The sequence below is a fragment of the Prosopis cineraria genome, unplaced genomic scaffold (assembly GCF_029017545.1).
Source record: "Prosopis cineraria cultivar Desert tree isolate PC_DT_omini unplaced genomic scaffold, ASM2901754v1 PC4, whole genome shotgun sequence".
Taxonomy (NCBI): Eukaryota; Viridiplantae; Streptophyta; class Magnoliopsida; order Fabales; family Fabaceae; genus Prosopis; species Prosopis cineraria.
The window spans coordinates 12,034,019-12,106,107 of record NW_026555335.1 but is presented as its reverse complement, the minus strand read 5'-3'; the positions used below and the strand labels follow the sequence as shown (position 1 = coordinate 12,106,107).

Below are 72,089 nucleotides of genomic sequence, written 5' to 3'. Positions count from 1 at the left end.
GAGGAGAAAGACAGATGAATATTTCGTATTAAAAATAATTATAAATAAGAAAATCATGAAAAAAATTCAATATACTCTAAAATTTAACAATATACCAATGTTGAATATTATCAGGAGAATGACTGAGTGGGATTAGGTTAACTTGGTTTAAAATTATAGCGGAACTTTTTTTTTTTTTGGGTAATACTCGAGTCGAAACACCCAAAAACAATGAAACTATTACTTTATAGTGGAACTTTGTTGATACTCTAAAATCCTCAATTCATCTTTATCCCTTTGTTCTTTATTTTTTTGTTTTTCGGTTAAGAAGAAGGTGCAAACGTAAGATGTTGGAAGTGACTGCGGTGACGAACATAATAGGATAGCCAATGGGATAGAGATAAAGAGGTCATAACTTGGACTGATGAATATAATTAAAGAGATAAATCCACCAAGTAGAAGAAAAGATAAAACTACATATAATTTATAGTGTTGGTGGAGTTAGGAGCCATGATATGGTTGATTTTGTTTGTCTTGGTTCATTTGTTTTTAATATGGTCATTTCAATTGAAGGTATAAATTTTATATCACTGTAAAGTTCAGTTATTTGGTACAGTCATGGGAGATCAAGAGTTATATAGATGGTTTTGTCTGTCTTGTGCTAGAGTTATTTTTGGTGTGCACTACGCTTAGAAGTTGTACTTTAGAAGAATGAGTCACATCTCAACCCAAAACAGAGAGAGAGAGAGAGAGAGAGAGAGAGAGAGAGAGAGAGAGAGAGAGTGATAGAGTGATATAAAATATAATATCTGAAACGTATTTTTTTTTAAAATTCGTGCTCATGTTTTCCCCCTTTTTTGCTGCCAAAAAATATCAATTTAATTTTTTCATTTGAAGTAATTTGAAGAATTTATTATGTCCATCCTCTGAATAAAAATAAGTAAATGACATTTAAGTCCTAAAAAAATCAATTGAATGGCAGTTAAATTTCAGAAATATTGGTCAAAAGATAAGTTGCAAATGTTAATTCATATTGTTGAAATTATAAAATCTCATTTGCAACTGAAAGCGACATATAGAACTATAAAAAAGGGTACTTGTAACTTATCTTTCACTTTTTTTAAGTGGAAACTCACTGCTGTTAAAACTTATCTTGATATACAGTTCAAAATTATTTTTTTGAAACAAAAAATAACTAATAATGTTCAAGATAAACAATATTTAACAGAAACATATAGTTGACATGCACTTGCGTGTACTTACATGCTTGTTTTGTAAAAGAAAAATATGCATGCAAAAAATATAAGCATCTTATTTTATTTATAAGCTTATTACTTATGTAAAGATTAAAAGCTAATTTAAAACTACATAAATAATAAAAATATAATATAAAAATATTTTTTATATGTAAGTAGTTATAGGTCAAGTGGTCAGACATGTTTTATTATTTAATAAAATTTAAAAAAAGGGACATGGAAAGACTCGTTAAAAAAAAGAAACCATTGCATTTTAAATAAAGAGTTCTTTTGTTGGTAAAAATAAATAAAAATAAAGAGTTCTTTTCTTGGAGCCACAATAGGCACTAAACATTTTCCCATTTTAAATTATAAAATAATTTTAATCTAAAATATAAGATACCTTGAAAGAAATAAAATTTTATTAATGATGCTTTTTTAACATTATTCTTTCGATTATATTTTCTCTTTTTAATTTTTTTTATAAATGAAGTATTAAATAAGGTTATTTTTTAAAGTTTATAATTTTTATTTTGAAAAAAATAAAGTTGTAAATGTACTATTCAATAATATTTATTGATATGTGTAATTTTACTTAAAAATATTTTATAATTTAAAATGAAAGAAATATTACTCCCTCCGTTTAAAAATGTAAAGAATTTTTTGACAAGTTAGATGTTTAAAAATGTGAGGTATTTTTAGTTTTTTTAGGTGTAATTATTATCTTTTTTTTAAAAGTACCTCTATTAATAATAACTTTATATTTATTATTATAGGGTGTTTGATAAAAATAAATATGAAAAGATAGGGTTAGTTGAAAAGTAAATAACTACTTTATTGAAGTGATATTTGATTAAAAATATATTATATTTTTAAACGAAGAGAGTATACTATGTTTATTTTCTTGAATACTGATGAGCCATGTGATTTAAATTACATGTCAAATTATAAAAAAAATCTAAAAATAAGTTATACTATTCACATTGGAATGAAAATATATTATTATATATTAATAACATATTGATTGCTTCGTGAAACTTGCAATTAATATCTTTGTACTAAAATATTTTAAAATTTAAACTATTTTTTTAAAAATTTAAAGTTTATTTCGAAAGTCATAGCACTTAAATTTTTATTTTTATGTTGGCCAAAAACAAAATTGTGATTTTTATATTTATTTGCAATTAAGTTTCTTAGAATAATTTTTAAACATTAAATTCTTGATTTCAGTAAATGAAAGGTAATTTTTCTTTAAATTTTGTTCAACCATGAGGACTGGGGAGTGAGTGATCCTCTAAAACGTGGTTCATGAACATTTTCTAATATCTCCACAGTTTCCGAGGTTGATTAGTTAGGATATTATTAAACGTGGTTCATGAACATTCTCGGAGACCGCAAAAAAAGTTCTTGCCCAATGGCCAATTAAACTTTTAAATTAACTTGCCTATGATTCAATGGCCAGCTTTTCTATCATTTATAATTTTATTCTTATCATTTATTTCTCTCATCTCACATATTAATAAAAATTTATTATTTAATTAAAATTACATAAAAATTATAATAATTTTTTAATTTTACTCTTAATAATATCACAGATATTATTATTGTGGTTGTGAATAAAGCATATAATTAATATTCTTTCATTGGTTAAGACAAAAAATAAAATTATTTAATTATTTAAAAATATTATGACACATTTTATATTTAAAAATAAAATATATTTTTTAAAAATATTTTATATATGTAGGGAGTATAACCCATCATGAGTTACCGATAAGTCATCCCACATGGCAAAAGAAGTCAATAATTTTATTAAAAAATTGCTATGTGGTTCCCAGCTAAGCTCGACGTGGACTTTACACACACACACAAATATATTTTTTTTTAAAGAAAAAAACAAAGTAAGATAAGGTTTGCAGTGGATGAAGAGCGCGGAGAGCTAGAATCAGATGAAGAACAAGCGAACAGAGAGGACTGGAAAGGCAACGACGAATCTGACCAGTAACAACAATTCTTAAAGGAATTCAGAGAAGTGCAATGCCACCTTTGAAGTTAAAAGAGATTATTGTTTAGACTTAACAAAAAATGCGATTAGTGAAGAGGCAATTTGTATTTGGAAGAGCACTTATGAGTTGCAGAGGGCAGCTATTCCTGCTCTATTTGCAAGTAAAGGAATCACGTTGGAAGGTTATGTTACTCAGATATTGTGGGTAGAAGGTAAGAAATTGTCGAACTTGAAGGAAGTCGAATTTAGTCCCTTTTTTATTTTTTTTTAAAATTTTATATAAACCCCACATGGAGCTGTATAAGCATTTTTTTTTGTTTAACAATATCATTAACATTTTTCGCCACATAGGATGACTTGATGCTAGCCCATGATCAGTTTATGAATGATAAGGACAAAATTATAAATGATGGTAAGATTAAGGACTGAGTTTAAAGGGACCTCAAAATTTATAAGTTATATCGAATTATACTTGAAATATTGAATTTTAAGCAAGTTAAAATTTTAAAGATCAAAAGATTAAGGGTATGTTTGTTTTCTATTTTTTAAAATTATTTTTTTAAAAAAGGAAAATATAAAAATTTGTTTTCATTTATTTATTTTCAAAATTGTTTTCATTTTTAAAAATAGAAATAGTTTTAAGTTATTTTTATTTTATTTTTTAAAATACACTACATTTAATTACTAAAAATTATAGTTACCTTGATTAATTTTTATTATTAATCACTATCATAAATTTATGCAAGGTTTTATTTTGAACCCTTAATTTTAACAAGTGTATTTTTAATCCTTTAACTTTAATACTTGTTAGTTTTATTGAAAAAAATTTTACGTTAAATTTTTAAATATTGACAAAATATTTTTAAAAGTTGACTTATTAAGTTTAATTTTTTAAAAAATAATAATTATTGACACAAAAAATCATTTAATGGTGTTAGAGTTAAAGGATTAATATGGTAAAAAAGAGAGTTAAAGGACTAAAAATACACTTTATAAAATTAAGAAATTAAAATAAAATTTTATGTAAAATTAGAGGACTAAAAGTATACTTTAGCTAAAAATAATTAAAACATTCATACATTATGAAACACATATCTTACTTGACGAAATAGAAAATTTTAACATTTATAGGATTAATACTTTTTATCTGAAATGTTTTAAAACTAAATTTCTGGAAGTTTAATGCTTTAGATGCTTGTTGTGAATTTTCTCCTTGTTTTTTTTTAATGTTATCTTCTCCTTGGTTTTTAGTTCCACTATAAAGTTATGACATTTTATTATAAATATTTATTTTAATATATATTTGAACTTTCATAAGAAAAATGCTTGTTATGAAAAAATTTTAATTTGTAAATTATTATATAAATTTTTGTATAATCTCTTACATATCATATTGTTATTAAAAATTGCTCATAAAAAAATATATAATAGGGTGGGTGGGTGGGTTTGTTTGCTTTATTAAAATAAATAAATCATAATTCAAATCGAATTATAATTCTTCCAGCTGTGACGAGCTACTTTATGAAATTTGAAATGTAGGCTCACGAGAGGTGGAAAAGTTTGTCGTCAATGCAAATAACGTGTTTACATACTTTGATATCATTATATAAAAATTAAATAATAAAAAATTGTTACCTTTATGTGATACAAGGTTACAAATATTTACACATCCACAGATACACAATGTCCTCCAGAAAGCCCAACAAAACAAAGATTACGAGTTTGAAACTTAGGTGTCATAATTTGACACGCTGAAATTATTGACCACGTCGCAGAGCTGAGAATATTATTTTGGGTTTGAATTAAAAGCACAAAATGATAAGAACACGTGCGATAATGCTTTCTCAATGAAGAAGAATCATACACGTCCTCGATCTCTCTTTACAACCATATCTTCATTCCACTGTGTAGGTGAATGCGTTTCTATTTCTTTCTCTTCTTTTCACACAGCACACCATCTAACTCAACGTTCTTTCATACATTGTGTTGGATCACATCTTATACAGACAAAAATTATTGATTCAAAGTTAAGTAAATAAACGATAATTACACATATAGCTAGTATGTTTTGTATTATCACATCAGGTATCAGAAATGAATAACATTGTTCACACCTTATAATTTATATATTAAAATTTCATATAAGAACACAGATGTGTCAACGTGAAGAGGGAGCACTTTCGGTACTCATCCCTTGAGAAGTAATCTGAACTATCTAGATTAAATTTGAGTGGTCAAGATTTGATATAATTTTATTTTTATAGATTTAATAAATAATTATGTTAATAGTTGAGAAATTTTAAAATAAAGATAATCTTATAAATATCACTTTGTCAAAAAATAGTTTTTTATTTTTAAAAAATTATAGGTTAAAAACTTTAAATACAAACCATTAAAATTAATCTTAAACGGTGAATCACACACTGTGACGAGCATTAAAATCCAACCCTCAAAATGAGTGGTCATATATTTAATATTCTGTGTTTCATTTTAGGTTTATGTAAAAATATGATATAGTTTATCAAATTTGCCCTTCATTTAATTACATTAGAATATGTGTAAGTGTTTAACTTTGTATTTATTCTAATCCTATTTGCAAAAAAATAAAAAATTTAAACACAATTAACTCTGTTTGTTGGCTAAAAAAAATTAACCCTATCTAAAAATTTAACAAATTTTTAACTTTACCCTTATTAAATGCTCCTAGACATGTTTTAAAGATACAATACTCTAATATTTAATATTTAATGGCATTCCCAATATTTAATAAATGCAAAAGAGTAAAAATAGAAAAAATAATTTTAAAGTGCTTTTATAAATAAGATTAAAATAAATATTCTTTCTATACTTTATAAATAAGATTAGGGAAGTATTAAATAAACTAGTTATTGAATTATTGAATTAAATATAGGTAAAACAGGAAAATTATTATTGGATATATTGCTTTGAAATCTTAAAAAGATCTTATAATATGCAACAACAAATTTACCCCTAGAAAGACCAATACAGTGAAACGGAGGGACTGTGATCTGGTGAATAAAAGATATATAAACCTTAATTTTTTTTTTCCTTTGAAACAAAGAAAAATAAACAAGATCCAATCAGTTTGATTCAGCCACTTTTGGAAGTTACTCTGTTTTTTATTGTTAGAGAAACTGTCACTTTTGCAAAATCACCTGTTTCAATAAATATTTATTACACATTTCTTAAATCATTTCTTATAATTTATATTAACAATAACTAATTAATACATATTTATATTGATTAACACAACGCATTTTAATTTATTTTTTTATTTTTAGATATAATTATTATATTTAACTAACTTTCTTAATTTGTGTAATATAATTTTTTTTATATATAAAAATAGAGGAAGTATATTGAGGCCGGACTAAATTCTGTATTAAGCTAGATCAAACTTTCAAAACTAAATATCATGGGTAATGATAGATAGTTCAAATTTTACTAGACCAGATGCAATTAACATATTAGGAACACTAACATGAGCAGAACTCAAGATATTATATTGCATGGATTTGAAGTGCAAGTAATTTCGTGACGAGAATACTCTAACAACCCTTGAAAGTCAAGTATTGAGGCCAAAGAAAAAAAAAAACAGAGGGGGAGAGAGAGAGAGAGACTCCAGAAACAGAAAAGGAAAGAAACGAGGACCACTAATTAAAAAAGAAAAAAGAAAAGGTCAAATAGAGGGGAAATGAGATCCATCCAATAAGTGAGACAAAAGTGAGAATGAATAAGGGAAGTGACAGAGAGTGGGGAGGGGAAGCAACAAAACGAGGACGCACGGTGTGATGGATCAGTGTTGCTTGCGGATCAATCCAAAGATTTTTATTCTAATGGTTCCCCATTCACCCATAACCCCTGCCCCACCCCTCAATTAGATTGGATGTTGATGTGAATTCTTGGCCTTTTCTTCCCTTTTCCCGTACTCGCACCGTCCTGTTGGTAAGGATCTGGCTCTTAACTAATTCGACTCTATGTTTAAATTTTACCACTAATGCAAAGATGTTATCAATAGTTAGTTTGTAACTTGTAAGTATTTTCACAAGTGTTTCTTTAATTTGAATCATTTGATTAGGTTCTAGTTTTACTTGATTTCTGAAACTTGGCTCGCTTCATCGAAGGGACTTGTTAGCTGTAAGTTTTCATTATTGCCGTACTTTTCCTACAACACCTCCCTTGTTAATCCCTAATCACTCATCCAATCATGTGCGCCTGGTCAATTCACTTGGTGAGAATCTTATTCATAAGTATTTTAAGTATTTTTTTAATTATGAAACTTATCTGCATTCTATTCAGCCTTCTGGATACAGCTCACTTAATTAGAACGAAGAAAGGCATGTTGATATTGAAGTGTTGATTATTGGGTATTGGATTTCAATTCAAGTGGTAATAATAATGTTCCATGGACTTCACTCTCTCGTACTTGTTCTGTGCTTTGCTTTTTCCAACTAGAGTCCATTGCCTGCATGATTATGTTTTTCTAATGAGTTTGATTTTGCCTTAAAGTACTAAAAAGATATTAGGTTGTTAATGAAATACCTAATCTTATAAAAAACAATTGGGCCCGTTGAATTGTCGACTCAATAAAATGAAAATCATATCTCAGGGGTTGGTCCACGATATCATCTTTTTTACTTAGCTTTTTTGATATGATGAATAAAACCTAATAATTTAAACCTCTCAATCAATTCAAACTCAGTATAACTCCTTCCATTATTAACGTAGAGAGAGAGAGAGAGAGGGGCGTTGAGAAGCTCTTAGCAACATGATCCGAGGCTGATTTGCCTGTAATATTCAAGGGCCATAAAGGTGTGGTTCTATATAATTGTGTAATCAAAACTTTTTCTCTGTATATGTATAGTCTTACTCTTCATGAATTCTAATCATGAAGTTAATTTTCATTATTAACATAATCCTTCGAATCTCATTGATTGGGCCATTAATTCACGATCTCTCTCTATCTAATTTTAAAATATAATCCTCTCATTTCATTTAAGATAATAAATATTAAAATTTAAAAAATATACTTTTATTCAACTGTATAATGTTGTTGGATTGCAATTTGCAACAACAGCGATAGACAATCTATCTATTTTTCAAGATTGTATTAAAATAAGTTGTAACAACGCTTGCTAGAAAAGCACGATATGTTTTTTTGGGGGCCTGGGATTAATTTTTTGGTCGATGAGAAAATTCAATTTCTAAGAAAACAAGAATATGCTGAAAAAGAAAAGGGGGATTTAAAAAAAAAAAAAGGAGAAAAACAAAGTGTGGCGTTTATTTGGACACGGAGACACTTATGTTTGGTTTCTGTCTAGTGCACGCTATGCCTATCTATAAGTAGAACCTGTACTTTCTATTCGATTTTTTTTTTTTTAAAGAACTTGTACTTTCTACATGAACCGAAGGCATTGATTGAGATCTTTGGCCAAACAGCACATGCCTAGCATGTAACAATTGTTTTTTTTTTTTTGGAATGCACAAGGTTTTGATTTATTCTTTATTTTGTACACAACATGGCAGTAATGCTAGATTACTCAAACACAATTTTTAAATTTCAAGGGAAAGAGGTAGATGAGATAAGATTTAAAGCAAAAATAAAAGATGATTGAGAATGATCAATTTTATTTTATTTTTTATTAATAAAAAAGAAAAATTAGAGTTGAAAATGTGAGTTACTCCACATCATATACGTTAAAAAAATATGAATTAAGATAGGTTTAATTTAATTTTATATGAGTTGAATTTTTTTTTTAACGCAACTAAACATTCATGATTTGGTGGGTTGAGTCTAATTAGGTTCAACCCACCAATTCATTTTTTTTTCATTTTTTTAATGATTTTTTTAAAATCACATCTAACTTAGAAGTTTTGATATGATGTCCTATGAAATTGAAAAAATCACATAACAAATGTATGAGATTGATTAATCTCATCATCATTCATTTTAAAATTTGCTCGTCTTGAAGGGTTTTGTGCTAAGAATCCTTCCATTTTTTATTTTTAAATTTTCTTTCATTTCTTTATAAAAAAATATTAGTTTAACAGGCTCATAGAAGTTAATCTATTGGATTCACGTATTTATATGGTCCAAGCTAAAAAAAAAAAATCTATTTTCATTACATAGGTTAATATTTTTTTCAACTTAAATCTTATAGCAAGTTTTTCAGGTCAACTCAAATAGCCAGATATATATTCCTAGCTTTCACAGAAACAAGAGATGAAGTGGTATAGGTGTCGATACTAGAAACATGAAGAGAACCAGAAGATGAAGTGATTGAAATTTCACACTCCATTTATATTATAATATAAGTCATTTTTTAAAAATATTTATTAATGTAAAAATATAAGGTATTAAATAAATTTTATATTTTTTTAATTTATGCCCTTGGTTTTTTATCCCTTCTTTTTAAATGCTTCATATTTAAAAATTATGCATGGATTACTAAAAACACTTGAAAGGACATAAATGAAAATGTGCAGATATTTTTAAGAAATTAAAATTTCAATTAAAATTTTTTAGAGACCATGAATTAGTTTAAGGTTGCACAAAAGACAAGACGGCATTAGACTTTACCTTAACCTGAAATTCGGTCTCTTTCATGAAAAGGATTGGGTTAGGCAACCCATAGTCCAGTCTTATCCAATGATAACTCAAAGATTAACAGGACCGAACTTAGTCCATAGGACTGGGAGACTGGTTCTGTCAATCCAGTACTCACTTAGCTTTTTTTCTCTTTTTATTCTATGAGAAACAATAATCCATTCTAAGGTAATAAACTCAATTAAAATAGTAAAAATACTTATAATAATAATAAATCCATAATAATTTTCAACAATAAAAAAATATTTCTATTATAGTCTAAATGATTTAAATTTTTAATTTTAACAAAAACAGTACTCCACAAAATTTAACAACATTATATTACAACAACAATTTAGAAACAAGCTTAACAAATCTTCATACAATCATCTCCTTAACATCAATTACACTTCAAACATTTGTCAAAAATAAATTAATTATAATTATAATAAAAAATTAATAGGACTAGATTAGACCAAGTGGTCTGAATGCTTGGTCTTTTGTCCAGTCCAACCCAAAGAAAAAGTCTGGTTTTTTTAGTCTTTTTGATCCTGAAGGACAGTGACTATACAGATTAAACAAGACTGAGACCATCTCAGGTTGGATTGGACCTGACAGGACTGAAAGATTTTTACACTGTCCTAAATTAATTAATGATGACATGTATTATAGTTCGAGTAAGTATAACTAAAATACATGAAGATTTTGAAATTACAAAAAATTATAATATAATAAAACATCAATCTAATCCAAATTTATAAACTTTTACTTTACTCAAATCCGAATATCATTAGCCCAAACACAAAAGAAATGTTAGCCGCCCATGGATTAAACCGCAAAAGTTAATCTTAACATTAGGGGAATTTAAACACGTGTTTTTTATCATACGAATTAAAATAGACTCCTTTATTGGTTTTTTTTTTTTGTGAGTTATAAATGATTAGTTAAAATGTATTCTTTACACCTCTTAATAAATCCAAATTAATATTTATCAGTGCTTTATACCAACTAAACATGTTCATGAGATAGCAAAGAGACCAAAGGCAAATTTGTTTTCTTAGGCCAGTGCACTGCAGTTATTGTTTACTTGTTTGGTGTCCAATACAATTATTATTACTATTTAACTAATTCTTGAAAATTTAAAAAAATGGATAACAATGGAACATGACTGGAATGATCTCATGTGATCTGTTATATCTAATTTTAGTACGATCCATGAAAAATTAATCTGCTCTCGCCTTCTCATTGAGAGCAAATAAGCACAAAATTTAGTATTTTCTATCTTATAAATTATCACGAATATTTTTTTTTGGATATACTATGGCAAACAAAAAAAATATATATTTTTGGACATTATGTTATAGAGTGGCGAAGATGGAGAATAATAACAAGTCACGAAGATGGCCAAAACAAAGGCAATAACTTTGCCTTCAAGTTATCTAACAGAATTTTAACTTTATCCTAATTAGTTTGGTCGATCAGTCAAAATAAGAATCAAAGCAAAAATTTTGGTTCAAAATTCACAGAACTAAGGGGGGTCCTCGTATGTGCATGAATGTTCGTTTTAATGACCGTCGATTTATTGATTGGTTGGAAAACAGAAGAAAAGAAGAATCAGATACGAATCAAAATAAAAGAGTGGTGAACATTGTGTCATATGTCGAAAGCTGCCAATCTTCGGCAGATAAAAGTTGCAGAAAATGAGCGATTCACATATGCTTAGATAAAATTAGATTCCTTCGTCCAAATAAAAGGCTATATTATATTTAACTATGTGTAGATGAGGAGGGTGGTTTAAAAATTAGTGACCTAACTATGATTAATTCAATCATGATCTACAGCCAAATGAGATTTCAAGTTCCAATTCCTATGAATACATAGATATTTTTGAAAGAATTATCTCTAATTGGATTTGATATTGCTTGAACGAAACTCAATTAGATGACAATATAAAAATAATATAAATTAATTAAAATATATAAAAAAACTCATATATAAATCTAAAAACAGCAATATGCAAACTAAAATGACATTAATTTGATAACCCGCACACAATCAAACAAAACAAATTTACTAAAGCAAGAATATGACACATTGCCATTTTTTTTTTGAACTCAACAGTGTCATTTCAGGCTTATCAATTGGGGGTTGGGGGTGGAATCCAACACGGTTGATCCTATCGAAAATTTTTCATTGAATTAGTCAGAAGATTAATTGGTTTATCAGTTTATTGGTCTGACGGGCTAACCCAAGTTGGTTTTTAATACAGCGAGTTAAACGTAGGGAAAAAAAATAATTTTTGTTATGCAAGATCGAAATTCCAACATTACAGATAAAAAAATTATCCTGAAAGGGCTGTTTAATTAGAGATAATAATGATACTTTGGTGATCCTGGATATAATTAAGATCATTGTATAAATAAGAGAAAACATACTTTTTGGTTCCTCCACTTTGTTCGTATTTTGTCATATATTCCTGCACTTTTTTCAATATTTTAAGTCTTTACACTTTTATTTTTTTATGTTTTAGATCCTTAAATGAATGAAATAAATAAAGTGTAGAGATTTTGAATGAATGTGAAACACTGAAAAATAAAAGTATAAAGATTTCAAATACTGAAAAAAATATAAAAATTTATAATAAAATATAAGCAAAATGCCGGAATCAAAATATATGTTTTTTTTTTAAAATAAATTAAAGTACCTAGTACGAGCGGCTCTGGTTTTGCATCTTTTGATCTTATTTGGTTCAAAGGTTATGTTCGAGGTTCCCCCAATACGTGGGAAAAGGCGGCCATTTTAATTTGTTGGTTCTCTGATAATATCAACCTCTTAATGATGATCAAGTATAGCTTCCTTTATTCTTATTTTTATTTTGATTTGATTTTTGACCCAAAACAAATTGGTCCCAGTACCATAGAAGGACACCATGAATATTCTCAGCAGTTTTTCCATAATAAAGCACTTCCTTCATTATAAATTTAATTAATTTGATTGATTGGAGTATATTACAGCTTTATTATAAATTTTATCTTGGTCATTGTAGGAGTGCATTTGTGATCTAGATTAGATCCTTCACTATCACCAATTGACTAATATTTATACACTGACTGACAAACAAATGTGGGCCAAAAACGTCTGAAATAAAAAAAAAAAGAAAATTTATTTGATTGTAATATTTAAAAACAGTTTTAAAATTAAAAAAAATTGAGTAATACTAATGGTCGCCCACAAGTAATGATAATGATTTATAATAGTGATTAATCAACGTGACTATAGTTTTTAACAATCAAGTGTAATGCATTTCAAAAATAAGAAAAATAAAATGAAAAAAAGTTTTAAGATGTTTCTTTTTTTGTTCAAAATGAAATAGTTTTAAAGATAATTAAATTCAAAACAATCACCCAATCAAGTTTTTTAATTTTTGTTTTCAAAAGCAAAAAAACTCATGCAATCCAATTTTCTTTGAGTTTCACCTTTTCTTTTTCACTAAACCTTCTCTTCTTCTTTATTTATTTATGTAAAATTATATATATATATATATATATATGTAAGCTTGATCTAAAGTATTTATTAAAGTTAAAACAGGTCAAATAAATCAAATAGTGCTAATAGATATAGCATGCTTGACGTAAGATTCTTCTTGTTTTTTTAATACAATTACTTATTATTAATGAATTAAGCTGGCTATGATTATATTGACGGCAAAGCTTTACCAACGAGTATTTAACAAAATTGTATATTTAAGACTTAAACTTTAGGCCTCTTGAAATAAGATTCTAATCTATGTACTTGCAAAATGTAGGAAACAAGTCCTCTGAAATTAAGATCTATGACTTAACACTGAAGTTTTTTTACTCCCTATTTTATTATTTTGTTATAAAACTATAAAATCTTTTACCTCTTTTTTAAAAGGTAAATTTAATGAAATTCAAATATTGTTAACTTCAACATTCATTCCCTCGAATATATGTCGTTATCTTTTACTAAAGTAGACCAGTTTTCCTGGGTCACTATTTTTTTTTGCCTCTACATTTCTACTATAATATATATGTGATATTTTTTCTAGGGAACATATATATAATGTTAATTTACAATTGTAAAAGATTCGATTTTAACTTGTACGAAGCAAGAAGGATGACAAAGCAATTGCTTTTTTTTAATTATTATTATTTCTAAATTCTAAGACGGCAAATATTTTGAGTCCAAAGTTACATATCAGCGTCATTGTAAATTCAGGATTAACAATGAACCACTAAGTAATGGAAGCCCAAAAACAAGGATGCTTTTAAAGTCATGGGTCTATAGTGGCCCATATTAAAATCTTTGGGCCAAACAATTTTTGCTTTTGGGCTTCAAAGAAAGCGAGCTGGGCTATGATGAATTCATAACCGAACAGCCCAACGATAGGTCACGCCAGGACGATGAACGCTCCAACCCGGGTCGAAGCAGAAATTGGTGTATTTTCATTTCAGTTTCCTCTTAAACCACCATGTTCGTTCTTGCGAAACACTTGCTTCCTTCTGTTGCTGCATGCCTCTTCAGTAGAGACCAGAGTACTGCCAAGTAAAGCTTGTACTCTTGTCTTTTCTTCTCCTCTCTTCTCTGAGCCCTCAATTAATTTCTTTTGGAGTTTACTGTGTTCTGGTAATTTCTTCATTGATTCGTGATCCATATTTTTTGTTGGATTGCCAAAAGCTGTATGCAAAGTCAGTAGTAGTTGTTTTGAAGTGCAGTGCTTATACAGATTGCTACCTTTTGCTCCTAAACCTTCATATTTGGACTGTCTAAGTGCTTTCATGTGGTTCATGTAACCTTTGGGCTATTGATTTTAAATTACTCCATTCACTGCTTTGCTGTTCGACATATGTGATTATGCAAAAATACTGTAGCTTAGGTTTTCCAGATGATATGTGCTAAACCAATGGCCAAAAAAGCTACAGTCGATTCTTCTTAGAATTTTTAGAATGGTTGCTCGTCATAAGTGAAATGTAAAATGATCTTGTTTTAGTTTAGTTAATGGTCGCTCTCCTTTCCAAGATAATATTATCTTTTATAAGCGACGAAAGGAAATTTTGCTCGTTTAGATGCCAAAAATATGGCCATTTTCAGTTCTGTAGATTTCCCTTCAGTTCGGAATAACATGGTCATTTTGTTATTGACTTGTGATGACCGATGTCAAAATTTAATTGCATCCATTCTGAATTGTAATTAATGTCCGGCTAACAACTATTAATTGCAGCCAAGGTCATCTGGTAAAGTCATGGATACAGATGAGGAGTTGTCAATTGTTCTCGAACTATCTAAAGATGACATTTTCTATGATAAAAAGGAGGTAAAAGCGAGATAATGGAATTTTTTTAAATAAATCGCTTTAGTATCTATTTTTGGTATTAGTATCTCTTTGTAATGATATGATTTCCAGGTAAGCAGTTGATTTAATATTAGATGATCGAATAATGAACAACACAAGGAAATCTATATTCCTGATGAGAAATTCACAAACAGAGTTTGTAGGTGGCATTTTGTTCTGTGGTGCTCATTATTAAAAAGTTTTGAGTATGAGAAAATTTGAACTTTAGATGGCAGCACACTACATATTATGTTAGAGCGGGTAAATTGTAGGGCAATAGGTTATCTCACTGACATTGATTTCAATAGTAATAATCGTTTTGGACTTTCCTTAATTGCTTCTTATTGATTTTTGTCCTGAGTTTTTCTTATATCCAACCGGTTAACTATTTAACACATTTTTATTAAACAGAAATTACTACAAAGTAAAGGTTTTAGTGCCAAGGAAGTAGTGTGTCTCCGGAGCTTTTCAGAGCCAGGTTGTATGAGTGATACTGTGAAAGTACTGGTTCAGATTGCAAGAATCATACATTTGAATGAGGTTGATTCCGTTGCTCCTTTCTGAAATACTTAAATTTAATTTAATATTGTTGCTCTCAAGACATAACTAGAGTTATATACAACCAATAGTTTATTGTCTTAGGTGATTCTTTACCTTATTAGGAATATCCTTACAACCTTGTATTAAAATTTCCCTTTAAGCTTTTAAGTTCCTGTATTCTGTGATCACAGTAACCTCTTGATCTATTGAACGGCGAAAAGCGGAAATAAATTGCACCCAACGTTTCCCTTGCCCCCTCTCATTCTATGGATTCCAGCTCGTTAAATAACCAATTTTACTGAATTTCAGGTGGAACTTTATTTTGCTGATGATGCAAGTACATTAGGGGAATTTTACAGCCCTAGGAATGAGTTAGAGGCTCTCAATTCCATCATTTCCCTCATTGACACATTACTTTCTAGTTGTAAGCATCCTCACACAAATTTACTGCGAGAGTTGCGGACAACAATTCTTGCCTTAATTTCTGATTTTGGGGGCAAGGACAGTTTGGAAGCAAAGGTCGAAAAAGACCACAGATGTGAACAAGAAGAACAACTCTTAGAATGGGGTAAAAGCAATGGCATAAAGACACAATTATGGATAGCATGTAAGTTTCATTATTGCATACTTAATTTTTGTTTTCTAATGTTCTTTGGTTGTAAGGGGATGGCTTTGTTTGCTTCAGACAAGGATAATTTTAATCCATGTTGATGACCTTTTTTGCCTGCACTTTATAACAGATGTCAAAGGAGCAGGTCGAGGTGGCATAGCAGAAAAGGATCTTAAAGTTGGAGATATTGCTCTAGAAATTCCAGTATCCATTATCATTAATGAGGAGCTTGTGCATGAAACTGATATGGTACAAGTCCTTGCAGGAAATCTTGAACATTTCTCGGTTAAAATTTCTTTATGAAACTTACATTGACCAACTGTCATAATAGGAAACAACTAATGGACTATGATCAATTATATGTAACCATGCATACATTTATTCTACCTTTTTACATTCAATATGCTGCTATGATGTTTTAGACTCATAATAGATATTCATACACATGTCGAAAAATAATTTTGACTATGATGCTAGAAAAATGTGTGGAAGAAAAGAATCTTGTGTCCATTACTAAATATTCTCAAATACTGATTGTTGTCGGTCTTGCCCTTTGCAGTACTGTGCCCTAAAGGAAGTTGATGGCATATCACCTGAGACAATATTGCTATTATGGAGCATGAAAGAGAGGCACAATCAGGATTCAAGATTCAGAGCTTACTTTGACTCGCTCCCAGAAAACTTTAATACTGGTAATTTGACCACTGATTTATGTCATGTGCTGCACACAAATACATAATTCTGTATTGTTAGGCTTCACAAATACATAGAACATGTATCCCTACTAAAATAGTTAATTGTATTGACCCAAAATTGTCAGTGTGGGTTGAGGTTCTTTATACTTAGCATCTACAGGTGAGTGAGTGACAAAAGTGTGCTGTTGTAGGGCTACGAATGCCTGCAAATAGTAACTCTGATTCATTTTATAGGCATCTCAGGGGTACTTTTCTTTCTGTTTCATAAATTTGCCAATTTATCTTGCAAGCGCTCCCCCTTTGATTGCCTTCCTTATCAACAGTGGAAGACTGAGTGCATGTACTGACAGATAGATTGAAGAGTAATTGCGATCAGATACCTCAAAAAATGTGGGTTTGGCTAAACTATCGATGCACCTGTAATTGAGCCATATAACATCTATCTGCGTACATATTATTACGCAGGGTTGAGCTTTGGTATTGATGCAATCACAACATCAGAAGGAACCTTGCTCTTGGAAGAGATAATGGAAGCAAGACAGGTAATTATGTGTTCCATTGTTTTCATCTGTTTATTGATTATTTATTTACATTTAGGGTCCTGCATCTTTTGGTTTCAAAGTAAATCCATGAACCTAAACTTATTAATTTATTCAGTTTATTGGTCTTATTAATGTCATTTAGCCTGCTGGATCTACCTCTTGCTCCCTTTTTTAGAAGTCACCTAAAGATAAGGCAGAATTTGGGCATTGTCTAGGATATAACCTTGTTTAAATTTAAGTTTGGTTGAGGGAGTGTCCAACTTTACACAAACTGCAAGGTTTATCCTTTCATTTGCTTTAGCATCAATCTGTTTGCTGGAGCAATGAATGATACCTGCAACATCTCTGAAAGATATGTCAAGGAATTCATTGAACTTTGTGCTATGCAGGTTGAACTTGTAATTTCCATATGCATTTAACCTTGAAGAGAAGGGTGGAAAAGGCTTTAGAAAAGGCAAAAATTGATCTGTAGTGGTTTAAAGTTTGCAGTCGTCTCTTTCAAGCAAGTTAAATACTTAAAATTTCCTCTGGCTATGATCTATTAATTCACAGCATTTTAATGGAATTGCTTTCAACTTTCAAGAAGCAGATTTAAGGCCACATGGATAAGCTACATTCTTCCAGAAATATTGTGTAGGAGGCTAAGATTTGATATGTCTTCTTTTAGATGGCTGCTATTGTATGACAGAACTTTTCATTATTATATTAATTTCTAAGGAATGCTATTAACTGTTGGGTCAAGCATACCTTTATTTTATTTATACAGTATATGTTGTTAACTGTTTCCCCCCTCCAAAAGAATGACGTTTATATGTTTACTTTATTGTGTGCAGCATCTTCATGCTCAGTATGATCAATTATTCCCTACTCTGTGCAATGCTTTTCCTGATATATTTCCACTAAAGCTGTACACGTGGGAGCAATTTCTATGGGCCTGTGAACTCTGGTACTCAAATAGTATGAAGATAATGTTTTCTGATGGGACTTTAAGGACGTGCTTAATTCCTATTGCTGGATTTCTTAATCATTCGGTATGTATATTCTCTTTCTTTCTTGTGTCCCCCCCTTTCCTCCCTCCTTCTATAGTTCATCCACTGTTCCTAGAAATTTAAGGTGTTTTTCTAATATTGTGATTCAGTGAGTAAAACAAAGGTAGTTAAAATTCAAATTAAAAGGACTCCAATTACCTTATAACATGTGCATATTCTTCCAGAACCGAATTAACATTTCATTTCTCCATGTTTCCCTCTTTGCCTATTTAGATTATTTGTCATGCCTTATGTGCTCTACACCTTTTTTTTTTTTTCCTGGGTTAACTATTTGCTTTGATTACCGTTCTGAGTATAAAAGTAGATTTCATTTGGACAATGATGTCTTATTGATGATTACTTAGCTGGAGCTGAGAATGTTATATGTAATTCCCTATTGTTTGATTCAGCTTTCGAGCCATATTATGGAGCCTTTTATGAAAGTTAATCTATTCATTTTCTGGTTGCTGACTACAGTTGTGCCCACACATTCTGCACTATGGCAAAGTAGATCCTGCAACAAATTCATTGAAATTTCCTCTTTCAAGACCATGCAGATCTGGAGAAGAATGCTGTTTAAGCTATGGGAACTTCTCTAATTCTCATCTCATTACCTTTTATGGTTTCTTACCACAAGGAGACAACCCATATGACGTCATCCCACTTGGTAATGTCATGCATCTCTCTCTTCTCTCCATATGTTTCTCATCTCAAGTAATGTATAATGATTGTTTGATGTTGTCATTTGTCTTGTGGAATTTAGTGCCACTATTGTTAGTTTTTCAGAGCTTGCCTAGAGGGATAAGACTTCTTGTTATTATTGTTGTTGTATTCTGAGTTTTTCATAGCTCATGCTTAGACGCTTACCATGTTCTTGTGCTGGTAGAGACGCTTACCATGTTCTTGTTCAGACATTGATGCTTCTGGCGTTGGCTCCTTGGAGGATGAACCCGTTTCCAGCTGGAGCAATCACATGGTGCGGGGTACTTGGCTCTCCAACAACCACAATTTGTACTACTATGGCCTCCCCTCCCCGCTGTTGGACCATTTTCGAAGATGTCGAAATCCCATGTTGCATACAAAGACCTTTGTAATCCCTTTCTCTTGCTAATTTTACATTTCATGTGGTTATCCACCGCTGTTTTTGGCTCTCCAAAAACACATTAAATGCAGTGACAGCATGATATTTTCAATGTCAAATATGCAGTTAAATTTTGCATTTTCTATCAAATTTTCACTGATTGCTTTTTTCATGATATGAATGCCATTTTCCTTACAGTTGCAAGGGGACTTGGAAAATGAGCTGGAAATTCTAGAAGATCTCAGATTTATCTTCGATAACATGATGGACAATTTGGATGACACAAATCTTGATGATAACAGGTAATGGCATTTGATAGTGTTTCCACCTAATTACTAGCAGAACACAAGTTTCTTATACAATATTTTCATTTTGTTTATTTTCAGAGAAAACTGCAGTTGGGATGAAAAATTGGCACTGGAGTATAAAATTCTACAAAGACGAATGGTCTCCTCTATCTCAACTTCATGCAATACTGGCATCGACGTGGTCAAGAATGAACTGTATAAGTGCATGGCCGAGGACATCCGAGGGTAGTTGAGTGGCCTGAACTGAATCAATGTGTCATCCATCCGTTCTCCCCAAAAGGTGCTTTTTTGAACTTTGTCTCTTTGATGAACGATGAAAACGATCATACAGCTTTGCTGTCATTCGTCTGTGATAATTCGTTTTTGCCAACAAAACGATCATCACTTTGGCCGCAAAAGTAATCCAAATTTCGTTCTGAATTCAGAAGGTTTCTCAATTGGAAAATTGATTAGTTTGGACCATCTAGATTTGAACTAAATGGCGCATCAAGTGTCATTTTCTGCCCAAGGTGGCTGATTTTTATTGGTGCAAGGGGAAACCAAAATGATGTGACTTTACTTAAGAAATATTCTAACAAATAAAAAACATATTAGTCAGAGGAAGAACTCCGATGAGATATCTTATTCAGCTTAGTTGCCTATTCCACAATTCTTGTACCTAGAATTATTATCATGATTATTAGGATAAGTTCACGAGATCGTTGACTTTAAGAGGTGTCCCTCTTAATTATAAGGCTGTCTACCCTTAATTATAAAACTAAATAACACATTAACGTTGTTAATTTTAAATTCATAGCATGTAACAACAATGATGCTATACAATTAGTTTACCTGACAAAAAAGTAATTTTGAAGACACATGTAAACTAATCTAATTAGATGATATTTTGTTCGTGTGTTCACGAGGCGGGACATAAATGTCTTAATTGTTACATTTTTCTGAAATTGTTCGCCTTTTATTATTGTCCAAGCAAAACGGTTCTCCTTCAAAATTAATGCTTTAAATCTTAATATATTCACGATGTTCAATGTATTTAATATTTAATTTCTAATTGTTAATTTATACTCGATTTGGTTTTTATTATAAGATATCTCTCTAATTACCTTATTGGAATCAAGGAGATGTGATCAAATTGTTAATTTTGTTTAAAAATAAAATAAACTTCTAATTTTATTTCTATTTCAAGAAAAATTTTTGAAATTTACATTACATTATTTCTATAATTAATGAATTTAAATAAAAATAATATTAATAAAATATAATTAACATTTCATTAAGTATCTTATATTATATAATGAGGACCGGAAGGAGTATTAGCTTTTGATTTCCTTAGTAATAATCTGTATTTTTTTGCCAAAAATATCTATTCTATTAAAACTTGATTTATGTAACACATAATTGTTTTTCTTAAAGATTTTTAATAAGTGTTCATTAAAACAATAATTATAATTTTTTGGGATAAATTTTCATTTAGAGTCAATTAATCTTATTCCTAATTCCTAACAAGAAGGTGAAATAAATTTAAGGTTGTCGGATATTCATAAAAAATGATTTCTTATCATAACAAGTGAAAAAGTGTGTGTATATATTATAAATTATAAAATATAATTAACTATGAGTTTAATTTTTCAATTAGACCAACAAAAAAAAAAGAAAAAAGAAAAGGCCACACCGTCATTTCAAAGCCAAGCTCAATATAAAAGGATGATGATGATGATGATGATCTCAAGTACGTATTAGTTTTAGTTGTTCGAAAAATAATAAAACATCTCAGACAAAAAAAAAAAAAACAAAAACGATATCATTAATAGTTACGCTTATGAACATAAACCGCTGGTAGCGTCACTCTTAAGCAATCCTAAGGTCCTTTCAAGGCAACCCTGGTCCGACGAGCGAGTTCTGTGGTGGGCACATTAGTAGCCATGGGGCTGTAGGATTGTGCGAACACGGTGATCGGAAACTGGCATCTCGGAGGATCAACATCGGAGAGAGGAGAAGGGTTAGCATCGCTTTGGAGATGTTGATGAGGCCCAGGTTGCTCTTTCGAGCCTAGCAGCGGACTCGACAGATTCGTTTCATGCTTTCATCTTTTTCTCTTAGATTTCTGTATGATTGGAATGTTTGGAGCAAGTTAATTTGTCTTTCTTTCTGAACAGCAAGATTTGTTGTTTTCGTTGTGTTTGGAACTTTCTCTCTCTGTTTTTAATTTCCCTCTCCATAACTGTAACTTTTTTCTGTGGCTTCCATTTCCTGGGGTTTAGATTGAATCATAAATTCTTCCTAATTAACTCCATTAAAGTTGTGTTTCGATTATTCAGTAAAAGGAAATTGATGGAATTTCGGTCTTCCATTTTAATGTGCTTGAAATGCGATCGAAAATGACATTTTGATTTGGTTTTTTTAAAATGTAAATTTTCTATATATGTTAGTCCTTAATTAAATTTCACTAAACTTACTGTTGACTGTAAAGATCTTATTCACTTAATCCTCTGATTAGTTCTTTGACTTGGCTTTTAGAAAACTATTATAACAGTAGGATTCTAAACGCAACGGTTACCTCAGTTGATTAAAAAAAAAAAAATGGCTACCGACTTGATCAACTGGCATTTTCATGATACTGTTTTTTTTTTTAAAATACCTACCATTTATATCTCCGTCTTTCAAGGAAAAAAAATGCTAAAAAATATTGTGCAAATATTCCAAGGGGATGGGGAATTCTTACTTCAGCATTAGTTATTTGTACGCAGCAACAAATAGCTTAGTGGACAAGCATGGTGTAGAGGCTGATCGCAAGTATTGGAGACACAATCCTCTTCTGCATCAGTGGTTGGTTCGTAAAGATTCTTTGGTTTTTTGTTAAGGGGTGAAGATTTAGCTTAGATGCATGCAAGAATCTTAATTTGTTGTTAGAATATTTGACAAATTAGGTCCAATGATGTGCTAGAGAACTGGAAAATCTTAGGCCTTTTTTTGAGTCCTTCCACTACTGTAAATCAGCACCACCTGCAATGTATAGCCACAAAAGCCTACAGTTATGCGGTTGATATTTCAGATTTCTCACAAAAATATTTGGATTTAATGTTTTTTACCTGTGTTGCTTGTTTTGACGGCTCCTATATAAATGTAGGAATGTTTTGAGTGTTTTAGATTCATTAACCTGGAGTACAAATATAAAAATGTTCTAACCATTTTTGAATTCTTGAAATTGGATTCCAAATGTGGAAAAATTGTGATCTTTTTGGATCCTTGAATTTGGAATACAAATGTTGGAATATTCAAATCTGGGAAAATTGACCGTTTTGGAACCTTGAACTTGGAACACAAATGAGGAAAAATTATGACCTATACCAATGTGGGATAATTGTGATCATTTTGGATTCTTGAACTTAAAATAGAAAGTTGCCTTGTGATTTGTTTCAATTGTATATTTAGCTTTCTCAATGCATTGTTTGATACTTGTCTTGAATGTTCTTACGGGAAAAGTGGGATTGATATTTGGCTTGAACGTGACTTGTTACGATGCCTTATTTTTTCTTACATTCATGTCTTGAGATTTTTTGGAGTAGCATATGTGGCATATATGATAAATGACAATGCATTTGTTTGAAAATATGTCTTTGCTATTTTATTTGAACTTGCATCTGTGACGCACTCCCATTAGGCTCAGTGATGTTTATATCATTTGATGTCTAATTTAAATGTGCATAAATACAATTATAGGGGTCTACTTTTGCTCTTCAATTCAGACTTTCGTGTCTTTGCTGCTTGTAGTCCCTATACATATAAATTCACATACACAAATGTGAGAATGTTATGATTGTTTTGGATCCTTGAACATGGATTGAACATGTGGGAATGTTTTGATTGTTTTGGATCCTTGAACATGGATTGAACATGTGGGAATGTTTTGAATCTTTTAAATTTGATTACAAATGTTGGGGGATGTTGTTTCAACTGATTTGAATCCTTCAATTTCAATTACTTGTGTGAGAATATTTTGATTGTTGTGGATCCTTTAACCTGGATTACAAATGTGAGATTGTTTTGACCGTTTTGGATCCTTTAATTTTGATTTCAAAAGTGGTAACATTGTGATCGTTTTGGATTCTTTAACTTGAATTATAAATGTGCGATTGTTCTCACCATTTTGGATCTTTTAACTTTGATTGCAAATGTGAGAATTTTTTTTATCATTTTGAATCCTTAACTTAGATTTTAAATTTGAGAATGTTTTGAATGATTTGGATCGTTTTATTATGATTACAAAGGTGGGGACGTTTCGACTATTGTGGACCTTTTAACTTAGATTTTGATGGTTCCTATACAAATGTGAGAATGTTCTCACAATTTTTGATCTTTCAACTTTGATTACAGATGCGGGAATGTTTTGATCGTTTTTGATCCTTTAATTCAATTACTAATGTGGGAATGTTCTGATTGTTTTGGATCCTTTAAATTCGATTATAAATGTAAGAATGTTGTTTTGGAATGTTTAACAGATTTTGACGGCTCCTTTATAAATGTCGAAATGATCTGACTGTTTCAGGTATTTTGAAAATGATTATAAAAGTGGGAGTGATGTTTTGGATCTTTTAATATAGATTTTGATGGTTTCTATACAAATGTGGGAATGTTTAGATTGTTTTGGATCATTTATCTTCAATTACAAATGTGAGAATGTTCTGATTGTTTTAGATCCTTTAAATTCGATTACAAGTGTGAAAATGTTGTTTTGGACATGTTAATAGAGATTTTGACAACTCATTTACAAATATCGAAATGTTCTGACTATTTTGGACCTTTTAACTTCGATTACAAATGTGGGAGTGAAGTTTTGGATCTTTTAACATGGGTTTTAACGGTTCCTATACAAATGTGGGAATGTTCAGACCGTTTTGGATCCTTCAACTTCGATCACAAATGTGGGATTGTTCTGACAGTTTTGGATCCTTTAATTTCAATCACAAATGTGGGATTGTTCTAATAGTTTTTGATCCTTTAACTTGGATTTCTAGTGTGGGATAGTTCTGATCATTTTGGATCCTTTAACTTGGATTACAAATGTGGAATTCTTTTGAACATTTTGGATCCTTAACTTAGACTTTAAATTCGAGAATGTTTTGATCGATTTGGATTTGTTTATTACAATTACAAATGTGGGAGAGTTTCGACTGTTGTGGACCCTTTAACTTAGATTTTGATAATTCCTATGCAAATGCGAGAATGTTCTCATAATTTTTTATCTTTTAACTTGAATTATAGATATGGGAATGTTCTGATCATTTTGGATCCTTTAGTTTAATTACAAATGTGGGTATGTTTTGACTGTTTTGGATCCTTTAAATTTGATTACAAAGGTAAAAATGTTGGTTTGGATCATTTAACATAGATTTTGACTGCTCCATTACAAATGTCGAAATGTTTTGACTGTTTTGGATCTTTTAACTTTGATTACAAATGTGAGAGCGAAGTTTTGGAACTTTTAATATGAATATTGATGGTTCTTATATAAATGTGGGAATGTTCAGACTGTTTTGCATCCTTCAACTTCAATCACAAATGTGGGATTGTTCTGATAGTTTTGGATCCTTTAATTTCGATCACAAATGTGGGATTGTTCTGACAGTTTTTGATCCTTTAACTTGGATTACTAATGTAGGATAGTTCTGACTATTTTGGATCCTTTAACTTGGATTATAAATGTGGGATTCTTTTGATCATTTTGGATCCTTAACTTAGATTTTAAATTTGAGAATGTTTTGATCGATTTGGATTCATTTATTACGATTACAAATGTGGGAGAGTTTCGACTGTTGTGGACCCTTTTAACTTAGATTTTAATGGTTCCTATGCAAATGTGAGAATGTTCTCACAATTTTTTATCTTTTAACTTGAATTATAGATATGGAAATGTTCTGACCATTTTAGATTCTTTAGTTTAATTACAAATGTGGTATGTTTTGACTGTTTTGGATTCTTTAAATTTGATTACAAATGTAAAAATGTTGTTTTGGATCATTGAACATAGACTTTGATTACTCCATTACAAATATCAAAATGTTCTGGCTATTTTAGACCTTTTAACTTTGATTACAAATGTGGGAGCAAAGTTTTGGATCTTTTAACATGGATTTTGATGGTTCCTATATAAATGTGGGAATGTTCAGACCATTTTGTATCCTTCAACTTCGATCACAAATGTGGGATTGTTTTAACAGTTTTGGATCCTTTAATTTCAATTTAAAAAGTGAGAACGTTTTGATCGTTTTGGATCCTTTAACTTGGATTACAAATGTGAGATTCTTTTGATCATTTTGGATCCTTAACTTAGATTTTAAATTCAAGAATGTTTTGATTGATTTGGATCCATTTATTACGATTATAAATGTGGGAGAGTTTTCATTGTTGTGGACCCTTTAACTTAGTTTTTAATGGTTCCTATACGAATGTGAGAATGTTCTCACAATTTTTTATCTTTTAACTTGAATTGTAGATATGGGAATGTTCTGATCATTTTGGATCCTTTAGTTTAATTATAAATGTGGGTATGTTTTGACTGTTTTGGATCCTTTAAATTTGATTACAAACGTAAAAATGTTGTTTTCGATTGTTTAACATAGATTTTGATAGCTCCATTACAAACGTCGAAATGTTCTGATTGTTTTGGACCTTTTAAAATCAATTACAAGTGTGGGAGTGATGTTTCGAATCTTTTAACAAGATTTTGACGGTTTCTATACAAATGTGAGAATGTTTAGATCGATTTGGATCCTTCAACTTCGATTAAAATGTGGAATTGTTCTGACAGTTTTTTATCCTTTAATTTCGATTTTGAAAGTGAGTACGTTTTGGATCCTTTAACTTAAGAGTACTGATGTGGGAGAGTTTTGACCATTTTGGATCCTTTAACTTAGATACTAATATGGGAAAGTTCTCACCATTTTGGATCCTTTAACTTGGATTACAAATGTGAGATTCTTTTGATTATTTTGGATCCTTAACTTAGATTTTAAATTTGAGAATGTTTTGACCAATTGGAATCCGTTTATTATGATTACAAATGTGGAAAATTTTTGACTGTTGTGGGCCCTTTAATTTAGATTTTGATGGTTCCTATACAAATGTGAGAATGTTCTCACAATTTTTTATCTTTATAGATGGGGGAATGTTCTAACCACTTTGTATCCTTTAATTCAATCATGAATGTGGAAATGTGATGAGTTCTGACCATTTGGATGCTTTAAATTCGAGTACAAATGTGAGAATATTGTGTTGGATCATTTAACATAGATTTTGATGGCTCCTTTACAAATGTTGAAATGTTCTGATTGTTTTGGATTTTTTAAAATCAATTACAAATGTGGGAGCGATGTTTGGATCTTTTAACATAGATTTTGACAGTTCTTATTTGACTTCGATTACAAAGGTGGGATTGTTCTGACAATTTTGGATATTTTAATTTCAATTTCAAAAGTAAGAATGTGTTGTTTGTTTTGGATCCTTTAATTTGAATTACTAATGTGGGATAGATCTTACCATTTTAGATCCTTTAACTTGGAATAGAAATGTAGGATTCTTTTGATCATGTTGGATTCTTAACTTAGATTTTTAATTTAAGAATGTTTTGACCAATTTGGATCCCTTTATTATGATTATAGATGTGGAAATTTTTCGACTATTGTGGATATTTAACTTAGATTTTGACAGCTCTTATACAAATGTAAGAATGTTCTCACAATTTTTGATCTTTTAATTTGGATTATAAATGTAGGAATTTTTTGGCTGTTTTGAATCCTTTAATTTGATCATAAATGTGAGATTGTTTGAATCCTTTAAATTCGATTACAAATGTGAGAATGTTGTTTTGAATTGTTCAACATGGATTTTTATGGCTCCTTGACAAATGTCAAAATTTTCTAGCTATTTTGAATCTTTTAAAATTGATTACAAATGGGGGAGTGATGTTTTAGATCTTTTAACATAAGTTTTGATGGTTCATATAAAAATGTAGGATTGTTTAGATCGTTTTGGATCCTTTATCTTCGATTACTATTATGGGAATATTCTTATTGTTTTGGATCCTTTAAATTCGATTATAAATGTGAAAAATGTTGTTTTGGATCCTTTAACATAGACTTTGATGGCTCCTTTACAATTGCCAAAATGTTTGCTCTTTTAAAATTGGTTACAAATGTGGGAGTGATGTTTTGGATCTTTTAACATAGATTTTAACGGTTCCTATACAAATGTGGGAATGTTCTGATTGTTTTAGATCTTTTAACTTTGATTACAAATGTGAAAATATTTTGATCATTTTGGATTCTTTAATTTTGATTTCAAAAGTAGGAACGTTCTAGCCGTTTTAGATCCTTTTGCTTGGATTACAAGTGTTGGATAGTTTTGAAAATTTTGGATCCTTAACTTGGATTACAAATATGGGATTTTTCTAATCATTTTTTATCTTTTAACTTCGATTATAAATGTAAGAATTTTTTTGATCATTTTAGATCCTTAACTTTGATTTTAAATTTGAGAATGTTTTAATTGATCTAGATTTTTTTATTACAATTACAAATGTGGAAAAGTTTCGATTGTTGTGGACCCTTTAACTTAGATTTTGATGGTTTCTATACAAATGTGAGAATGTTCTCACAATTTTTTATCTTTTAACTTGGATTATAGATGTGGAAATGTTTTGACCACTTTGGATTTTTTGGTTTAATTACAAATGTGGGTATGTTTTGACTGTTTTGGATACTTCAAATTCGATTACAAATGTGAGAATGTTGTTTTTGATCCTTTAATATAGATTTTGACGGCTCCTTTACAAATGTCAAAATGTTTTGACTATTTTAGATATTTTAAATCGATTTACAAATATGGTTTCAATGTTTTGGATCTTGTAACATAAACTTTGATGGTTCTTATACAAATGTGAGAATATTTATATTATTTTGGATCTTTTAACTTAAATTATAAATGTGTGATTGTTTTGATTGTTTTGGATCTTTTAATTTTGATTACAAATGTGAGAATTTTTTTTTTTATCATTTTGGATCCTTAACTTAGATTTTAAATTTGAGAATGTTTTGAGTGATTTGGATCATTTTATTACAATTACAAATTCACTTACTTTTGATGGGGCTATGAAAGGATAAAGTAAAAGAATGGATGGAAATTATTTTTGAGGTGGTACCTTGCTTAGAGGAATTGAAGGTGATTTTGGCTTCAGTGTTGTCTGTGAAGGAAGCCGAATATTAGTAAAAGTTAGTGAGATTGATTGATAGAGTTAAGTGGACTCGGGATGAGTTCAAGGTTAAATTCTTTGACTTCTACTTTCCAATAGCCTTCAAAGCTGAGAAAGAGGGCAAGTTTCATGAATTCAGACAAAGGAATCTTAACGAAGAAGCCTTCATCTCTAAGTTCAACTAACTATCGAAATATTTCATGTATCTTATAGAGAATGATGATTTAAAGTGAAAGGTAGAGACTTTACTTGAGAAGATGAGGCAAGAGTATTGGCAGTAGTTGGCTTTATTGGAGATCACCTCTTATGGTGAAATGTGTAAAAAGCTAAGGATAGCTATGAGAAGGGACAGAAAAGCAGAAATAGAGAAGAGAAGAGATAGTCAAGGTAGGTTTTCTCAATCACTTGGCCTTACTGGTAGAGTTAGTAAGAGGTTTAATTTTAACTTTGATAGTTTTGGGAACTTTGAGAAGAAAAAAACTTTCCAAAAGGGGTCTCAATCCCATGACTCTTTTTAGAGGAGTAGTGGATTGAGAAATAGTACTGGGGGTTCATAGCTATCTCAGTAGGGTTTTATAGTACCTATCCCTATACTCAGTATCACCAAGATGCCACAATGCATCAAGTGTGAAAGGTATCACATAGGTAAGTGTTGGACTTGTTTCAAATGTAACAAGGTGGGACACATAGCTGACATTATGAAGAGGGCAAAGTGGGTATTGTATAGTAGAGATCTGCTATTCCTGATAAGGTATTTGCATTAACCCAAGAGGAGATTAGTGCATCTCTAGATCTAATAAGAGGTAAAATCTTTCTTCACGGTTGTGATATAGATGCTTTGTTTAACTTGAGTGCTGCCCATTCCTATATATCTAATGATTGTATGTTGAGATTGAAATTGTTTACTCATACCTTACATTATGTGATTAATGTGTCTATGTTGGTGAGAGTTTCTATTAAGATTGATTGTACTTGTCTGGGGGTTGACTTAAGATTTGAAAATAGGTCAACTATCATTGATTTGATTTGTATGGTTCGAATAGATGTAGCAGTAGGTATGGATTAGTTGTCAGTAAATAATGTGACATTAGATTGTGCAAGAAAGATGATATCCTTGCTTGTGTACATTACACTTATAGTGAAACCGAGCCCATCAAGGTTCTTGTCTGTAACGCGAGCAAAAAGTGTATCTAATAGGGTTGTTAGGATTACATGGTATTCTTTTTCGTTCATGCTGCTTATGATGGAGGAATTGAGAGAATAGGAATAGTGAATGAATTTCATGAGGTTTTCTTGAAAGAAGCGTTTGGATTGCTACCTGAGTGAGAGGTAGAGTTTCCAATCGAACTTGTGCTTAGGACAAAACCAATCTTAAAAGCTCCTTATCGAATGTCTCCATTTGAATTGGCTGACTTTAAGAAGCATCTAAAGGAATTGTTAGAGAAAGGTTTCATAAGACCAAGTACATCTTCGTAGGGATCATCGATATTATTTGTTAAGAAGGACGACATCATGAGACTTTGCATAGATTATAGGCAATTGAATAAGGTGATAGTTAAGAACAAGTATCCGTTGCTTAGAATTAATGATCTTTTGGATCAATTAGTTAGGACCATAATCTTTTCCAAGATTGATTTGCGATTAGGATACCATCAACTGTGAGTTAGAGTTAAAGATGTGCCAAAGACTATTTTTCACATCAAATATGGCCATTAGGAATTCTTGATGATGCCATTTGGGTTGACAAATGCTTTAGTAGTATTTATGGACTATGTGAACAGAATTTTTTGCCCTTACCTCAATAAATTTATAGTGGTATTTATAGATGATATTTTGATTTACTCTAGAGATGAGGAGGAATATGCAAAGCATCTCTATCCTATCCTGCAATTTCTAAAAGATAACCAGTTGTATACTAAACTCAATAAATATGAATTTTGGCTGAGAGAGGTAAGATTTCTTGAGCACGTGGTGTGTCAATAGAGGGAATTGCAATGAATCTACACAAGGTGGATGCTGTGCTGAAATGGGAACTGCGTACCTCAGCTATAAAAATTTAAATTTTTTTAGGATTAACTAGATATTATTGGTGATTCATTTAGGGGTTTTCACAGATTGTGTCTCCATTGACTAAGTTAACACGAAAGGATCAACTGTATATATGGACTAATAAATGTGAAGCAGTGTTTTAGGAATTGAAAAAGAAGCTAACTTTAGTGCCAGTACTCATTATTCTTGATATTGTTTACTTATATGGTTTATACAGATGCCTCGTTAAAAAGCTTAGGATGTGTTTTAATGTAGGACAAGCAAGTTTTGGCCTATGCCTCCAGGCAATTGAAACCACATGAGGAAAATTATCCGACGCATGATTTAAAGTTGGCAGCGGTGATCTTTGCCTTAGTAAAAGATTTAGTGACACTACTTATATGATTTGATATTTGAGGTGTTCAGTGACCGCAAAAGCTTAAAGTACCTAGTGGATTAGAAAGAGCTGAATATAAGGCAACGTAGGTGGATGGAATTTCTCAAGGATTACAACTTTGAGATTAAATATTATTTAAGTAAAGCCAATGTGGTGGCTGATATGCTGTGTCGAAACACTGCGCATGTCGCTCATATGATGATTCTGGAGCATCAATTGTTGGAGACTTTCTTAGACACTTAGAGAAAAGCACCACAAATGATGTTGTGCAATATACATTCTATAGTGGTGATGAATGAGTTCTGGAGGGAATTATGAGCTACTCAATTAGAGGATGAATTCCTACTTGAAATCTATAACATCTTGAATTTCTTAATCCTAAGTTTAGAGGTTAATTGAGGGTGAAGTGAAAATTAAAGTGGGATTAGAGATTCAAATGATTAATTGGTATTTTGACTTGTTTGTGTGTTGTATGAGCAGATATGGGTGATAGGAGTACATTTTGGGTTAAAGCAAGTGCGTGTAGTGAGAATAAATCTCACTATGCCATGCACTGTGACTTATGCTACATACGCCGCAATGTATAGACTAGAATTTGCCTTCATAAGTCATGAAATTTTAGAAATTTTAGAGGAAAGAAATTGAGTAACACACGAGATAGAGAGACGAGAAGGGCTAAGGAGCTAGGTTAAGTCATTTTGGAGCGGTGGAAGGTGATTCGGATCGATAACTTGCCAGGTAAGCTGTGCATAACTCTTACCTTCATTCTATACAAATTTCTCTAAGAATGAGTTATAGAAAAATTGAATTGGTGGAATTTGAGGGGTTTGATTCCTGCCCAATACTAATAAAAAAGTTCTTGAAGGTTAAATTAGAGTTTTGCTACTGGTTTAAAGCTAAATGGTAGAGTTTTGAACTCATAGGCTCAATTTTAACCTTTAGAGAGAGAAAGTTAGGGAAAAAATCTAATCTGAAAGAAATAAGATCGATTGAGGTGATGTAAAGTAGTAATTGGATAGTCATGGACTTAAAATGGATAAATGAAAAAGAGTTTATGGATGAATATAGCTCTAAGTAGTAAAAATGAGTTTTTGGTCAAAATGGACTAAATGACTAAAATGTACCAAATGTGTTCAGATTGATATATTGGGCACGTGAGTAGAGGAAGGAAGCTTGAGAAAAGATTATGTGATAGTTAAAATTCACGGGTAACCTTTATAGTGACAGAAGGGTTAAGGTAACCGGATAACTTTCTTTATTTGACTGTTTATTATAACTGTATATTAGTATGCTATGTAATGCATGAAATGGTTTTGAACTAAACATATTTTATAACATTGAGTGATTGTGGTGTGTGAAAAGACTTGTAGTTTAAATGAGCATTGAAATGTGTGTTTTGAAATGAAAAATATTATTTGTATATAATGTGTAAGAAAATGTGATATGGTAAATGAGAACCTTAAATGGTTCGAGAAAGTATGATCATAGGGGCGGGAGTTTACCTGATGTAGGAGATGATAAAGACCATATGGCAAAGTTTTCTTAGTACTCTGTTAGGGTGCCATGTAGGAAACAATTCTCCTTAATGTCTTAAAAGGTGCGGCGTTGGAGAAGATCTCCTTAATGCCTATTGAGATATGGTGTTGGAGATAAGAGACTCCTTAGTATCTTTGTGATGTGGTGTTGGAGTCAACGACGCCCCATTATGTATATTAGGGAAAACCATAGTTCGTATTGTGTGTTAGAACATCTTTGGCGGGTGATTCTACCACTGCAAGTGAGCTCAAGACTAATGAGAGTGTACATTAGTCTAAGATGAGCCTATGATTTTATGTCGGGGTGATTTAGAGGTTTGGTTGGTAGAGATTATACTAGGATATCATGTGATATGATGAAAAAACATGAAATTTTTTGTGATTGAGGAAAAGTTGAGAAAGAAAGTGAGATATGATACAAATGCTATTTTATGAGGTTTTGATGATATACTATGTTTACTTCCATATTGTTGCATGACATAGTCAATAGAAGTGAGTTATTCTGTTACTGAGATTTTTATCTCACCCTCGTGGTTATATGTTTACAAGATCGAAAAATAATCAAGCCAAAGAAAGAGAGTATGGACCGGCTTGAGTTGAGAAGTCGTGTACTCTAAGGTTGTGCAATGAACTGAATTGAGGCTGTATATGTATAAGTGTATATGAGTTGTCATAAAGTTGCATGCATGTATTGAACTAAGTTTTGTGAAATCAAGCCCAATTATATGTATATGTATGGTGACACATGCCGCAGTGCACGACACAGATAGGGTGAGCGTGTGGCTCTGTGCCACATACCACGGCGCACTGATCGCCTGCTGTGGCGCACATACCAAATTTCAGTTTTTATTTTGTGTTAAATGCATGCAATGGAGATAGGAACGCTGGTGGGTTATGTCCACTATGTAATTGAGGTGTATGTTTTACTTTTGTTGTATTTTTCTCTGATTGTGTTGTAAACTAATCGATTTTATAAAACAAGTCTTTGGCTAAAGCTTTTAAATAAAAAAAATGATTATCGTGATTGATGTGGGGTAATGGTAACGTTGTAATCTTCTATTATATTGAGTGAATATATAGGAGGAGGTTACAGAATCTGTGAGGACATTGAAGAGAGATAAACTATAAAATTTAAATTTAATGATGATGGTTATTGATATATTGAGACTAGCTCTATGTACCAAGTGATGAAGAGATGAGAAAGATAATTTTAGATGAGGTAGATCGTAGCGATTCACCTAAGTGTTACCAAGACGCATTAGGACATAAAGCGGATGTAGTGATGGCCTGGAATGAAGAAGGAGGTGATAGATTATATGGCTCATGCCTGACATGCCAAAAGATTAAGATAGAATACTAGAGATTGGGTGGTATGTTGCAACCACTTGAAATTACTAAGTGAAAATAGGATAGCATATTCATAGGTTTCATCACTAGATTGCCTAAGACTCAGTCGGGTTAGGATGCAATATGGGTGATCGTAGATTGTTTGACCAAATTAGCACATTTTCTAGCAGTGAAGATGACTTACACTCTTGAGAAATATGAAGTTTATGTGAATGAGATTGTGAGACTTCACGAAGTGCCAAGGGACATTGTCTTTGATTGTGATTCAAGGTTCACATCAAACTTTTAGAGAGCGTTGTAGAGAGCAAGGGGAACTAAGTTAAGGCTTAGCACCGCCTATCATCCATAGATGAATAGCCAGACTAAAAGGATTATCCAAACATTAGAGGATATATTGCGAGCCTGTATGCTAAAGTTAAGGGGTAATTGGGATACTCATCTACCATTGGCGGAGTTTGCTTACAGCAACAGTATTACTCTAGCTTTAGGATGGCTCTATATGAGGCTTTGTATGAGAGAAAATGTCAATCACCTTTGTGTTGGATAGAATTGAGTGAGAGAAATTTGTTAGGTCTAAATTTGGTGGATAAACCACTTAAAAGATCTAAGTAATCAAGCAAAAGTTGTTGACAGCTTAGAATTGGCATAAGAGCTACGCGGATAAGCATAGGATACTATTAGAATTCCTTGTGGATGATCATGTATTTTTAAGAGTCACATCGATTATTGGTATTGAGAGATCAATAAAAGCTAAGAAGTTAACTCTTAGATTTATTAGACCCTTTAAGATTTTGGAGAAATTAGGACCTGCGGCCTAACGGATTGCATTGCCGCCTCATTTTTTCAACATTCACAATGTTTTTCATGTGAGTTAACTCAAGAAGTATTAACTGTATCCCACTTATATTGTTAAGTAGAGGATGTGGAACTTCAAGAGAACTTGACTTATAGAGCCAAACTAGAGCATATTATAGATGTGAAAGTCCAATACCTTAAAAATAAGAGAATCTGTTTGATTAAAGTCTTTTAGAAAGGCATGACTCCCAGTTATGTGACTTAAGAGACCAAGGATAAGGTGAGACATCTATAACTTGTTCTCATATGTATGTGATTGTATGAGATTTTGAATTTTGAGAACAAAATTCTTAAAATGAGGGGAGAATTGTAATATTTAGAATTTCAAACCTTGGAATTTTAAATGTTTAAGAAGGGTAAATCTGTAAAATTAAGTGATTTATGAATTAATGATGTTTATGGATTACTAATGAGGTTATTAGGCTATTAGATAGCCTTGGAAATGGGCTATATTAGAGTTCATGCAAATCAACCATTAAGTGAGGCCCAAGATCATTCTGAGTCTCACTGTGCACCGTTGTGGATGTGCAAAAATTTAGTTAAACTAGACAGCTTATGTGTGATGAAAATAGAGGGAAAAAAAGAGAAAAGTGAGAGAGGCAATAGAGACTAAGCTCGTGGGCAATAGGGTTGACCTTTAATGCCACTTTAGGAGTATTTGGAGCTTGATTATGTTGGGTAAGCTTCCTACACATCCTCCCTCTCTTCTATGCAAATTTTTAGTAGATTTAGGTATTGTTGGGACTTGATTTCATTTTCTCTTGGGATTTAACCAAACCTATTAGTTTAGCAAAGGTTTTGGGAAGTTAAATTAAGTTTTTAAACCTAAGTTTGAAGATTTTATAGTGATTTGAGATTTTTGGTTAGAGTTTGAATGAACCCTGAGTAAAATTGAGCTATTAGGAACAATGTGGGTAAAGGAGTAACATTTTTTAAATGTTTGGGTGCTAAATAGAATTAAAAAGCATATTAGAAGTGTTAATAATATTAAAAGCGAGATTTTGGATATAGTAGGTACCAAAAATTTAGTGATAATGGGGTTTAATTAGAGTGATAATTGATGGTTAGTATTTAATTGTGTAGATTAAATATTGATTGGATATTGTTACATGAGTAGACCCTTGTAGAGAAAATATTTTACTATGGTAACCCTTTTGTATGACAAAAGAATTGAGGTAATTAAATAATTAACTCTATCTAATCTATTTCTTAACTGTTTGTAAGTAAATATGTAACTTTACATGCATGTGTTTTGAAAGTGTTGCATATTGCGAAATGAGTACATTATGCATGGAAAATGATTTTAAAAACAATTAATGTATGAAAGTATTTATATGTGAGTAATTCATGGTTTGGATATAAGTATATGATTTGTATGAAAAGTGTGAGCATGATCATGTTAAGGGTGGAAGTTCAGTCGTAAGAAGCAATAGTGAAAGTCCATATGGCATACATTCTCCTTAGTGTCAGATGAGGTACGGTATTAGAGAATTCCTCTCCTTAGTGCCTATGTGGGGTACAGTGTTGGAGATTTACGCTTCTTAGTATCAGTGTGATGCAATGTTGAAGTAACGACACATTGATCATGTGTGGTAGGGGGAACAATAGTTCATGAGTATGATAGAACACTTTTGGCCTAGCAATTCTACCACAGAAGGTATGCTTGGGCAAATGTGTGTGAGCATTTGGTCCAATAGAACTTTTGATTTCAGTCGGGATGATATAGAGGCTTGAATGGTAGAATAATCATGCTAGAATGTGAAAATGACTTACTGATATAGAAATGCTTTTGCTTGAATATGTGTAGTGCATCTTGGTATATATATGCTTTACTTGTTTACAATTGTGCATTTTAATTGATAGTTGTGAGTTATTCTGTTACTGAGATGTTTATCTTAACCTGTAATTATATAAATATTTTTTAAGAGAGGGCTCCAATAGAGGCAAAGGGAAGGAAGACTTGGTTGGGATTTGAAGACCTTGAGTTTGTGTAGTACTTCCTTTTTCTTTTGGTATTATAACAAATATTTTTTGAATCATATGCCAACTTAGGATCACATATTGATTTTTGGTTTCACTTGCATAAGATTGTGTAATTGTGAGTATCTCAACCTGAGATGACATATTTGTAATGGCATTATTGTTAGAGGTCAAGACACTAATGTAAGTTTATGTTATTGTGTTATATGTGTGGTTGATTTACTAAGAGATTGATGTCTGTAAGTTTTGTATCACCCCTTGAATTATATGGAATCGAGGTTTTTAATAGCAAATATTTGTGTGGAATGTAATTATTATCATACGATCGGTCTATCAAGTTATGTGTGATCTATTTAAATTGATTCAAATGGTTCCAAGATTATTGGCACTGGGTTGGGGAAATTGAATACCCTTGTGATTTTGAATTGAAAATAGACTATTTCGTGTCTAAGGGTTTAACTTTCAAATGGTATAGTGTTTGGTTGTGAAACCAGTGCTAACAACTAGGTAGCTTAGAAAACTATGTGTGGACACTTAAATTGGACATTAGATGATGAAACGGTGCACTTCAAAAATTGGTTAGGGGTACTGTCATGATAGCAACAATGTGCCACGGTACACTACATAGTGAGAAGACTTATCCTTTTGTGCCATCCTCCATAACTGATGAAGCATTTTGAGGGTTGTTCAAAATGCCCTTTTGATGCTTGATTATGATGTTATTTGATTTTCATGCTTACGTTATTTCATTTTGATCACTTTAAAGTATGGTTTGAGCTCAAACATCCTTTAAAAAGAGTTTTTTCAAGATCCCAATCTTTTAAACTATTTTTTTAAAACCCTTAAGTTATGATAATCTTATATAAAAAATTAATTAATCCTTATTATCATAATAGTGTTATGTGCCTCGTGTTTCGTGCTCTGGTAATGTCAGTGTGAACATTACATCATGAAACCATAGGCTATTACACAATAGGCCATGTGATGAGACTACTATAGCCTTTCATGTGTGGGAAGCTAGCTAACTTATATTACTTAACTTACTTGTGGGTCACAGTTTCCTCCAAATTTCACAGTTGTTCTCCTAAACTAATTTTCACATTGAACAAGTGAAAATTAGGTTAATTTCAAGTCTCTTAATAGAATATGGGATATCTCTCATCGAACAAGTAGGATAAATAATATATAAATATATTAAGGCAAGCCATCGAGTTTCGAATGGCGGCCATACCACATGGATTTTGTAAGGTCGCCTTTACCGAACCACAACTAACACAAAACCTAAGGCAACCATTGGACTAAACTAATTAGATTATTTTATAATTCCATGGAAACAGGGATCCTAAGTTTTTATAACATCCCAAAATTTTAAGACTCGGATTTATAAAAATAAAATAAAATATCTATAATTAAATTAAAATTTAGAATAATTTGATAGAGGTCCAGAGTTTGAATTTTTCTAAGCAAAAGTTTAGTTTTATTTTATTTTTTAACTATGGGAAAAATTATCAAAGTTGACCCGGGCTTTTATGCAATAATAAAAAATATTGGGTCATTTCTTGTAATTTTCCCCAAACTTTTAGATCAGCTTTTATAAGGGAAAAGAGATGCAGAAACGCAGAAAAAAGGAAAGAACAAAATGCAGAGAGAGAGAGAGAGAGGAAGAAGAAAGGAGAAAGAGAGGGAATTAGGCTCGGATCTAGGAGTCTTTGCGACCGTTGCGAGCTCGGCTACACGATAGGTAAACTCCCTACTTCAATCCTCTTCTCTTTCTCTTGATTTTCTTCAATTTTTGGAAGAGGAGATTTTTGGATTTTGATCCCAAAGGCTTTATTCTTGTAAGCTTTTGTTTCTTTGGATCCTAGGGAGCATGTTTTGAGTTTCTATATAGTGATCTAATGTTTTGAGTGAATAATTGGATGAAAAGAGGTGTTTTGGGCACAAAATAAACCTTGAGAAATTGGGTTTTTGCTCCTCAATGGTTTAAGCCTATTGATTTAGTTATAATTTTGCTATTTGAGCCCAATAAGATTTAAATTAAGGTTTGGTTTTCATTATAAGGGCTAATGGTGAAAGTTGGTGGCACTAAGTAAAGGTTTTTAATTGATTAAAAAATTATATAAATTAAAAATTTTCCTAGTGATGGCTAATAAATGGTTTTGGTGGTTAAGTGATACTATGTGAATGATTGGTTTAATATATAGACCATTAGGGTGGATTATGACTCATTGACTTAAGTTGTGTGGTATGAGTTATAGTCTTCATTAATGCTATTTGTCATGATAAGTGATGTGGATCACTTATATGTTGTAGAAAATTGTTGGTGGAACTTATTGAGAAGTAAGGAACAAGCCGAGCCCTATTTTGTACAAGGGGAACCCTTTTGGTACCAAAGGGTTGAGGTAACAGGGGAATTTATATTTCTTATTACTTTGTTTTAGCTATTTTTGAATAAATATTACTAGTTATCATGCATTACATGTTTTAAAAGATTAAATGTGCTTTATAAGGGGTTATGGGGTACTACTTTGATTATAGTGCAAATATATTTTCTAATTGTTTAATAACAATGTTTTTATGGAAATGAGATTTATAAATATTATACTACTTTAGAGTGTTGAATGGTCAATACTCAGGAAAGGTAGACAAGAGTAAAAGGCATGATCTCGGTGGGAGTTCACCAATGAGAAGGTATGGATTTTTGATATTCTATGGCACACTGTCAGTACTTAGTGTTGTCTTACGTATTGTGGGCTCAGTGCACTAAAGTGGTTAGTGTATTGAGTGTTCGACACCTCTCAGTGGGGGAGGGAATCTAACATATGAAGTGTGAGGTTGAGTGCCTAGGCCAAGGTAGCCCTCACATGGAAAGTAAGTTGGGCTGGCTCTGGGAGGGAGTTAGCTTTAACTGCTTAGGATTCACGTCGAAGGGGCATAGGAGGTTCGGTGGATTAGATTATGCCTTAGATTATGTTTTGTGCCTGTGGAGGTACAAGTAGGTATAAGGTTTACTTGCGAGTTAAAGAGTACCAGGGGGCATTCTGTTGGTCATGAAAGGCCATACCGGTCTAGGTCATGCATTCATGCATTTTAAATGGCTAAATTATATACTATGTTGAATTTATTATTCGTTTATTTGATTATGGCTTACTTTGTAATAATCAATGTAGATTTCACTGTTACTGAGACTGTGGTTGTCTCACCCCTTTCTTTTCAATATTCTAGGTCCAGGCGAAGGATCCAGTGGTGGACGGGGAAATGAGCAAAGCTAGGGGTTTGCTTGTGATTTGTAAAGAACTGCAACCCCTTTCTTTTGAGCAAATATATTATAATGTATTTAAGATTAGGGTGCCAGTAGGATATGATTATGTGTGTGTGTGTGAATATGTGTGGATTGTGTGCTTGTGTATGAATTTTTGTCTGTTTGCAGACTTGTGGCTAGGAAACTTGGTTATGGTGTGTGGTTTTGATGGATTTACTTAGTAGACCAAGTTTCTATTACAAGCAGATCTTTATTTTGATATATATGTGATTTTATAAGCAAATGCAACGTGGTTGCATTGCAAATGGTGTGCTATGAGCAAACATACAGCTTGGATAGAGAGAGTGGGTGTGTGGGCCCCACAAGGAGCTCTGAGCCAAGTGAAAATGTTTAGCATATGTATTTATATAAATACATGGTATTTGGATTGATTTATGACCACTCTTGTATGATTTGTGCATTTTGGGGGTTTATGGTCCATTTTGGGAAATGGCACCCGGGTGGTCAAATTTTGATATATGGGTTTTTCCATCATTTGAATGTTCTATCAGGTGTTTTTAGTCTTATTTGATGTGTCCAAAGTGTTCCCACAGATTTGTGACCATTAGGATGAGATTTGGACAATTTTGAAAATGGTTTTTACCAAAAAGCTGCACTTTTGCATCCGGGTGTCCAAATCTTAATCCGACCGTTGGATTTCTCTAAAATTTGGGTCACAAGTAAAACCTTTTATAAGCTTCGTGTGGGCTTTGGAATCACATCGATCGGATATCGGACGGAGAAACGACGTACTTCAGAATTTGGTCTGGAGGTGCTATCATGACAGCATTAAATTGCTGTCATGACAGCTACAGTGTTAATTTTGTAACCTGTACAAAATTCAATCCGTCCGTTGGATCTTTTCAAAATTTAGTATGCTAATAGTATTCTTTAAAAGTGACATGTGGGCTTTGGAATCACTCCGATCGGAGGTCAGATGATGAAATGGTGCACTCCGAAAGTTGGTCCGGAAGTGCTGTCATGACAGCAAAAATAATCAAATTTTTAACATGTCTAATTTTAAATCCGACCGTTGGATCTTTTTGAAATTTGGTATACTTATAGTACCCTTTGAATTTGACATATGAGCTTTAAAATTACTTCGATCGGAGGTCGAATGACGAAACGGTGCTTTCTGGAAGTTGGCCCAGGAGGAGGGCTGTCATGACAGCAAATTTAATGCTGTCATGACAGCATCTTTTTATTTCACTTTCGTCTAGCTTGCTTCCACGTGCTATAGGTAAAACCTATAATTTTTTTTAAAAGGCTTTAAATATTTACTTTGCAATTGTGTATTTGCTTAGTGATTTAAATGGTTTGTTTCCTAAGTTGGTTTTAGGATTAATTCCTTAACCACACTTAGTTTATTTGAATTATGTGATTTTTGGATAACACTCGGGGCAAGTGTTACAGTTTTCATATCTAGAAAACACTTAGATAATCATTTAGTAAGCTCAAAAAGTAAAATTTCATTACAGAAGCATAGGATGCCCTTTTGGGAGTCAAAGCAACTAAAAGTAGTTGTAAATAAGCAGTGAAAGATAGAGGCAAGCATTGCAGCATGTGCAAATGTGTCGCAGCTTGTCCTTCTTTGTGCTACACGCGAAGATGGAGGTTATGGTTGCTTACACTCCAAAATAACTAAATTAACACTAATATAGTACTAATAGCAACCTAGGTAATTCTTTACTAATAAGGTTAACTAATGTTAATTAATGCTAAACTAGTGAACTAAACTAGTCAAGAATTAATTGATTTTAACTAATTAAACTAAATGGACAAAATTAATTAAAAACTTAATTAACTAGTGAAATGAAAATGAGTGTTTAAACATTTTAAAAGTGAAGTCCTAGGAGCTATGAGATGCTATATTCCTTTTTTATTCTTTTTAATTAAGCTTAGGTTAACTTTCACTCTCTCAATAGAATTAAACCTCTTATATAATTTTGCATAAGTGTGCCTTCCTAACAAATTCAATTAACTAATTCTTTACACAATTTTGTGCAAGTTCCTAATCAATTTTTAACTAGGTGCAAGTTGATCAAAATTTCCCCTTAGGTTCCCTTTGGCATAGCTTGGCCTAATGCATGTCAGGTGCATAATTTTGCATACAAGACAATTTATCAAGTACCAACCAAATACATTTATGCATAGCTAATGTATGACACATTCAACACACATAAAACATATATTTATATGAATTATAATATATTGAAGAAAATTTTCAGCAACTACACAAAGGAGAATCAAGTGAAGAAACAATAAACTATCAAGTCAAATATCAATTTTGATCAATAGGAACAAGATATAACAATGCTCCTAATTTTAAGAATAGGATTACATCAACCTAGGTCTGATTGGAGAATGGTGTGACCCTTTACCTTCCTTGAGACACTTAAAGACTCCTCTAACATCCTTCCCTCCTAGTACTTCTTGTAGACTTAGCCTTTAGTTATCTTGGAATCCACTTAAGCTCAATCATTCCACAATGGTTGAACCATACTCATGAACACCTTGAAGATTTTGAAGCCAAACCAATAAATAAAGCATTAGGGTTTGAAGATTGAGGTAAGAGAAGAAGAATGTTGGAGTTGGATTAGGGTTTTAATAGTTGGATCATGAGATATGGAGGAGAGAATGTGAGGTGGAGATGATGAATATGAAGAATAATGGAGAGAATATGGAAGGGAGGAGGGTGGCGTGAAAATGAGTGAATGGAAGGGAATGAATGTTGAAAATGAAATTAAAATAGGTTGATTCAAGTTTAGGGTGAATGGGCCCAATTCAAGTATGTAGTAAATGGGTGAAAAATGAGTTAGGATAATTTTATTCTTTACTAGGGTAAAATGGATGAAAATTTGAGTGAATTTGGTATGGAAATTAAATTAAATTAAGCTAAAGAAAATGAAAAATTAAGAGAGAGAGTGGAACCAAAATGTGATACAATGTGTGCAAGACCATACAAGATTTGTACTCTCATCTCAAAACTCAAGTGTTTTGTCTCTTAACTCATCTTGTATTCCAATCTAATGGTCTTCATGTGCCAAATTCAAGGGTATATCCTATACAAATAAATGTGACATACAAATCAAAGTTCAAATTATATGGATAATAATTGTATTTTCAATTAAAATTCATTCCCAAATATGTGGCACAATGCAAGTTAAATAATAAAAACTATTTATGACATCACAAAAGAGGTTGAGAGGTGTCACATGCAGCCCTAATATTGTAAGCCCACACATGCACAAAAATAACATAACCCAAGTGCAAAAAAATAAGTTAACATGAAACTTTGAATTTTCAAAAATAGCTAACTTTTGAAATTAATTACTTCCAATCTAAAATAAATTTAAAAAAAATTAATTAGACTATTGTTCTTAGTGACTAAGAATACATATTGAAATTTTTTTCAATAATCTATTTTTATGACTAGAATACTTTTAATGTACAAAATCCTACACTTAAGCGATTTTTCACAATCAATGCAATAAATGTGTGATTTTAGGCAAATATAACATAATTTTTGATTAATAATAATAAAGAAAAGTGTGTAATAAATGTAACTTACAAATGTAGAAATGTTTTGACAATTTAGGATCCTTTAACTTAAATTTTAAATGTGAGAATATTCAAACCGATGTGGATCCTTTAATTTCGATTATAAATGTGATAATATTTTGATTATTTTAAATTCTTTAACTTAAATTTTGATGACTCTTGTATAATGCCTTTACTAATTTAATTATTCCACCAACCGGTGGGAGAAGATTTGGGGATGAAAATATTCCTTTTTTTCACTGTTCATCCTTGACTTGATTGCAATTCATGAGCCACTGTATTAAATTTCATTGGATCCTTGCGGTTATTGGTGGTACTTATATTTTAACCCAAGAAAATTGTCAAATTCTCTTTCATAAAACCCCCGAAATAAAAAACTGAGCTTCAAATATGGAAAATCAAGCTCAGATTTCAGCAACTGTAAGGATCCTCTGAATAGGATCATCATGGATGTTGTTTCTCTACAAAGTAGTTTCCTTATCGTGCACCACGTTGCAGATAGCCATCACCTCTTGGTTTATATAATACTTTTATTCATGTGCAAACAACATAACCAGTGATCAATATTTGAAAAATCCAAAATCTGATCTGAATTATGAGAAGCTTAGAATAAAGCGTTGTAATTTCCATTAAAATATCACATGCATAAATGCCGCCAAATTAGACCACTGTCAACGAGAATTAAAATATACAACTACATTTCAAGATAAGAACTGTCGCGCAACTGAAATATACTATTGCACCACAGAGGCACAGGCTGTCACAATGAAATTAATGGCTGAAACCTCCTTAAGAATTGTAGAACGAAAAAGTAATAGATGTGACCTGAAAACCAACATTAACAGCTATTCCAAAAGTTTGTTTTGCAGCATAACAGAAAGCAAGTAAATACGGACAAAATACCCAAAAATTAATTGATTGAAAGAACAGAATAACCAAATTATATCATTCAATGCTATTATGTTCATGGACAAAGTATCCTCATGTCATGAAGATCTTGATTAAAAACCTTGACTTCTGCAAAAAAAAAAAATGGACTTATGTTAGATTTAGTGTTTTGAAACCCAAACCGGATTTTAAATTGGAAAGAGCAACATATTATGGTTTTTATGATTCAATCGATTAGATTGACGGTCGAACAGGTGACATAACAATTAAATAAAAAAATATTTATATATTTAAATATATAAATAAAATATTAATTTATCGATGGTGCTTGGGATCTCGATTCCGAAGGCTAATGCCTGGACTACTGGTATAACATCCCAATTTAAATTTTAATATTTATTTGAGATAATAGAAATTTTGAAACATATTTAAAAATAAGTAAATTATTTGAAAGATAATTATTGCACTAATTTAAAATATCATTCTAAGTTAAGATTTTTAAAAATTATTATTATTATGATTAGGAAAGGAGAAAAAAGAAATATAATAGAGAGAGATTGAAAAATAATATATATATATATATATATATAGAAATTGATAAAAAAATATATAAGGGTGGGGGCTTATTTCCGCGGGTGTGAGTAGGTGTATGTACCCAAAAAAAAAACGAAAATGAATGAGAGAGGAAAAAAAAACGGGGCGTGGGACCCACATATTGTTTCTAAAACACACACCTAAAGCCCTTTTCATTTTTGCTTACCTTTCCCTTGTCTGTTGCGTAAACAGAGCGAGAGAGAGCGACTGAGCACAGGAGTCGCCGATGAGAACGGACCTGAGTTTTAAACGTAAGAATTTTTAATAAGATATTTAAAATATAATTTTAAATTTTTTAAAATTACTTAAGTGTTTTAAAATTTTTTTAGCCATCCTTTCTTTTTAATTTCTAATTTTATAATGGTGAAAAATTTAGAGTTTAAAAGAGATATGAATTTATGTTGAATAAATGTGATTGTTGAGATTATTAGTAATATAATAAATATTCTAGCATATAAATTTATTGATAAGTTTTGAATTTGAGACTTATGGATTAAATTCTAAATTAAATTTTTATTAAATTTGAAAATATATATTGATTTATTGAGGTTTAGATGATTATTTGATATGAGACATGGATTATTATGGCTATAGAATGATAATTCTAGGCTTGAGACTTAATTTTTAATTTTTGGGTATTTTTATTTTAAATTTATGAAATAAAAAGAAAATTTTTGATAATAAAATTAGTTTAAAAATTAATTTTAATTTATTAATGTTTATTGATGATTAAAAGAGGAATTAAAAATTTTACTTGATATTACTAACTCTAGATTTGCTTTAAGATTGAGATTAAGAATTATGTTATATCCTCTAATTCAATTATTAAAGTTATTTTATTAGTTTTAATAATTGAAACTAATATTTATAAATAATATAATATTTGTAGATTGTGGTAGGAGGGAAATTGTGAGAAATAATTTATTAAAAAAGGCATGAGGTAACTATACTTTTAATTTATGATTAGTGTTGCTTCATGTTAATTGGTTGATTATTGAGAAAATTATGAATTGTTATTGAGAAATTCTTTTGTTATGTTTATGAAAAAATTGTGAAATTGTGAATATTCATTTTGAAGTATTTTTGTCAAGTGGGATGTCATGTTATAATATTGTTGAAAATGAGAAAATTATAATATTGTATAATTGTACAATATTAATATGAATTTTGTTTGATTATCATCGAAGGTATTAGGAGATTTGCTGCTGTTGTTGTATTTTTGTGTCACGTGGTACGCCCCTATTGAAAGTTCAATAGGTAGCTTGTAAAGGTTTGGAATAATCTACCTTTAATCGAGTAATTTAGCATTGAGTGAGGGTTATGACTTAAGATTAATGGAGAAATATAAGGATAGTTGTTTGTTACGCATTGTAATATTTCTTGTATTTTGTTAGAATTATATGATTGTTATTTTTCTACTTAGCAAGCACATATTTAACTATTTGTATACATTATCATAAATTGGTATTGGTTACTGAAACTTTTGAGTCTCATTATGTGATTAATAATTCTTAGGAAAAGAGCTATGAGCGGCGTGTGAGGAGTTCCTGAGGCTTAGTTACATTGATCCACTGTTTCTTTTGGGTATTTAATTTATGATTTTTAATGTGTTATATTGTCAATACTAGAGTTTTTTTTTATTGACAATTATATGAATATAATGATATAATCATACCCTTCAAATTATTTTTACTCTTGATACACTTTAGATGACTGTAACTTTAATATATGATTTTATTTTGGATGGTTTGAAATGGCGTGATTATGAGGCCAAATAATTAATTTATTTTGAAAATTAATTAAGTTATTTACTTTAATCATTGGTCTTTGGTTTGCATTTGTTAGGAGCATAAGAATAAAAAAATGTAATTTTAGCCTAATGGCATGTGAGAGGTAAAAAATTTATTTGAGATATTGTATTATGCAAGTTTAAGGCAATTATAAAATGTTTTTATATTGAATTTATTGAATAAAATGTGTTGGGTGGTTGTAACTCAACTATGATTGTAAATGTGTATTAGTTGCATAAAATTATTTTGTATTATTTGAAAAGGGTGATAGGTGGTTGTAAGATTTTAAAATGCACAACTATTTCTATTTTTTTTATTCTATTATGTTCATCATATTCTCAATTCTAAAAGGAATCTTTTGAGCCTTTCACATTTATTTTGTTTTTAATTTCTTGGGATCCTAAATTTTAGAAATGACAATTTAATTTAACTCATCATAATAGCACTTATTTATCTAGTTTAATCTTTTCTACCATGATAGTTATTTTAAAAGGTAAAATATTTTAAAATGTTATGTTTTATCATTTTCTATCATGGTAGTGTTTTAAATTACAGAATTGTTTCAAAAAAATAATATAAGATAAGTTGACTTTTATTTACCATGGTAGACAAATTTCTACCATAGTTGAGTTAAATTGTTTTGAAAAAAATTTTAGAGTGTTATAGCTGGAGTTGGAGGCAAAGATATGTCAACACAAGCTCACGATCTCGAAGGAAAATGCTGGAGCTGGAGACATGCTTCAATTGGTTGGAACAAACTATTTTGTTCCACGAGCAGCAGTAGGACCATTTGGTCCAGTCTGATTTCAACAACACTAGTTAAATTACATCATATACATTCACTTGAATCTTCAAACCAAGGTCGGTTGCTATTAACTTGAGGCACATAAGTATCACATGTATTTTTTGGGACATCAAGAGTGTGACCGATATTTTTGAACAATTAATTTCTAGTAAAGTCCAATTGTGTTGTGCAAATTTCATTTAGTGAGATAATGCTTGTTATCAAGAAAGTTTAAACAATGGGCCCCACTCATCCCCCATTCCACCCTTACTAATTGAGCTAGCACCCAATGGCTAATATTGTACCACTCTCAAGTGTTTCTTGCACAGGGTGGCTGTCACATTTGCACAAATCTAACTTAAGAGTGCTTACTAGAGATCCAATATATGACTTTACATGACATCTCACTGTCACTTCTAAGTAGGCATAAAGAATGCAAAAGCATAACTGAATGTCCAAAATGGAATTTTCGTTCTTGTTAGCAAATTCCTGGGGAAGCTCATAGCAAATAGTTGATATTAGGTATTTGGACAGTAATCTAAATGGCATAGTTTGATCGTTGATCAAATAGTGAATATTAGGTATTTAGACAAGTATTCAAATGATTGGTTATTTTAGTGATTTATTATGCTAGGAGTTTTCCTGTTTCTTCTTTTTATCAGGACGATCATTTAATGTGAAAGTTCCCACCATTGTTTTTAAACCTATAAATAGAAGTTTGACGATAAAATATGAATTTAATCAAAAGAAATAATAAACACAAAGACCTACCACTTACTCTGAGCCTTTTTGAGCATAAGGAACTCAATAAACACACCATCATATACGAACACTCACCATATACAATAGCACAGAGGAGAGCACGTGAGAAGGAACGAACGCAGCCAAAAGGGTGACAAACCCTCCACCGACAGAACACCACACGCACAAACAATTTCATTGAAGTAAAATAGACGAAATCCACAGACCTGATTCTATTAACGACGAACCAGTACTGCAAGGAGGAGAAAATATCAAGGTAACGGTAGCAAGACAATAATTAAAGCACTAATAAACTTATTTTTATACGAGAAAGCATATATCAATCGGCGGACACACTTAGACGACAGAGTCGATCAAGGCCGGGTTGATTTCATCGAAGGAACACGACGAGGGAAACAAATCAGACAACTGACAAACGAATACAGTAAGAGACGCTAATGGCAACCACGCCGATGACCACGAGACTAGTGAGAAAGAAAGCAGAATCCGATTCCAGATAATCAAAACTACAAGTCCTCAAGTTCGAATTGGGCTTACTCCGTGAAGAAGCCATGGGAGCTGGTCCTCTTCCTCAGTCCTTCTACTTCCCCCAGGCTTCTGAAGGATCAAAACATTTAAATTACCCATTCACACTCCAATCTAGCCAGCAATTAGACCTATTCGTCAAATTCCTCCAAGGGAAAGACAAAATTAGAGATGATTGGAGTTGATGGTAGAGAAATTCGGTTACCTAAGGACGGAAGCCAGTAAGATCCAAGGCAAACCAATGTCGCCAACCATGGAAACATCAAAATGAAATGGGGAGCGGTGGAAAAACAAACACCATATCCAACGACGTAAAAGAGTAGACACGTGATAGCTTGGGAAACGATCTACGAAATCAAGCAACGAGAGCTCCTCCCTTGCGGTAATTTTCATTATCCGAAATTTTATTTCTTAAAAAAAAATTTCTTAATAAATATAGAATCTAAAATGAAAAAAAAAAATTAACTCTGAGTTTTTTTAATGCGTGAACACAAGGATATGGGAGGAAAAATTTGAACTACTTCACCGCCAGTGGAGGATTGGAAGCTGATTAACTTAATGGGAAGTTGGAAACAATGATACAAGATTAATCCCATTCATCTATTGTGCTGGTCATCGAAAATTTAGAGTTTATATTGATAATTCTTTACTTATTTCAATATTACATGTATAAATTAGTTAAGTACAATATTGTATTGTCGTCACACAAGTGGCTCCGACGCAAGTGGTTTCTCTTTTGGACAAACCGTTAAAAATACTTAAAAAATCATTAATCAAGAATATTCAGAGATTTAAAATAAGAAAAAATTTATGAGTGTTCATGAAATTACTTTTTTTATACATATATGACTAAACTATTAAATTTCAGATCCAAAACATAACGATCAACATCTGTAACTTTTAGTAGTTTGTTCATGAATGTATTGAAAAGATAACTTTATGAACACTCATACATTTTTTTTTTATTTTAAACTATTGGATGCCTCTAGTCATGATTTTTTGAATGTTTTTGCCATTTTACCCTTCCTTTTTTGTTATCTTTTTCCATTCTCATTAGTTACTTTTTTATATATATTTATTTGATTGGGTCATGTTCAAATATTATTAAGTCATTTGAATGTAGTTATTTCAAAAACATTTTCTATGTTTATAAAAATTCAAATTTAAAATATTATGATAAAGCGGTTATAGGCATTCTATTAAAACGAACCACAATTGGTTCCCCTTCTATTCTCCCGCCACATCTCAGTATTGTTTTTTTTTTTTTTGGCCAACAATGCATCCCACTAATTTGGTAAAGATAAAACTTGAAATGATAGCCCATTATTTATTTTCGCAATCCATTCCTCTTAAACTCGACATCTCACAATTTAATAGTTAATCAGTAACACTGTTTATGACAAATCAAATGATTGTCCCAAAAAAAAAATCAAATGACTTTTATTATAATTAATGATATTGGTCATCAATAATAATTCGTTCTTTAAATTTTATAAAATACACAAATAAGCCTAGAGGGGCTAAATCTAATGAAAACTAAAATCTATGGAGTATGGCATGGACCACTTAGTTAAGTGGCTTCTTGTTTCTTTTTAACAAAATCTCAAGTTCAAATTTTATAGTTGAAAAAAAAAATCTATTAGCCTAGTGGGTGTTACTTCTGGTGTTTGATTTGATTCAATTCCAATTAATCAAAAATCAATATAATTATAAAAACTGACGCATAAAAAAATATCATTTATAAAAAAAACTGCATTATTTAATTTCAACTAAGATTTTTATTGAGAAAAAAATAGGAAGAATTACTTTTACATTCCACGTAACATCTTAAAATCTTTATTTTTTCCCCTCACTTCCTCTTCATTTCTTTTCTTTTCTTTTTGAATAAAGCAAACGTTATTCTTAAGTGATTGTAAGATACAATCATCATTTAAGGTTGCACTTTTATCAACTACCACCTCCTGTGGGAAAGAATAAAGCAAACGTTATTCTTTAGTGATTGCAAAATACAATCATCATTCAAGGTTGCACTTTTATCAACTACCACCTCCTGTGGGAAAGATGGAGGTTGATCAAAGGTATAAAAATTAACATTCAAATTATGAGAAAGCTTTACTAATCTATTAATATAAAAGTTACAATTTCTGTTAAAATGGAGTGTTTGTCTTCACTCTCTACGATATAACAACCTACCTCATCAATGATATCTTTGAAGCAGTGATCATCTTCACCACCTTTTTGAATGAATTGGCTAGCTTTAATATAGTCATTGTAGATATTCACATCCCTAAACTTGTAGAACCAGCATAGTTGGAGGCCCTAAATAATAGCTAGAACCTCCACAATCACAGGGGGAAACAACTTCATCTTCGTTTCCCATCTCAACCTTGAATCAAACTTCAAATAGTTTGAATTCAATATTTCACAAAAAATTATTAAAATGTGAAATTATAAAATAAATAAATAAATTTGAACTATAAAGATTGATCTGAATTACAGTTTAATTAAAAAATTATTTTATACAATATTAAATTCTAACCATTCAAAATTTGATTTAAAAATTCAGATAGAAAGAGGAGAGAGTAGAGAGAAAAAAGAAATGGAGCGAAATCAATTATTTAGATACAATAAAGATTTTGACAACTTGAAATATCAAATTATCAATATCTTATATTCAAATTGTCATTAGGCTTAAAAAATAATTTAAGGTGTTATGTGAAATTTGAGATTAATTTTTTTTAAAAAATATAAGTATTACTTTTTGTTTGAAAAAAAAAATTCTAAAAAATTCTAAACATGAAAAATAAGTTATTGATCGATAAAGATAAAGTTGTTGGTGGTGAATGAATAATATAATAGTTGTTTGGTGAGAGTTGGAGGCCTCGATCAACACAGTGAGTAATTTTTTTAACTTCCCATAGATTTCATGGTCTTAACGGCTTAATTCTCCTAGCTACCTCAAGCTTTAGAGCCCTTAGATCACAGTTTAGTTGCAGATTAACATGTAATATTGCTTTGTCTATGAGTTTGTTGAACCGAACTTTAAACTCAGCTAGCGATCCCATTTGTTTTAGTTGTGCAAGCTCCTTCATCAAGTCCTTATCTCGACATGAGTTGTACTTGAGATAATCATCCATTCAAACAGAGATTCCATAAATTCAATTGTGCAATTCCGTCACTTAAAATTGTAAGTCGTTTATACCGTGAACCTAACTATCGTTGAATGTGGCAAAAGAAGAATCACTGTCAATCGATGGAGCGGCCTGCGTCTAATGCCATTGATGTGGCACATAATCGAAACAAGGCAGAAAGAGAGAAAGGACTCACAAGATTAGAAGAGGAAGATGAGAGCATTTGAGAGAAAAGAAATAGAGCGACCTCATCACTTTTTGATAATTCGCAAATGACCTACAGCAAGAGAATATAAAACCAGCATGGGACAACACCAGTAAAAAGACAAAATAGTCCAACGTAAGCTACTAACAAAGACATAACTATCCTCAATAGAAATATGACTCGTATAAGAGGAATCGCGAGAATTTCAATTTCAACAGCTGATTGAAACTCTTCACCGGTAAAGATAAAACAATCACTGACGCAGCCCCAAAAGCAGTTAGAGGATAGAAAGGGGTAGGAAGAGGTTTCTTTCTCTCTCTCTTCTTTCCGGCTTAGGAGAGAGAGAGAAAAGAACCCACGACCACGAGCAATCCATCTCCCCTAACATCAATTATTCTTCACGGAGTAAACTTTATTGTTAATTAATTGACGTTGGGTTGGGTTGGATTTGCTTGTTATTCGGATGAACTAATTGATTTGTTTTGGGTTTTGGGTACTGTTCTTCAACATGTTGTTGCCTAACACTTTCGATCTCTGGCAAAAGGATGCTTTCTTCTCTGCGGCCGAGGAGGTCCAGGAATCAGCTGATAGGTATCTCTCCGGCTGGATTGTTTTTAGAATTTTGTTTTCGATTAATTACGTGATTCAGTTCTGTTTTACAAAAAAGTATACCCTTTTCTCTTAATTTCTTGGTTTTCAGAATGGAATCCACATACAGGACATGGCTAAGAGGGAAGAGAGAACGATCAATTCCCAAGTACGTAGATGAACTATGTCGGGAGCTGCAAACGTCTTTGGGTACTGCAAAATGGCAGGTACGTTACTTTTCTTTTTCATCTTACTGTGAACCTCCTCTTCTATTTCCAGCGCTCAAACTTCTTTCAAAAAGTTTCCTATTGTAGATTCTCTAATTAGTTGGTCATTTTCCATTGTTCCTACCTTCAAAGCTGAATGTTCATTTTCGACTTTTTCTTATTTGTAATCTTCTGTTTTGTACATGCTGTAATAGTTGGAAGAGTTTGAGAAGGCTGTCAAGCTAAGCTACAGGCATCTTGATGATGAGAATGCAGTCACTAGGCATAGACAATTTATTTCGGCCATTCAAAACCAAATTTCCTATGTTGAAGCAGCATTAAGAGAATCTTTTATCGAGGAAGGAAGACAGCCCTTCCGCTGGGTTAATCTGGATGAAGAAGAGCGTGATGATTTTGCTGCATTTTTATCTGGAACCTCTCAGAACATGCGGACCCCTAAGGATGAATGCATGGAATTGGCTCCTTCCGCGAAAAATACACTTCACGAAAAAGAGATCAACAAGAAAGACAAAATCCATGATGTAAATGCTGCCTGCAATGGAAATATCTTTAGTGACCGAAAAGCTATAAAGGATGTCATTGCCATCAACAAGGATGTAAATTACGTTAGAGAAATAAAAGGAGATGAAGTTTCTGGAAATAGTGAGGATATAGTTTCTCAAGCAGCCAGAACAACTAATATAAGGAAGACATGTAGTTCCCCAAAATTTTGGGAGTTAAAAATCGTTATTGCTGATGAAGATGAACAGAGAAATAAACTCATGCATACTATTGATGGAAACTCCAAAGGAAAAGGGTTCAAACCTGGCTTCTGGAAACACAGATTTGAAGAATATCCTCAGGCAATGCGAGCGGTACACATGTTCAATCAGGTTACACTAACTAGCTTTAAAAAAAAAGAGAAACATGCCAAAGAAAGCAGGAATTTTTGTTCTATACATGCTATACTTTGCCTACAGTCACCAATTAAAAAAGTTTGTCTCGGTAGATAGGATTTCATTGGGTTGCATTCAAGGAAAGCTTAATCAGATTTTCATGCGTTGCAGCTTTCTGGTCACATCGGTTGTTTCCAGGGACAATTCAATAGTTCCCCACAGTTGCGATCTCGCTGTTCTGTTCCAATTATGCTTGCTCTTATGATTACCATGTTCCTCCTTGGTAAAGTTTCATTTTCTTGTTCTTTTAGAATTCTTAACCATTTAAATTGTCTACATCAAGTTTGCAATTGTTTTATGCTGATGTTATATTCATCTTCCGTGTGCTCAACTAACCAAAATGGTATGGAAGACATGTACCCAATTTTATCTGTGAATTATGTTCTCTTACATATAATGCATATAAGATATTGATATTCTTGTTCTCTTTGATATGCTGATTCAAGACAGGTTGCACAACATAGCTATGGCCAAATGATTGGTACTTGATTAGATGATTAAACTGAACTATGAAATTCTGATAGAGGGCATGCCAGTGTCCTGGGAATATGTTATTTAGATATTAGTTCTGAGATGATATTTTCTATAACTAAAATTTTTATGTTATCAATCTTTCATTGTTTTGCTATTCTGCCCCATTGGAAATTTGGTGAGTCTCCCTCTTGTACAGTTATTGCTTACGATGTATACAAATCTAAGTTTACCATCAGTGATCATCTGTTCTGCACTTTACTCTCAAAATTGTAACTTGCACTTCTGGAGTTTTTTTTTCCCTGTAGTTTATACCATGTCAAATATTGTATCACACCACACAACATTATATCCTTTGGTATGACTTGATTAAACATGTTTGTGGGATTCACTTCTTTTGTGGGATTGACTTCTACTTTTCTTTCATTTTGACATTTTATAAAACATTCTGCTCCCTTATTCTCTGAATTAAGCCTTGCTAATGAAGGATTGAATAATATGCAGTTCCCTTTGTACTTTATTCAACTTGAGTTAAAATGCTTGTTCACTCAACCAGATGAAGAGGTATCACTACAACCTTGGCTTATTTATTTATTTGGAATGAAAAGTGTATTAGTCTCTGGATCTGAGGGCCAAATGGATGATGGTTGATTATAGATGGATTTTGATTGATATTTAACAAAATGACGCATTGGCTGTTGAGAATATTTAAAATGTTTTTTTGAAAAATAACTTAATCTATAGTTACCCCATTAATGTAAATGTGAATCCGATCCATTCATTGTTTGAAAGATGGTTTAAATAGACACTAATAAGCGAATTAACCATAATGGGGTAACTATTGTTTGAAAGATGGTACTTGAAATGTTGTTTTATCAAGAAGATTAATCTGTTTGGTCAATTCAAAATTGATAATTCTATTACCAAAGCTCAAGACATATTACATCAAAACCTAAATCAACTAAAATATTTTGCATATTACATCAAAACCTAAATCAACTAAAATATTTTGTAAAGTGTATGCTCTTAGTAGATTGAATTGGATTAGAATTATAAATTGTAGACTATGAATCATGGAACAAATATGTCACCTTGTGGTTTTTAAAGCAGAAATAGTAAGGGTTGAACCCTTAAGATGAAAACACTTCGATTTTTAAATAGCGCTGCATTAACTAATAGCTTACAGGCTACTTTACTTGAAACTGATTGAGGCAAAGGTCTCGAGTTGTATTGATGAATTTGTTATCCATAAATTCCGTTACCCTATCCAATCAGATTGGTAATTATGGTTAATTCGCATATTAATGTCTATCTAAATGGATAGAAGCCATATTTGGACTTTTGCCGGCAAAAAACATAGCTTCGGCTGAAAGATATTGGCTTATTGTATCTGAGATTATGTAAGAAAAATTTTCCAATAACTTAGCTTCTATGGAAGGACATTTTACTGGTCTTGGGGTTTTGCAGGGTTCCTCCTGTCCTTATGAATGACATTTTTGAGGTTACTGTTCGTGTGTTCATCTTCATGTAATGGAGCTTCCCTTGGAATGGAGAAAAGGACAGTAACAGTAATTTTCAAGGAACCGAGCTTGGTTGAATTTACCTAACAGGTGAATATTCAATAGTGATAAGTTGAGCCGCGGAACAAGGATTTAAGGATGGACATCCTTTAAAAAAGGACAGACAGAGGGAGAGTGAGAGAGAATATTTCAGAGGCAATTGATTGTAAATGCTTTTATTTGATATTAATTGCAACCATAATTGATGGCATGATAGTTATATAACAAGGTCACATTCAGGATGATGAGGTTTGTAGTACCATAATTGTATTAACATCTATCATAAAGAAGGAATTGAGATTACTTACACAGTTGCTTCACCTGGACTAATTTGTGCATGCTAGATCTGATTTTATTGGATAAAATTGTTTGTTTTGTTTTTATAATTATACAACAACAAATCTTATATTATTAGTTGGAGTTGACTATACTAGTGCTGCTTAAACGCAACAACATAGTATTAGCACAAACGTTTGTTATCCATATCTGTGTGAGATTTGATAGTTTTACATTGACTGATGAAGGTTTAACACAACATTTCTTGCGTTATTTAGATTTAGGACTGGCCATAAAAGTATAGGTGAGAATTTGACAAATTAAATTGCTCCCTTGAGCAACAGTATCCTAATCTTAAAATCAGGTATATTAAAATTCTTGTTAGGGGCAAAAGGTGAACATTTTATGAATAAATCTATTACATAATTCTTGGGATGGAAGGAAGATGGAGAATATAGGAGGTATTGGAGAGATTTTTATTATATAAACAACAAAATCTGTAACTCTGGAAATTGAATGTGAAAAGAGAAGTCCAAGAACACAAAGAATCAGATAATACATTTGATCGTTTAACTATATGGAAATTGAATGTGAAAAGAGAAGTCCAAGAACACAAAGAATCAGATAATACATTTGATCGTTTAACTATATATTTCTTCTTATCTTAAATCTTGAAGTTCGATAATTAATTTCATATATATTAACTATTAAAAAATTAGTTATGATAATTTGTGTTAATTTTTCTAAAATAGTAAAATACCCATTATTTATATTGAAAACTATCCCTAATAATTGCAAATATTAACGTGTACAATCAACATGGGTTCTTTGGATAAAAATATTTAACATAGGAAACAAAGGAGAATGTTTTACATTTAGGTCAAAACAAACTAATGCCTTATAAGCTAGATTTGATTAAAGTGCAGACCCGTTTGAAAATGAGATAGATGGCTCTTGAATAAAATTAAGGGAGAATGATCTATTAAAAAAAATGGAGAGAAAGAATTGATGACAATTAGGTTACTAATATATTTTTTAAAAAAATTCATATTAAATTAAACACTTTCAAATTCAAGAATTCTAATAGTAAATAAGATATTTAAATTCTAAATATAACTCTTAATTAACAACTGGAATTCTTATCTACAATTGTCTAAATTAATATTTATAATTTATTTTAAAAAAATTTATTGGCAACCAAATTGTCATTAATTTTTTTTAAATTTATTTTCATTCTCTCTAAAATTAAGGTTGAGACTGCTTGCATAAATTAAATTTTGAACCTTGGCAAGTTTATTTGTTTAATCATGCATGTGAATGAGCTTTGTGTAGCCTAACTCGTTTAATGAGTCAGACAGAAAGTGCGTTTGGTTTTCAGTTTGTCAAAAGTCAGTTTAATATAAATTTATTTGACAAAAGTTAGTTCGGTGAAAGTCAGTTGTTGTAACAAAATTTGTGTTTGGATACATTTTTTTAAAAATCAGTTTGGCAAACTAAAAGTTATTTAGATTAATAAACATTTGTACTTTTAAAATGTACTTTTTAATATGTAATGATCAAATAGGACATTGATTTATAAAAATTTATAATTTTTATTATACAAATATAATATAGTAAAAATGTTTAAAAAATGTGAAATAAATTTAAAATAACATAAAATTTAAAATGTCAAATAATAAGAAAAAATATAAAATTTAATTTTAAAAAATTATGTAATAAATAATTAAACATTTATTAATATTAAATAGTTACATGATTAACGGTTCAATCTATAATATACAATCTAATCTCTAATAGAATCTCGAACCCTATTCATCTCTCTATCAAAAGCTACACTTAAAATTGCACTTGAAATTATTGATGAAAATGTATGCTCGTCACTATCATCGTTAGTATTAACCATATTTTCACTCTCAAAACGCCTAAAGTCAGAATCAGTTGTAGATTTTCTTCTAATGAAATTATGCATAGCCATTATTACACCAACCATACGAACTTGCATCACAAATGGATAGCTAGGCATGTGTTGTAAGATTACGAATCTGTTTTTCCAAACTTCAAAAGTCCTTTCAATCATGGTTCTTAAACTTGAATGATAATAATTGAAAACCTCATTATTGTTTGCAAATTCGAATGAACGCTTGAAATCTAAGAGGTGATACCTATGAAATCTATAAGGACCTAGATATCCATGTTGCGTTGGATAGCTGGTATCTAACAAATAATATTTACCTACCAATAAAAAAGTAGAAATTATAAGATCCCAAAAAATATTAAAAAAATTATTTTAAATTAGATAAATATAAAATATACCTTGGGGTGGATGTGAAAATTTCATGTCCGACCTTGTGAGTGCATAGTCAAATAAACGGGTGTAACACACCAAAATTTTTTTTTAAATAATTTAACTCAATCATAGTTGGGTTACAGCCACCCAACTCATTTTTATATCAATAATTTCAATATAAAATATTTTATAATTAACATTTCAGATAAATTTTTACCTCCCACATGCCATTAGGCTAAATCACATTTGTCCATCCTTATACTCCCAACAAGTAAACTAAATCACATTTGTCCATCCTTATACTCCCAACAAGTAAAATAAGCAATTTAATAAATTTTCAACACAAGCCAGTTATTTGGCCTTATAATCATGCCATTTTAACCAATCCAAAGTAAACCAAATATTAAAATTACAGTCATCCAAATTGTACTAAAAATAGAAATAGTTTGAAAGGCATGATTACATTTATATATTCATATAATTGACAATAAACAAAAAGCCCTAATATTGGCAATATAATACATTATAAATCATAAATTAAATACCCAAAAGAGACAGTGGATCTATACCACTAAGCCTCTGGGACTCCTCCACGTGTCACTCGTGGCTCTTCTCCTGAAAATTGTTAACCACATAATGAGACTCAAAAGTCCCAGTAACCAAAGCCAATTTATGATAGTGTATACAAACAGTTAAGTGTGTGCTTACTAAGTGAGAATTAAAAATAATATAATTTCAACAAATATAAGAAATATTACAATAAACACAAACAACCATCCTTATATCCCTCCATTAACCTCGAGCCGTAGCCCTCACTCGGTGCTAAATCACCCGGCCAAAGGTAGATTAGCCCGAGCCCTTACAAACCACCTATTGAGCTCCAATAGGGGCGTACCACGTGGCACATAAATATAACAACAATAACAAGTCTCCCAACCCCTCCCACAATAATCAAATAAATTCATAATAATATTGCACAATTATATAATATTACAAAATTTATAATTTTCTCAATAATCACCCAATTAACATGAAGTAACACAAATCACAAATTAAAAGCATGGTTACCTTGTGGCTTTTTCAATAAATTATTCCTTAAAATTTCTCTCTCACCACAATCTTCACCAATAATACAATCTACAAATAACATATTATTTATAAATATTAGTTTCAATTTTTGAAACTAATAAAATAATTCTAATAATAGAATTAAAAATATAACATAATTCCTAATCTCAATCTTAATACAAATCTATAGTTAATACTATTAAGTATAATTTTTAACTCCTCTTTTAATTATCAATAAACATTGATAATCTAAAAATCAAATTTTAAACTAATTTCTATTATCAAAATTTTCTTTTTATTTTATAAATTCGTACCTAAAATACCCAAAAATTAAAAATTAAGTCTCTAGCTTAGAATCATAATCCGATAACCATAATAATTCATTTCTCATCCCAAATAATCATCTAAACCTCAATAAATCAACATATATTTTCAGATCTAGTTTAGAATTTGATCCATAAGCCATAAATTCAAAGATCATTAACAAATTTATACTCTATAACATTTATTATACTACTGACAACCTCAAAAATCATATTTATTCAACATAAATTTATCCCTCTTCCAGATCTTAAATTTTCTACCACTACAAACTCAGAAACTAAAGAAGAAGGATGACTAAGAAAAATTTTTAGAACACTTACTTAGTCTTGAAAAGCTTAAAATCACACCCTAAATATCCTATTAAAAACTCTTACCTTAAAAATTTAGATATTTCGCACCGGTGACTCGCGTTCTCTCCGCCTCAGCTCGCGCGCAGGAATGAATGAGGAAATGAAGGAAGGTGAGTTTTTATAAAAATTCAGTGGGTCCCACATTTTTTAATTATTTTCTCTCTCTTCTTCTTCTTTTTTTTATTATTATTTTATTATTGTTACTGTTGAGGCGGCGGATGAAGCAAATTCGTTTTCTTCTTCTTCTTCCTTTCTTTCTTGTTTTCACACCTTTTTTTATTATTATAATAATAATTTAATAATATTATTTTATTATTTTTTTTTAAAATTATTTTTTTTAAATTTTCTATTAACCCAAATTAACTATTAAAATTTATATTGGGATGTTACAACGGGCATCGTGGGTAGTCCCTTCCTATCCAGCCATGACGTAAGTGAAGCACATATCTCAATTACATGCAGCCATTATATTTTGTGTTGGAATACCTTTTCTTTTAATATATTTCCCCTGCTCTTCAACACTAACCACGCATGGGATATGTGTGCCATCAATTGCTTCTATGACATCTTTAAAGAATGGCCAATATTGCAGATCACTTAAAATTTTTAGATGAATATTTTGAAAAGTGCAATCTTTTGGTTGGATATATTCCTTTGCTAGCGTCTCACAAGCATGCAATATATTTCTAAAATGTATGTGAACAGTTTCTGCTGAATGTTGAAATCATTCTTTTCTATCCTATTCCCCACCCTATGTCCAATAATATTTAGGAACATACCGACCATTTCATGAATTCCTATTCTTCTAGTTGAATGCAAATCATGTTGCACCAGTTCATCACAAAGTTGAAGAAAAACATCTTTTTCCATGTGAAATATGTCATAACAATGCTGAAGATGCTTTTGCAAAATTTCTTGCACCCTTGCATGACCTCATTGTGAATTGGTTCTATAAGGCTCTTTCAATAAAGTTGTTGAGTAATTAGCTACTATTGCAGTAATAGCCTCAACCTCATCGTCTTCCACATGTACAAGTAGTTGTAATAAGCAAGATTGTGTACTTTTATCCATAAAAACTGTATAGCATAATTAAACAACAATTACACCATTGTTCATGACTTGACATTAAAAGCACATAAAACAAGAGTCAAATAACACAATCAGTTTTAAAACAAGTTAACAACATAAACAGTACTAGCTAGATTTTAAACATTGAGAAGGCAAGCTAGGATTAATCTAATTTGCTTTTTTGCCCAAGCACTTCAAATAGGCCACTAATGCTCTTCTATTATCCCTAAGCCCAATATACATGTCCCTTGTAGTCTTATCTAGCAAGGCCACAACACTATCCAAGAAGCGCCTCATCACAAGTAATCTCCTCGATTCTATAAAGTTTTTTTGTAACATCCACCACATTTTGATCAATTGGTTTTGTTTCACCCTCCATAGAATTAAGAATTGACTTCAGTGTTGACACCTTATCCTTTTGTATGGACACCAATCGACTCACTGAATTAACTATCATAGTTGCAAGACATTTTCCTTTCTTATTTTGACCACTTTCACCTCTTTTTCTCTTGCTCCTCAAATTAGTACCACCATTGTATGCATGGTTCAAGTTGACTTGTCCAATTTTTGGGAGAGCTCCTCCACTAACGTTTCTTACGTCATTACTGTCTCTTGATCTTTTGGTCAAATATAATTGAGGCCTATACACATCTTACGGGTTATCAGCCATAGGTGTCCACATGAAAGTGCCTCGTGCTGCAACTGGCTGGAACAACTGTGTCAATTCTTATACATTTAAAAGTGGTTTATGTCTGAATTTTCTGTACTCAGGATTCTCCTGTACATTTACAAGAACTGAGTTCAATATATTTATAAAATAAAGCATCAAATGTATAGCATGCCATATATAATTGTATACCTTAATCTTTTGATTCCACCACTCATTCTGTGCTGATACAATATTCTTTTCACTATCACATCCCAAGCCGATCTTTTTATTTAGCAGTTTGTCCCATATATTTCAATTTTTCCTCAAATTATCCCATTTGTTCTTCAACTGCTTTTTATCATAGCTTCTAAAGCTCAAAGCATTAAACTGTTGCATTAGCGCTTCCCAACCTTCCTTTCATAAGGTAGAGCCTTTACACTCATTTTTTTAACTTATTAAAGAGTTAATTTGATTAACAGTTCAATCTCTTCAGTAGTCCATAATACTTTCTCTTTACTCATATTTACTATTGAAATATTATATTTTCAATAATTAATTAACATAAATTAGACCTATATATCAACCCACATTTAACAGGAAACAAAGCAACTATTAATTAATTAAGTAAAACCATCTAATATTCATTTATGAAACTAGATCAAAACCCATAGTTCAACATTGGTTTGAGCAAAAGAAGATTTAAAAATACACACATAAACACACAGAATTTGACATTGATTGAGTGCAAGAAATCTTAAAAACACGCACACAATCACACATTTTCGAGAGAGCGATCAAAACTCAAAATAATTCACCATTAATTGAACACAAGAAAACTTTAAAACACACACATTCTTAAGAGAAGAGATCAAAACTCAAAATTAATCAGTCATTGATTATAAGAAAACTTAGAAACATACACACAAAGCTAAACTAAATAATGCAAGAGCTGAAAACAGAATTAAGCTACCAATGTTCAAATTCACAATGTTTCGGTTCCTATTCATTGAGTATAAAAAAAGTTCAAAACATACACATAGAGCAGAACTAGCTTCTTCAATGTTCGGATTTGCAATGTTCAGATTCTCTTAGAAGCTCTCAAGTTTTGAATTAGTAATGCAAGTAGAAGAAATGGGTGAAACAGAGCAGAACTACCTTCAATGAAAAAAAAATAGAGCATAACCTAATCTAGAGAAAAAAATCATAAGACCACTGATCGAAGACATAGGCCATATATTCATCCAAAATAAAGGACCACCATTTCTGGATCTAGCAAAGAATGGTTAGACGATATCATACCTTTAGATGGAAGAGAAGATCAAAAAGGAGGTTAGAGTGTCCAAGTTCAGTTCTGAGCTCCGAGTTTAGTTCAATAGGTCCCAGGTGTTTTCATTTCTGTCAGCTTCACAATGTCATCCAAGAGCCAAACCAAGCTCAATTCGTGAGCTACAAATGAAAAAATGGCCATTAGAATGGCGGGGAAGGACAACGAAATGAGATCACAAGCTCGGGGAAGGAAGAATGGATGAAGTTAGATATGTGACTAGATGGCGGGGGAGAGACGGAGGAGAGAAGGATGAGAGTCACTGAAGATATGGAGGAGAGACGGTGGACTAACGACAAAGCAAGGAGGATGAGACGAGTAACACACAGAGAAGAGAGAACGAAGATGGGTTCTAAAACATGCACATGAGCTCGAGCAAGAGGAAAAGACAAACATGAGGGAAGAGGTATCATGGTCATTTTAAAATAATAGGCATCATTAATAATGCATCTTCCTTCAACTAATTTTTCAAAAGCTACTCATATGAGCTTTTCAAATTTCTCGTTTCAACCCATTTAAAAAGCACATCTGAGAAGCTAGTTTTATATCATAAATAATTTTTAAATAATATTTAACTTCTTCAAAGTGAAAAGTAATCTTTTAAATGTAAAAAGTGAAGAAGCCAAGTGCACCCAAATTATACTTGAGGCATACTTTTGGGCCAAATATTTTGGGCCGCACTGACGAACAATAACTCTACACTACACTGCCCAATCTGAAAAGGCAAATGTGGAGAAAAAAAGAAAAAGGGGAGTCTCTAGGCAGGTTTCTTCGACGTTCTCACCCAATCCCCAATCGAACTCTCGTCTCGTCTCTTGCACAATTTTTCAATCCAAGAAATTGCTGCTTGGAGATTCCGTTTTCTGTTTAATAGCTTTCTAAAGATTTCAATTGTGTTCTGCTCTGAGATCTAACTCCGGATTATTTTCCATTTCTTCATGCACAAAGTATCCAGATTTTCACTCTGATCCATCGCAAGCTGGATCTTTCGCCCTTGTAGATCGGAATCTGGTCGCCGGCCATGTCTTGTTTAGCCCTTTCTTTACAAATTTCCAACGGATCCGACATCCTGCTCCAGACCCGCGAGTGGTTCCCACCTGCTCGAGCCCTTGGAGCCCTCTCTGCTTTCCGCCAAACCCGTCGCGCCTTGGCTTCTAACAAGAATTCCCAACCCTTCGGTGATGACGCCTACGCCGCCGAGTCCATCGGTGACGATCCGCTCGCTGCCTCCAGTGGTCAAGTTATTGTCGGCGTAGAAAGTCGTTACCGCGTCGTATATCGGTTAGTGAATGGAATTTATGTGCTTGGTGTAACTGTTGCCGATCACGACAATACAGTAAACGTATTTGAGTGTATAAATATTGTGAACCAAGCTGTTAGTGTCATCGTTACTGCTTGCCGTGGTGTGGATGTTACTCCCGAAAAACTTAGTAAGAAGTATGCGGAGGTCTACATGGCTTTGGATATTGTTCTTAGGGGCGTCAGTAACATCCGACTTGCTGCAATGCTGGCGTCGTTGCACGGTGATAGCATTGCGAAGATGGTTCACTCGGCGATTGACTCCGAGAACAAGATCCGCGGTGCTGATACTTGGACTGCTGCTGAGGTGCATTCGATCGAGCAGCAAACGGGCATTGATGCGTTCTCCAAAGCTCGGTTTGAGTTACCGCCTGAGACACTTGCAGCTGGAGATGAAGTCGCTGCTACCCTTGCTCCAGTGGCAAGTGAGCAGCAGGATGAGCAGCAGCAGACGAAGCCAGAAGAATCGCCCACGGAAAATGATCCATTTGCTGCAAGCGATGCGATCAATAAACCCCCAGAGCTGGTGGGTGGCTTTAAGAAGACTAAGGATCCTTCAGCTACTGATTTGACGACAGCATTGGCGGGGCTTGAGGTCACGACATTGCCTCCTCCAGAGGCGACCCAGTCTACCCATATCAATGTGGAGGGATTTGAAGGAAATTATGGTGGGGTCGAATTTAGCAATGAACAAGCAACTCTAGGAGAAGCTTTTGAATCCTTCAGCGACGCTTGGGGAGGTGGGCTTGATCCATCAGAGTTCGTTGGCACGAAGAGGGCTCCAAAACCCCAAGGGCTTGGTGGACTTGAATTGTTACAGACCGGACCAGATGTTGCCGTTAAAGCACCAGCGGAAGGTGGAGCAGCAGGCAATCTTGAAAATTTATTGGTAAAGAAAACGGAAATGAAGGGTCCTGAGATGTATATCTCTGAACAGATTAGTGCAGAGTTCAGAGAGTCATTACTTGCAAGGGTAGGATTAATGGGTGTTGTATACCTTAGAACTTTGCCTCCTAAAACTTCTGGTGATAAGGAAACTGAATTCTCATTTCGAGTTGAGGGGACAAGTGCAGTTAAAAGATTTGTTATACAAAATTCTCGTGTCAGCTCCCTTGGCAATGGTTTGTTTCATGTGAGGACTGCAGCCTCAGATGAGCCTCTTCCAATAATCAAGTACAGTTTGCTGCCCAGGTTGACGCCATTGCCTTTGAGGGTTCGACTTTTAAAACGCCATACTGGTAGTTTACTTTCTGTGATGATACAATATGCTTCAAACCCTAATTTGCTCGCACCCATGAGAGATGTCACATTCATTCTGAAATTACCAGTTGACCCAACATTGTTGAAAGTTTCACCAAAGGCTGTGTTGAATAGGTCTGAAAAAGAAGTTAAATGGCATGTGCAAGAGATTCCACTCAAAGGTGCTCCTGGTCGGTTGAGAGCAAGGATGCCAGTAGACTCAACTGAAGAGGATGAAGAAATTGAGGTGGTTGGCTATGTGAAATTTTCCGTTGAAGGAATGCAGTCATTATCTGGGGTTTGTCTAAGACCTGCTTCTGAGGGTAAGACAGATTTTTATGAGGTTAAACACAGATTTGAGAATGGAATTTATATGTGCAACTGATTTGTCATCACGTAGGTAATAGCTAATTGGCTTTTCATTGTTGGTGAACGAGGGTATATTTTTATTTTTTGGGTGTAACATTCTTTGATATCAATCTTGTAACTTGAACTCTGAGTTATGTAAAACTTTTTTTTTTTGTGTTGTGGTCTTGAATTCGTAATTTCATGTCAATGGATAGTGCGATTGCTTTTTCTCAGAATTTATTCTTGATATTTACTGGAATGTACACACAATTTATTGCTAGTGAAAAACATGTCTCTAGAGATAAAAAGGATCTAGTAAACGCTTGAACTTCAATGAAGATTGAAGTGTTATATCCTGTTTGATACTTCCATGCTTTTAGGACACATTCACTAGCAGCTTTTGAGTGTCTGTGATCCATAACTTTTTATTATATGTTTCAAGAGAACACCAGTCAAGGATTTGGCTTTTTTCTAAATCAAGAAATTGCGACTGTGTCAAGACTGGTGTACCCGTGTCATCAAAAGCTGCTCATGCAGCCTCACCAGGTTCAAGCCAGGTGGATTTCTTAGGCTTGCGCATGGGGCAGCCTGATAAAAGAAGGATGACGAAGAGTTGATGCAGTCCCTTCATGATGAAGCCTTCCATGACCACAGTCCATGCCGGGCGTGTCCACTGGTGGTGCACATTGTGGGCCCCATATTTCGGCATGTGAATAGTTGATGAAATTCATTCCTTCAGTAGCTCATTTCCGCCTCAGAGTTGTCAGACTTACCCAGTTTCGCAGCCCCTCAGTTCACAGCCTTCCTCCTATCAATTCTCATCAGGTTTGTGCTCGGCTTCTCTGTCTGTTCTTTGTTTTTACCTACATCTCTTTTTCTTCATCTCAATCATGTTGTCTCTTTCTATTTTCTGTTGTCTGCTTTTTTGGTTGATTTTGTCTGCTTCTATTTCTTCTGTTTCTCTCGTGTTTGTTTGGTTTTTAGTTTGGCAAGTCCATTTGCTAAAAGTTAATTTGTCAGAAAGTCTATTTGTTAGAAGTTCATTTATGTTTGGATATATTTTTTCTTAAATCAGTTCGGTAAATTGAATCTACAAGTGGGAATCTACCGTAATTGGCTTTAACCCACATTTCATAAGTAAAAAGCTAACCTTGGCTGTGTTTGCAAAATGAACTTTTAAATCCGCATAATAAATACCCAAACACAAGTTGTTTTCAGATCAGATGATGTGCTACTAGGACTTTTTGAATGTCAAAGGCCCTATCCAAACATATCCTCCTCTGATTAATCTGATAGCAAAGAACTGATGCTCTGCTCCATCACATTGTAATATATGCTTGATACATTTCTATTTCAATTTTCAACCAGGATAGGAGTTCATGTTAGTTTAAGTATGAGCTAAGGTTTGTAGGGCCTGTTTGATTTCTGTTCTCATTTTTTATTTTTAAAAACTGTTTTGTAATATAGTTTTTAAAATTATTTTTAAAACAAAATAAAACGAAAATTCATTTGATTATATCAATTAGAAAATAGTTTTAAAATTAAAAAATGGATTGATAGTGATGGTTATAGGCAGTTAAAAACAAGAAAAATAAAAATTTTTCTTGTTTTTTAAAACAAAAAATAAAAAAAGTTTTGAAAACAATTAAATAAAAAGCAATTATCCAAACAGATTTTTAAATTTGTTTTCAAAAATGGAAACAGATTTTAAAAACAGAAAACAAACAGCCCTTAATTTTCTTTCCTTCTTTTTCACATCCATTAAAAGCACAGGCTTCTTATGCATATGAATGTTGCAACTGCTATTTATTCTTATTTTAGATTTCTGTGATCATCTGCGCCATAAATCGATGTTGCATTGCATCTTGCTCATCTGTCACTGTGAAGCAGGTGATGCATGAAACATGATGCATCCACCGAAGCAGCATATTACGTGTTAAGCAAAAATGGAGTTATAGCCCTTGGTCCTGTCTGGAACACGCTACATGTCAATAGGTATGCTATCATAACGTGATAACGATAAGGAATGCATTAGGATTTTAATCATTTCTGAAGCCAAGTGAGACAAGATCACAGCTAGAAGCATTGACACTGTTGAGTGGGAAAGTGCCAGTTTAGTGTCTTGATATTTAAAATGTCGTAACCAACATTAATCCCATCTTCAGAAGGTAACGCAGAGTTGGGGGATTCTGAACCATCATCACCCTTCCCCTCATCATTTATTTCTTGCGACTAAAAGAGAACAGCAGAGGCTGTTAAGTTGTATGACTCTTAGGGCGTCCACGTTTGTGCTCCCAGCACAAGTAAGTGTGAAGGAAAATCCAAATTTTCCTTATTAGAGTGTTAGTATCCTCTTATGAAATGTTATCTAGGACTTGAAATTGGTAAATTTGTCTGCATCTAAACCTGGAACTTGCTTGAGAATTGCAGCCGAGTTCAGGGATTATTCAGATTCTTATTCTTGTTCTAATGAGTTTATAATTGGCTTTGGAAATGAGAAGGAAAAAGAGGGACGCTAAGAGTGGATTCGTTGAACAAGAATTGGTTTGTTGAGTCACGTCACATATTGAGAGGTTAACTTTAGTGCAAAATATTTAGCTGTTTTTGCCCACTCTTGCGTGGACGTATCGTGAGTTTAGTTTATGAGCGAACACTAACTTCTAGTGCCACCCAATACTTGCACTTCCTTCGCCTTGGTCCCTTGTGTAGAGCACTTCCTAAAAAGAATTGATGGTTCTACATATACAAGTCACATGATGATTCATTAATTAATTGTTTTCATTGTTGCGCCCGCTATAATTTACTAGGAAAAGATTTGAAGCCTGATTAAGTGTTTCTTTAAATTCTTAAAATAGGGATAAAGTAGGGAAGAAGTCATTTTCAAACAGTCAGCCACGTCTCTCTGTGAGATGGTCAGGGGTAACTATTATATTAAGATTCCCTTTTGCTTTTCAAGGAACTGAAAATTATACGGCATTGAACCTCCAAGTTTTAGCCCCAATCATAATTAAAATTAAAATGTATAAAAAAGTTCATATATAAAACTTAAAAAGAGTAATATTTAAAGAAGGAACATTTATATATAAATCACACTTAATCTTAACAAAATATAGTTATTAAAGCACAATTATGATACTGTTATTTTCTCCTTGTTTTTTTTTTCCTTTTTAACTTAAATATATTGTTTCGAACTCAGCAATAGGAAAAGAAATATAAAAATTCAACCCGATTTGATCCTATCCATAATTTTTTTGACCGGAACAAAAGGGGGATTGGCTCGCCAGTTTACTGGTCTTACCAACTAATCAAGGTTGAGTTTAAATAAGATGGTTTTTTCTGACATGCCAAATTATCTTCAAAGATCAATTCCGTTCATTTTCTTAATTTCATTCTCATTTTTCCCCTATTCTTATATCATAATGCTTCCAAAATATCAGACGAGGTCCTGTATCTATTTCATGCTCCACAAATGTTCGTTTCTTGTGATGCCTAAGTTCTAGACAGGAAAATCTTATTAGTTTGATCGAAAAATTGAAGAATTGATTTCTTCACCAATATGGTTTTACAATAAACATAATTTTTTTTTGGGGATAAATAAACATCAAAATTTGATTAATCAGATAGCTTTACATTATAGAGGAAGACTATCCTTCTTAAAAAAATATATATATATATAGATATATACATATATATTGGGGAAGACTATAGGCGTACAATCAGTCGTTTTTTTTTTTTTCCTTTTTCTTAAGAAGTTTATCAACTAAATCATTGAATTAGGGGAATATGTATTATTGCATTAAAATTAATCATCTTTATCTCTTATTTGACGTAAGCAATCATTAAGACAAGTCCAGGAATAGTTGTATCTATTCCTAACGCACACTTACAATACAATTATGTAGAAGGTAAATTAAAGGAGTCTGTTTTACTATTCTGTCCTTTAAGAATGTAATTATTGTTAATTTCGTTTGTTATTATTGAAAACACTATACAAGGTAAGGTTAAACGTTATGCCCTCAAGAATTTATCTGTTTTTCAGGTAATTATTAAGCGAATGCTTCTCTAAGTCTAAAACAGTCCCAATTCCTAAAGTAATCATTGTTGGGATTTTTTTTTTTTTTTGCTGTGATTGTTAGATTTTAATTACACCGGAAAAGTTGCAATTATTCACTGTAATTTGATTCTGAAATTAATTTTCATCCAGATCATGTGCTGAAATTTAAATTTATAACTCTAATTTTTTTCAATATATATATATATATATATATGTATGTATCCCGTATACAACCTTGAATGAAAAAATATAAAATTATCCTCATGAGTTATACTTGTATGGAAAAACACTTAGGTAGGCTGAGTGTATCACATCATTTGTGCTCTATCTAACTAAAATGTCCCAAGTAATGTAAATAAAATTTTGTATGGCCTTTTTTAAATTGATTTTATTTTTATAACATAATGTACATTTAATTTTTTTGCATTTTCTCTCTGTATTACCTTTAACATGAGAATCAATTTGTATTTAATATTATATAAATGTCATATTTTTATTAGATAAACACAAATGACACACGCACCTAATTTACCTAAGTATTTCTTTACCTATATGTAATGTAACCTTTTTTATTGTGCAGAGGTATTCTCCTATCGGACGAAATCTTGTTCGAGATTTTGCTAGACACTAAATTTAGGTACTTCTTCTAATATTAGTGAGGATTCAAACCTTAATTAATTATGTTGAGAGAGACTAGCAACTTTTGTTAAAAAAAACTCTCATTGGTTATGTGATGTGAGTCATGTAACTTTTAAAGAAAATAATTGTACACACTCTGCCAATTACAATTTATCATCGCAACTTACCTATCATGGCTAAATTGTTATGATATATTAAAAAAAAGAATAAAAGAGTAAAAATACTTATAAAGTGATCAGTCACAGACACCCAATATCCTAAAGTGAGAAAAGAGGTAAAAATATCCATAACGTTATATAGATGGGTGCAAACGTAATCAGACCATTAACTTTGACCTAACGCTGTTAACTTTAATCGTTAAATGCTGATTATGCATGTCACATGTCAATTTTTGCTGACGTGAATTAATAAAGGGGCAAAAATATTTATGAAGTTGTCAGCCAGAATCAAAATACCTACGAAATTGTAAAC

General features: G+C 31.8%; 4 protein-coding genes across 14 annotated transcripts; 3 read left to right on the top strand and 1 right to left on the bottom strand.

The window, feature by feature from the left end:
* The first annotated feature begins 14,312 nt into the window (after positions 1-14,312).
* Positions 14,313-40,871, top strand: LOC129309072 (uncharacterized). Of its 8 annotated transcripts, none has more exons than XR_008592787.1 (13): positions 14,313-14,473; positions 15,069-15,161; positions 15,591-15,719; positions 16,029-16,326; positions 16,460-16,578; positions 16,889-17,021; positions 17,490-17,566; positions 18,400-18,597; positions 19,072-19,261; positions 19,506-19,684; positions 19,874-19,977; positions 20,062-20,263; positions 40,598-40,871. XR_008592787.1 is itself a non-coding variant. In XM_054950419.1 (12 exons), exons 2-12 carry the CDS (start codon positions 15,090-15,092, stop codon positions 20,210-20,212), a joined length of 1,650 nt encoding a protein of 549 aa, XP_054806394.1. In that variant the 5' UTR covers positions 14,313-14,473; positions 15,069-15,089; the 3' UTR covers positions 20,213-20,611. The 8 variants fall into 8 exon arrangements, 5 of the variants coding, with proteins under 5 accessions (XP_054806394.1, XP_054806398.1, XP_054806396.1 ...); XR_008592785.1 differs by lacking the exon at positions 40,598-40,871 and adding an exon at positions 22,731-23,034; XR_008592786.1 differs by lacking the exon at positions 40,598-40,871 and adding an exon at positions 22,717-23,034.
* A 4,132-nt stretch (positions 40,872-45,003) lies between these two features.
* On the bottom strand, positions 45,004-49,932 carry LOC129307823 (uncharacterized). 3 transcript variants are annotated; one of them, XM_054948737.1, is made up of 5 exons: positions 49,783-49,932; positions 49,590-49,691; positions 49,128-49,284; positions 45,883-45,954; positions 45,004-45,251 (listed from the first exon to the last, which is right to left on the bottom strand). In XM_054948737.1, exons 2-5 carry the CDS (start codon positions 49,677-49,679, stop codon positions 45,199-45,201), a joined length of 372 nt encoding a protein of 123 aa, XP_054804712.1. In that variant the 5' UTR covers positions 49,680-49,691; positions 49,783-49,932; the 3' UTR covers positions 45,004-45,198. The 3 variants fall into 3 exon arrangements, with proteins under 3 accessions (XP_054804712.1, XP_054804711.1, XP_054804714.1); XM_054948736.1 differs by having other exon boundaries at positions 49,590-49,932; XM_054948739.1 differs by lacking the exon at positions 45,883-45,954 and having other exon boundaries at positions 49,590-49,932.
* Positions 49,933-53,148: 3,216 nt separating this feature from the next.
* On the top strand, positions 53,149-57,000 carry LOC129309842 (uncharacterized). 2 transcript variants are annotated; one of them, XM_054951583.1, is made up of 7 exons: positions 53,149-53,318; positions 53,458-53,504; positions 53,614-53,728; positions 53,923-54,600; positions 54,775-54,886; positions 55,639-55,698; positions 56,602-57,000. In XM_054951583.1, exons 3-6 carry the CDS (start codon positions 53,615-53,617, stop codon positions 55,662-55,664), a joined length of 930 nt encoding a protein of 309 aa, XP_054807558.1. In that variant the 5' UTR covers positions 53,149-53,318; positions 53,458-53,504; position 53,614; the 3' UTR covers positions 55,665-55,698; positions 56,602-57,000. The 2 variants fall into 2 exon arrangements, with proteins under 2 accessions (XP_054807558.1, XP_054807557.1); XM_054951582.1 differs by having other exon boundaries at positions 53,149-53,504.
* A 7,780-nt stretch (positions 57,001-64,780) lies between these two features.
* On the top strand, positions 64,781-67,100 carry LOC129309732 (uncharacterized). Its single transcript, XM_054951417.1, has one exon. The coding sequence runs from the start codon at positions 65,061-65,063 to the stop codon at positions 66,960-66,962; it is 1,902 nt and encodes a 633-aa protein (XP_054807392.1). The 5' UTR covers positions 64,781-65,060; the 3' UTR covers positions 66,963-67,100.
* Positions 67,101-72,089: the final 4,989 nt, after the last annotated feature.

What these genes read in the sequence shown, in the direction of transcription:
- LOC129309072 (XM_054950419.1), top strand. Translation starts at nt 15,090, where the DNA reads ATGGATACAGATGAGGAGTTGTCAATTGTTCTCGAACTATCTAAAGAT. An exon ending in TTGTGCATGAAACTGATATG is followed by an intron (nt 16,579 to 16,888) that starts GTACAAGTCCTT and finishes TGCCCTTTGCAG; the next exon opens with TACTGTGCCCTAAAGGAAGT. An exon ending in CTGGATTTCTTAATCATTCG is followed by an intron (nt 18,598 to 19,071) that starts GTATGTATATTC and finishes TGCTGACTACAG; the next exon opens with TTGTGCCCACACATTCTGCA.
- LOC129307823 (XM_054948736.1), bottom strand. Translation starts at nt 49,679, where the DNA reads ATGGGTAATTTAAATGTTTTGATCCTTCAGAAGCCTGGGGGAAGTAGA. An exon ending in CCTCTGTGCTATTGTATATG is followed by an intron (nt 45,955 to 49,127) that starts GTGAGTGTTCGT and finishes TTTAAAACTCAG; the next exon opens with GTCCGTTCTCATCGGCGACT. An exon ending in ACGCAACAGACAAGGGAAAG is followed by an intron (nt 45,252 to 45,882) that starts GTAAGCAAAAAT and finishes TTTTTTTTGCAG; the next exon opens with AAGTCAAGGTTTTTAATCAA.
- LOC129309842 (XM_054951582.1), top strand. Translation starts at nt 53,422, where the DNA reads ATGTTGTTGCCTAACACTTTCGATCTCTGGCAAAAGGATGCTTTCTTC. An exon ending in GTCCAGGAATCAGCTGATAG is followed by an intron (nt 53,505 to 53,613) that starts GTATCTCTCCGG and finishes CTTGGTTTTCAG; the next exon opens with AATGGAATCCACATACAGGA. An exon ending in CGGTACACATGTTCAATCAG is followed by an intron (nt 54,601 to 54,774) that starts GTTACACTAACT and finishes CATGCGTTGCAG; the next exon opens with CTTTCTGGTCACATCGGTTG.
- LOC129309732 (XM_054951417.1), top strand. Translation starts at nt 65,061, where the DNA reads ATGTCTTGTTTAGCCCTTTCTTTACAAATTTCCAACGGATCCGACATC.